The 72089-nt window shown below is 36.0% G+C and overlaps 3 protein-coding genes and 1 long non-coding RNA gene across 4 annotated transcripts; 2 read left to right on the top strand and 2 right to left on the bottom strand.

The window, feature by feature from the left end:
- Window positions 1-13604: 13604 nt before the first annotated feature.
- mRpL13 (mitochondrial ribosomal protein L13) lies at window positions 13605-14365 on the bottom strand. Its single transcript, XM_089243838.1, has one exon. The coding sequence runs from the start codon at window positions 14289-14291 to the stop codon at window positions 13740-13742; it is 552 nt and encodes a 183-aa protein (XP_089099964.1). The 5' UTR covers window positions 14292-14365; the 3' UTR covers window positions 13605-13739.
- A 3601-nt stretch (window positions 14366-17966) lies between these two features.
- On the top strand, window positions 17967-19177 carry LOC149076269 (dehydrogenase/reductase SDR family member 4-like). Its single transcript, XM_089243837.1, has one exon. It carries the CDS (start codon window positions 18117-18119, stop codon window positions 18996-18998), a length of 882 nt encoding a protein of 293 aa, XP_089099963.1. The 5' UTR covers window positions 17967-18116; the 3' UTR covers window positions 18999-19177.
- Window positions 19178-32425: 13248 nt separating this feature from the next.
- Window positions 32426-38597, top strand: LOC149076268 (uncharacterized). The gene is made up of 3 exons (XR_016194045.1): window positions 32426-32557; window positions 35895-36003; window positions 38337-38597. It is a non-coding gene; the product is annotated as an uncharacterized LOC149076268 (long non-coding RNA).
- Window positions 38598-38601: 4 nt separating this feature from the next.
- Window positions 38602-42457, bottom strand: LOC149076267 (uncharacterized). The gene is made up of 4 exons (XM_089243836.1): window positions 42125-42457; window positions 40291-40400; window positions 39152-39284; window positions 38602-39003 (listed from the first exon to the last, which is right to left on the bottom strand). The coding sequence occupies exons 1-4, from the start codon at window positions 42307-42309 to the stop codon at window positions 38886-38888; spliced, it is 546 nt and encodes a 181-aa protein (XP_089099962.1). The 5' UTR covers window positions 42310-42457; the 3' UTR covers window positions 38602-38885.
- Window positions 42458-72089: the final 29632 nt, after the last annotated feature.

The following is a 72089-nucleotide window of genomic DNA, read 5'->3' as shown; positions in this document are numbered from 1 at the left end:
TAAATTCATATCCACGGTTGTGGGTGGTGCGTGTTCGATTATATGGTAGTTTTTTTTACATTAAATAGTTTTGTGTTAATTATTTTAATTTTTGAAATTTTTGTGTTGCGGATATGAAGCTTTCAGTGGAGACCTTTTTTGAAAAATTGGCTCAAATTCATGTCTCGAAGTTGAATAACGAAGAGATTCGATCCATTTATTGCGTTCACTCATATATTAGTAGAAGAAACGCGTATTTGATACCTTGTGAGGAAAATTCACCGCCTCGCCATTCATCGACATGACAATTCACCACAAGGGAAATTCCTCGATAAACAATTCATCGACGAAGTAACATAATGAGTAAGTGAGTGAGTGACTCACTCTGTCACTCATGTGGTTACTCACTCACTTGGTTATTCATGTGGTTACTCACTCACTTGGTTATTCATGTGGTTTTGTCACTCACTTGGTTATTCATGTGGTTTTGTCACTCACTTGGTTGTTCATATGGTTACTCACTCACTTGATTATTCATGTGGTTTCTCACTCACTCGGCCACTCAATCGCTCAAAGACTGTATTTGACTCGCTTGCGTAATTACTCGGTCACTCACTCGCTCACATTTTCACGCACTCGCTGTTAGCGAACTGTTGTCGGTGAATTTTTCACCGATGAATCCTCCCAGCTGTGAATTTATTCTACCGGGGAACTTTCCGGCGGTGAATTGTTGGCGGTCGATTTCCCGTGAATCATTTGAAACTTCAATGTGTCAACATCGCAAAATAAATTAATAATTTCATAAGTTTATAAAATTATATTCTCCCGGAAAATCAACATTTTCTTCTGCTACCATGTAGAAGAAATGAAGAAAGTTCTTCAAGTAGATTCATTTCTTTACTTCCATGGAGAACCTTTGCTTGTTCAAGGGGCCAATGCTCCTCTATGTCTCGTGGAATATGCAAATTTCAGAGTAACCAACTGCAAAGTGTATTCAAGTCACAGAGAAAAAGGAGGATAATATTGATTTCCCGTAGCCAAAACCCGGAAATATACGGATAGTAAATGGCAAACTCTTCAATATACAAAAAAATCGAAAGTTTTTCTTCTTAAAAAAGCTCTCATAAAAAAATAAATAATAAATAAATAAATCGATGTTAACATGACCGCAGGCAAGAGAATCCGATCGATATACTGTATATAGTATGTTGTGAGCAGGATATTTTTATGCCTTTCTTCTTTTACTTCTTATTAAATCGAGCGTTTAAATCGACTGGAGGAAGATTTATTGCTTTTATAACAAAACTGATGAAAGAAACTGATAAACACTTACCGTCTTCCTTTCTTTTTTAATAATTTTAATACTTTCGCTTCAGTCATTTTTTTTTTAATTTTATATAAAAAGATCAAAAGTCTCCTGCTTCTGATACGTGAATTCGATAGAATTCAATAATCGTAGTTTATTTGATGATCATTATTCATTAATTAGAGTGATTGATGTATGTTTCAGCATTTTTAGACGTTTTATGTAAGTCAATTCGATCAATCTTGTAAAGCAAAATATCATTCATCATCTTATGCAATATATATTCGTTGTGCAGCCTTACGCAGATCTCATTTCGTGAAATCAACCTTTCGTGCAATTTCTTTTCAAGTCTGTTCATTAATATCCCCGAGTATTTTCATTAATAAAAGTGAATCGAATTTCTTAAATGAATGTAATAATTGAATTATTGAGTCGATAATTATTTTTGATAACTAATTTTACCACAGCAGACGTCACTGGCGCAATCTTTTATTTTTATGTCATGGGCTGGGGAAGAATATAAAATTGAGGTTTGTCAGAAATGTGGAGCGTCATCCCGCGTAACAGAATCGTATATTGCTAAATAGGAAATAAAGATAAGTAGGAAGTATAAGAGATGTAATAAATATTTCCTTAACTGTATTTTTTCTTGTTATACCCAAAAGGTTTTCTTCTATGCACCTGTATGGACATTCTCTTACAAACGCTTATTTGAATTTCATATCAAATACAGTGTTATATGAATTGATAAACTCGTTAAATTCAATTTCCGTTTTACAAGAGTGATAATGTTATAGAATATCTTGTATATTATACAGGGTGTCCATACTTATCCTTGTGTGATTGCAAATTTCTGTACCATTAAGAAACATACAACTACAAAAAGTGTTTCAAATGTTGTCGGATATCGATGATATCGATATTGATATCATGAAAGAAGCTGTTCAATTCACAAAATGCCGTTGCTAGTTGGTGCGAAGTGCTTAGCACCGAGCTCTCGTCTTCTCCGTCTTGGTTTCTTTACTTAGGTAGAGATATTGATCAGTCAATGGCAAAATGGTTGCTTAAAAAAACTATCTTTTTTAAATTATATATAACTCTTTATACATAAAATAATCTTACTACTACAAAACAATATCAGGAAACTGATTTACATTGTCAACATCTTTCAGGGGTTAAAACATCTTTTACCCCCCGTCAGATTACACATGCTTTCAAAAATAAATCTCGAAGATTGCAAATATTCTCAATATTTACAATATTAAACAATCCAGTTTCACTAAAGTTGCCACAAATAAAAAAAAATTACCAATGTATTACAACATAAGTTTACAGAACATTTTACAATATATTTCCATTTAGAGAAAAAACTCCAAAAATGTCACCAAAACCATTCAATGTGATTTCTAAACATTTGACAAACATATTTAAAAAATAAATAATAATAATAATAATAGACAAATATAATGGAAGGTTACAAATGGTCATTAGAATTTACAGAACATTAATACATTCCTCACAATCCCGTCAGAATAATTTGGTGAAACTTTTGAACATCTGACGATTATATTAGATTTAAAAAAAAAATCTATGCTGATAGGTAACAAATGGTTATATAATTCACAAAGCGTTCATATCATATACTCTCTTTCAATTGTTACAATAATTAATTTTATGGATAACTGTATTTACATAAAACACTCCCACTCCACCATGTTAAAAATGAAATTGACTGGTAATGTGTGTGTCGATTAACATTTCCGTCATTTGCAGCATTTTACAAAAAAAACTGATGAAATTTATTTATAGTAATATTTATCTATACTATGCTGTGGTACATTATTAATAAAAAATACAAGATCTTTTAAAAATCATAACTTCAGTATGATTAACCATTATTGTTTGTTCTATGAAAATTAAAATTCCTTTCTAAAATTTGAACCAAGATATTCGTTGGTCTTAACTGCGCCAATTTCTGTTCAGCTGGGTAGTTGAATGCTGAGCTGATAACATCCACTTCTGAAGTATCTTGCTTATCAAAGTACTTTCTGGTCAGTTTCTTTATATATTTGTAGATGGATGGAATTTGAATATCAGCGTGCAGGTCGGTTAGTCTGAAGTATTTTGGAGCGCCTCTGAATCTCCTCAGAATATAATTTTGATGTTCCTGGAGGCTTTTCTGAGCGAAAGCCCAAGCCGGTGCACCATATGTAAGAACAGGTCTGATAATTTGTTCATACATAATTTTCTTGTTCTTTAGTGAAACATGTGACTTTGGGTAGCAAACACATAGGAGACTTCCCATTGCAATTTGGGATTTTTTTATCACTTGTTCGACATGATACTTGAAATTTAGGAGAGTGTCTATGTATACTCCTAAATACTTTGTCACTATGCTTGGGTCAATCGCTTGATGTTCAATAAACAAGTAAGATTTTTGTGGAACCTCCTTATTTGTCAGCCACATAAAAACACATTTTGAAACATTTAGTTTGGCCCTATTTACTAAATTCCAGTATTCCACTTCTTCTATCAGCTCCTGGAGGTTGCTAAGATCCTTAGAAGCTATCCTATCTGTGCATATTATGAGGACATCGTCAGCATATAAAGATAAAATTCCCTTAGGTACCTGCGGATAATCATCCATAAAAATATTGTGTAACATAGGTCCTAAGTTTGATCCTTGATTGATTCCCGCTTTAATGCTTTTTGGAAGAACATGCTTCCCCTATTTTGACCTGAAATGTTCTATGAAATAAGTACGATCGCATAAAACTTAATGACCATTTCTGGATCATTTTTACTTTTTTCAATGGACAAAGTTTTAATTTATATCCTAAAATTTTATATAATAATTTTCATCTTGTTTACTTTATTCAGGGTGTCCCATAAGTTTCGTAAATAGCTTAAAAATTTATAAAAATTAAAGAAATTTATATAAATGAATGTAGTTTGCAAAAAAAAAAATTAAGGTCTCACACACACGTGGGAAAAGAGTTTTTTTTTTTTTTTTTTGGAAAAAAATTGTTCCTAATTTTTGTCGATAGAGGACGCTGCACAAAAGTAAATCACAGACTTCTGCACTTGAACCCTTTTTTCAATATCTTCGGTGTCCGAAACGTCAGCAAAGCTTCACCCGGCGATTCGTGGCTGACGTAAAACAACTTTACCTATACAACACCAATGTCAACATCACAATAAAAACCTTATGTGAGTGCAAATAACAGGGAAATTCAGAAATGAGCTGTTAATCGTAACCCTGAATTTCATAGGGGGCCATCCAAGTATTACGTAAGCAGATTTTCAATCATTTTTGACCCCCTCCCCCCGTTTGCAGCAAAAGTCAGCAAAACACTAACACACACACAATTATTATTGTGTTTAATTATTGATTCAATGCCGTTTTTATTAGTCATTTTTATATGAATGAATAATTGTGGAACGAATTATCCGAGTTTCCATTATTTCCTATGGGGAAGTTTGCTTCGAATTAAGCTCGTTAACCGAAGTTCCACTGTATAGCGAAATGCGTTGCTGTGGAATTTTTTCCCCCCTCCTCAATTGTTAAGTTATAATAAAGGGATTGCACAGTAAAAGTCTGTTATAACGAGTATGGCTTATAACGACAATCTCGATATAACAGGTAAGTGATTTGCAGTTGATTGTCAAAGAGCTAATGTTACAAAAAAAAACCCGCTCGTAACGATAACTCCGTTATAACGACAATTTTTCTGTGATTGTGAGCTGTCGTTATAACGGACTTCTACTGTACTACTACGGATAGGTCCCCTCCCTCCTCCCTTTATTTTACCTCGAGATGAAATTTGTATATTTTTCCCCCATTTAGGTGATCGGATTACTCGAGTGATTACGGGAACCTTATAAGCAGTAATGAGCCCTTATCGCTGTTCTGAGAATCTTGTAAATACTCTTGTACTTGTCTGTAGAATATGTGTAAAATCAGCGTTCGGGTGTGTTATTCTTTTAATAAAAATCTGTGTTAACTGCTTTAAGAAATATTGAGACATTCGTATGTTCCTTTCGAAAGATATATATATATAATCGTTTTCTGTTCGATTTTTTCTATCATAGGAAGAAGTTTGGAGTGAAAACTGGAAACGTCATGAGTGTTTCACAAACATAATTATACTTTTCATAAAACGCTAATCTATCTGATCGATCCCATTATTAAATTCTGGCTATATATTTAAGTTTCAAGGACATAATTCTTAAATATGTCTTGCTCCACGAACTCTTTCCTGTGTTTCATCTCAACGACGGTTTTCCGAGTTCACGGCGGAAATTCATTCATAATTTCAGTACAAATTCGGAAAAGCTCCCTTCAAGTATCTCTGACAGTGTTTGCTCAAGTGTGCCAATGAATATTTGCAACCGTTATGTTCACAAATACTAGTGCCGTTCATACACAAAATATTTCCTAATTACGCGACGCGTGAATGCGTGTGTTTCAAGTTTATCTCATAATACTTAGACCTCTCGAAAACTCTTGAATATTCCTTATTCACAACAGTAGGTGACGAGAGATGAATTTTCCAACGCGCACGCACTTCAATCCTCCAAAAATGAAAGCGTCTTTTCTAAATATGGAGCAGCAATCCCCCGTACGGAATTCCTGGCCAATTCCTAGTGAAAAGAATTATGAGATTTAATTCTAATCATTATAAAGAGAAGATGAGCAACAGCTGGTAATTGTAAAATTTTCACTTAGAGTAGGAACAAGTCCTTTGGTCCATGGCGTTGCTCCGTTCCCACAGACTGCAATCCTGCTATAATTGGGAATAGTGCATCACATCAAAGTTTTAATACGTATTTTTAATCCGATATCAAATAATATCAGCAGAGAGATGCGTTCGTATTAATTCTAGTGCGTGGAGGAGAATGCGGGTGAGCTTAGTAATTAATTATTTCACAGCTTCAAAATAATGCACACATACAAATACTGTATGTAAAGCATTTGCACTCATAATTCAGAGGGGTCCAAAATTTGAAAAACTGATTTTAGCTGATAAGCGCCTTTGAACTTGGCCGGACCGGAACATAAGAATGGGCTCCCTCATTATGCATATTTTCGTTCATGAGTTCACTCGAGTCGAAGTCGGGCCTTATATGAACAAGAGGATAGAGGTATTTATAGGGCATATAAAATCCAAACTACTCAAAAGCAAGTCATGGAATACTTTTGGTTAATAAGCTTCAGTTTTCATAGTGCATACTGTAAATGCTAAGGGTCACTTACACTAATTTACAGAGGTAGGTAAATTTTTGTCTTTATCCGGTCAATGAAAAGTATTTGATGCGGAATAAGAATTTTTCGCGCTGAGAAAGTTCCTCAAGATAGCTCCAGCTGAAATAGGCTCTGGCAAGCTAAATCAAAAACTACTTTACCAGAACAGTTTTCGACGGGCATCGCCGGACTGGAAGAATTCAGTCGAGTTCACATTGGTCCCCGCAATTTCATTAGGTGGTTTTCAAGTTGATGTTTTGTAGCCTCTTTCGCGAATTTATCCGCCATTTCATTCCCTTCAATGCCTACATGAGCTTTTACCCACCGTATTGTAATCTTCCTGTTGTCCATCAGTATTTTTCTAATGTCATGCACTAGGCTATGAGGGGATTCTACGTCTCGTATTGCCTGTATACATGACATGCTGTCTGTGTTTATAGTTGATTTCTCAGCAAAATGTTTTGCATAATTGACCGCCATCCAGATTGCGTATAACTCTGCTTGGAATACAGTGTTGTTATTGAGCAATCGGCAGTTCCATTTGTCCGTTACTTCACCCATGTATATACTGACGTAGGCGGCCCCTACACCGTCCACGGTCTTTGAACCATCTGTGAAAATAATTCGATTTGTTGATTCTTCTGCATCTGTAGTCAAGACCTGTGTTGGCAAAATATCTTTCACCGGGTGATACGTCCATGGTGGATGTTTATGCTCTACATCTGTAGGAAGATATGTTACATTGTTTATTTTAATCTCACGCTTTAGCCTTAAATTTGCTTTCTGTACTTCGTTGTCCAAAAGTACATGTAGTGGGGGATTGTTAGTTAATACTTGTAAAGCACTGTTTGGTGTTGTGGAAAAGGCTCCAGTGATGAATAGCAGGAATTTTCTTTGAAGAGAGTCTACTTTTGTTCTTAACTGTTGTTTGGGATCACCGAACCATGCGATGGCACCATATGCTATAATGCGGATGGCGACAACTTTATAAAGCGTATTTCTAATTCTTGTATTAATGCCCCATGCAGGACCAGCCATTCTTTTAAAATTTTGTAAGCATTTCTGTGTTTTCGTGATCAGATAATTCACATGTTTGAACCATGTCAGGTTTCTATCAAACATTATTCCTAAATATCTGATGTTCATATTGTGTCTTATTGGATTGTTTCGCAGTCTAATGGTTGGTCTTCCCTTTTTGTGAGAAATCCACAAGTAATTTGATTTGGAGAATTCGATCTCTAAATTATTTTTCGTGAGCCAAATATCCAATAATACCATTGCTGCTTTTGCGTGCTCAATGACCTTGCGGATTGTAGAATCACCAATTACCATAGCAATATCATCCGCATACACTTGAATTTTTATATTTTCAGGCCAGTTTTTTGTGAGTAAGTCATTTATGACAAGGTTCCACAGCATCGGCCCACTACAGGAACCTTGAGGGCACCACAAGGTAACGGAAGTAAGGTGCTTTGCATCAGTCCGGGGCTGTGAGCGGTTCTATCTATCTATCTATCTATCACATTGGTCCCCAATATATAGGGACCCAATCTACAAGGGTTTAGAAATTCTTGCAAAACAGAAATATCCCAAACAGTTAATCAGCTTGCATACCAGGGACGTGTGTGATTTAGTATAGTTGCCTGCATAACACAACATCGAAATTTAATCGGGTGGAGTTTATATATAATGACAATAATTTAATGCTGTTTTACGCGAGGACAAAGAATGTTTGATAAGGAATGGTGTATGAAATATTATCATGCAAACATCGACAAAACTGATATGCATTAGCAAAACCTATCAAAAAAAGGGCCAAATATGTGATAGAAGTTAAGACCAATTTTTTCATCTCTGAGAAAATTTTCCTGCGAAATAAATTCACTTCTATTTTGATCTCATAAGTGTTCTTAATTCACATTTGGCCATCAAAAAGGTATTCAGATCTTATTACCGCCCAAATTTTAACTTAACTACTTAAAAAGCTTTATATTGCTTTCAATTACCATCGTAAGGATTTGAAAAAAATGAAAGACAATTAATGTTTTTTTTTTATTGTGCGAAATTAATAACACATTTTATTCATTTCCCACATCTGAATAAATTGTGATGTTGATTCAGTAACTCGGTAACAAATTTTACACCCAGCTTCACGCACGTGTTACGAGCATTGAACATGAGTCGACACACAGGAGCACTACCGTCCTACTCAACAGCCATATAATATGGAAAAAATTTGGTCAGACCCGTAAAATACGAAATGATCCAACTGATATAAATCCCTTCCCCCTCTTCCGCTGCAGAGCCTTAGGCTACTTCACCAAACACCAACTCTGACCATATCGATATATTGCAATTTGCAGCCATTAATGAGATGGGTTGGAAATGAAGGCGATGTCTATTAGTGGTCGCCTCAAGTTCGTTAGGGGAAATATATTATCTATATCCTTTTTTGGGTTCGAAGTTCGAACCCGGGACCGTGACAGCAACCTTCGTGGTGATAGACGAGCATCTGACTGCTTCGTTGGCCTCCTAGATATATCACGATTTAAGTATACATTAGAGCCAACGAGAATCACATTTATTTACAGAGACGGCTAAACCAGAGCGTTCGACATGCCCTCTCGTCCAACAGTCAACAACCTATATCTCTTCGGCTCCATGGCCTTTTCACCCGATCCGATTTATTATATATCACTTCCGACACACTTACCACCACGCCACTTGGGATATGGACTCTTGCACTGCGATCCTTCGTAGTAATTCACAGAATGGAGAAAAATTTATAATCGTCCTGGACTGGTGCCCTACCCTTGTCGGAGCCGTGTCTACGTCTTCCACGAGCGAGAATTTCCGAACCGCAGGTATCGAATCCTCCAGACATGGTGGCTCTTCTGTACAAAAAGCCATCTTACAACATAGGGGGCTCCAGCTGCATAACGGATCTCATATTGATAAGAATTTTGAAAATGCTCATTTTTGACCGCATTACAGAAGAGTATTTATGTTTTTGCCGCTTGCGGGTTACACGGATTTTGCCGCCCTTCTCTCTTCTAATTCCCTTAATAACTCTTTCCCCGAATTCGCTCCTCCCCCGCCTCTGCTATCACCCGCTTGGCCTCTCCTCCCACTCCTGTAAGTATATCGGTGTCTCTAATCTACTCTTTTTCTCATGCTCACACATTCCCTAAGTCACTTTTTTAGTCATTCACGTGCTTGCACACTGTTTTGGTCATTCCCATACTTACTCTAGGAGGTTGCTCTTTCGGTCATTCACTGATATGATTCCTTACTTTATTATATTCATTTACTCTTTTGATCATTTGCACGTTTACAGATGCTCTATGTCACTCTTTTGGTCATTCATATGTTTGCTGACACTCTAAGTCACTGGTGTCCACTCACGTGCTTGCAAACTCTAGATGCCACTCTTTCGGTCACTCACTAACCTAGCTTCTTGCGGTCTAAGCCGAGGCAATTTATTAGGCTTTATGCACATTTTTCGCATTCTTCCCATTCTACTAACTTTCTTGGCCACACATTCCACGAATCTGCCGCCCCTCCGAACGTGCTGCCCTGGGATATAGTCAGCTAAGTCCTCCTGTAAATACGCCACTGACTGCACATGAGATTTTAAATTTGGGTGACTGGCAGTCCCAGTGTGGTAAGGAACCACAGGAATACCTCTTTGTCCAAGCTCCTTCATCATGATGGAAAGATGCCTGATTCGGCACATCTATATAGGGTTAACATCCATCCTCTTTTTTGTTGTCATTTCACGTGTCCTCCTACGTTTTAGAAAATTCGTTCTTTTGTCCTCCTTTTTAGGTTTCTGGAATTTATTTTTTTCTTCACACTTTGAAATATACAATTTCTTTATTCATATGAGTGGTTTTTCCTCCACATATGCATTCAAAAATTGGGATAAATGATGTCATTAAGGGTACACGCGCAAGCGTCTGCCTTTCTCAGTTTTCGAAACTGGTAACCATACATCTATGGGACCTCACTTATCCCCCCCCACATCGAATCTCAGACTATGGTACCGCTATCTTTTGACAAACTATCAAAACTGAAAATGTTATACTTTTGAATTGAATATATAGATGGAGCCACATTTTCGAACAAAGGAATTTAATTTTACAAATATTTTAATTTTCTTGTACAAAAAAAAAAAGTCTTAAAAAGAGCAGAAATTCATGGAAAAATTTACATTTTACTTAATAAAGAATAATTTTCTTAAAAAAAAAAAGTTTTCAAATTCAAGTATTTCATACGTGATATGACCACTTTAAAATAACCTAAAAAACTGATGGTCTCTCCACTTGGTAGGTTTTCATGCTTATGTAATTTTAAAATATAATCTACCATTTTTTACTCGAAAGTTCCGATTTTTATATTCCATGATGTAAAGCCACAACAATACCCACAGGTGTGCGCAGCTGCAGTACCTCAATTTATGACTAAAGGCCTGTTTACACAAGTTAAGTGATAAAGAAGTTAGCTAAATTTTAAATTGTAGAATGCTATAAGAGCTGTCCAAATGTAAGTAATCACTTAGTGAACGCTCATTTGATGAAATGAGACCATGCACAGTGGCAAATGCGGAAATTACTGAACAACGCAAAATTTAATTAAATATTTAATTACTTAACCCTTGTAAACATGCTTTTATGTGTTCCTGTAACTTACTCAATTTAGCCTAAGAACGATAGAGGTCTCATAAAAATTTGATTTCCACACCCCAAAATTATCGACAGTTGCATGAAACATCAGCATTATTACAGGGAATATTACAGCATACCGAATATTGAGTAAAAATGGTTTTGCTTCCACAACGGATCCACTACAGTCCAACAATAAACGCTGGGTTTGAGTCATTCGAATTGCTCAAGCTTTCATGTGTTGATTGAGCTTTCCTTGTATGTTCAACAAGAGCTGACAAAATGACACATTTTAGTGAATATTATTTTCTCTCGATCTAAATTACTCGCAAGTTGTGACACTTATAGATTGAGTACCATTCTCAAAGCAGATTGTTTTCCACTGTTCAACAACAAGTCATCAGCAGACTGGAAATGTTACACTGTAAATATTTCCATGAAAGTGTTTTCTACACTTTTCTTAAAATTGTTCTACAGATTGTTACGCAATGCATGTTGCAGTTTCTGACAGTGTTACCATGGATAATATACAGTGGATCTCGCTTTCCAAAAACTATCATCAGAAAACTTTGTAAGTGAGAAAACACTTTAAACGGAAAAACTGGATAAGTATTAACTGAGAGCCGGGACCACAAAAATAAATACTCTACTTAGCGGGAAAATGTTATGAAAGGGATCCACTGTAGCAGATTAAGATTAGCCATGGATCAGCCCGAGTTCTGGATTTTTGTTCGCAAATTGGAGGGGAAAAAAACGTGGATACAGTGGTACTTCGGTTAATGAGCCATGATTTGTATTATGAGCAGAAATTGTGTGCTTTGTTTTTTAGTTTTTCATGTTATCACAACTAAGCTAATGGTTTTCGCTTTCGCCCACACACATACTATGGAATTTTGGATAATATTCCCTCTCCTAGTGTCTGCAGTCAGCATGTCTCACTCTAAAATCAACATTATAATATTGTATGTATATTCATGATGTTATTGTACTGCACATAGGCGCTGGAGACTGAGGCTATTTCAGCCATCCCAATAATAAATGAATATACAATGTAAAAAAAAACTCTTTCCCCCCCCCCTACTTCCTACTTACAGGCTGGCAACGCAACTGTCAACTTTCAGTTCCCCCCCCCCCAATGTTTTCTTCGTACCAACACCTTTAGTATTGCATATTATTCATGATATGATTAAACAGCATTTTTATGTGATGAATAATACCAAATTTCCTATGGAGAAGTATGATTCAATATACAGTGGAACTTTGGTTAAGGAACTTAATTTGTTTCACTAACATGCTCGTTATCGAAAAGCTCGCTATTCGAATCAAACTTCAAATCACATAGAATGGAAACTCAGATATTTTGTTCCACAATTAATCATTTGCAGAAAAGTGACTGAAAAAAAAAGGCTTTAATCAATAATATAATAATACGATATTCCAATGACACTAGCCTTTGCCTCCTTTTTAGAATTCGTCAGAAATGGGTAGCATTGTCATTGGACAAATTTATTGCTTTCTTTGCCACAGTTTTATTTGATTGGTTCTACTTTCCTACCAAAAACTCTATAGGCCTACATTTCTTTAATCTCATTTGGAAGTGAGAGACTTCTATTTCTCAGACGAGATATCGTCCATAAACTGCTGCTGTTGCGTGCAGAGAAGACCCACCAGTTCACCTATGGTCAATTCCTGTTCATAAGCTAGTCCCTCAAAGTCGTGTTCAATAATGGAATCAGTCCAGTTTTCTCCAAGCAGAATTTAAAGGCGGGAAAACTTCAATCGCACGTAGGGGTCATTCAAGTATTATGACATCATCGAGGGAGGAGAGGGGTTTAGGATTTGCTGACTTTTGATGACAAGGGGGGAGAGGGGGTTTGAAGGTTGCTTACGTCATCAACCTCCCTTTTTGAAGATATGAAATATTCTAAGGTGCTGACGAAATTTTGCTGACAAGGGGCGCAGGAGGAATCAAAAATGGCTAAAAATCTGCTTACGTAATACTTGAATGGCCTCGTATGCGTGTTTCCAATGCTACTTCTAGTTTTGTATTCTAATCAGCTGAGCTCACACGTTTGTTAATTTTTCGAGTGAAGCGTGCTGACCGGAAACTGCTGGGGAAGAATATTACCAAAAATTTCACAGTACATGTGTGGACAAAAACGAAAAACCACCAGCTCATCTGTGTCAATGTGAAAATAAATAAAGCGCTAAAGCTTTGCTTGTAATGTGAATGAATCATTGCTCATTAACCGAGTCAAAATTTGTTTACAATTTTTGCTCGTTATGCGAATCACCCATTAACCATAGTTTGACTGTGCGAGTGATTTGGATAACGAGCACATTCACTTCACAACGATCATTTTTGAATAATTCAGCACAGTAATAACAATACTAGATATACCACATGAACTATAGTGGACTACTATTTTAATTAATGAGACATTATTCGGAGCTAAAGCATCATCGCTCGCTTTCACATATGTAAACACAGTGACCAGGGTTAAGGGAACACAAAAAAAAAAGTGCAGAGAAGCACACATTGATCTCATTTCTTGGCATAGTCTTCGGGCCACTCAAACAGTTTCGGGAAGTTGTCGAGCTCTTCCTGGGTGTACTCGCTGAGTTTCTTCGGCACAGGTCTGAGCTGCCTTATCTGGTCGCAAATGTTCTCCCGGATGTCGCTCGGTATTTGGTCGTCGGCGAACAGGTGCAGCCTCTCGATCCTGTTCCTGCGCTCGGGATTCGGTCTCAGGGCTTTGTAGACGGCCTTGTACAGGACTTTGGTGGGATCTTTGTTCTGCAGGTCGTAGGCCGAAGTGAAGCTCTCCCCTCCGGCTTTCATGGTGTGGTGACGGTACATGCGGTACTTCCATTCGGTACCGGGCATGGCGATGTCCTTGCAGTTGATCACTACCACGTGGTCGCCGCAGTCACTCGTGTTGTGGAAGATGGGCTTGTTCCGGCCCGACAAGTACTTCACCAACACGTCCGCCGATTCGAACGGATTTTGCCATTTGGCGTCGTACAGGTACCACAGGCGCGCGAAGACTGCCCATTGCTGGGCGCGTTTCCCTTTCCACAACACGCTTTTTGCCATTACGGGACCCCACACACCACAAGTATCAAGGGATTGTTTGTTTACAAATATTCTCAAGCAGTCAGCTCAATTGAAAAGTCAAAGGAGTTCGGGAAATAGCTCACTGGCATTTACGATTTTTTTATTTCGGAAACGAAAATGTGAGGGATGACCACTTAAAAGTTAAAAAACATCCAATGAGTTTTGAAATGAAAGAAAACCCTCAAATATCCCATAAAATACATTTTACATAGTCACTTTTTTTTATTATCTGTAGTTTTTCTAAGTGAAATTAAATCCATGTATCAATAACCATCTCAAATGCTCCGTAATCGTCTCAAAATATGGTCTCTATATTCACAAATAACATTTGAATGTGTGCTGTCATCTAACAGCAAATTAAAACACTAAAATGATTACTTCATTTGTCACTAGATGACACTACAAGTACCATATCGGAATATCAATGCATCTGTATTTGATATGTTTTCGTTTCCTATTTACAGGTGGCAGCACAAAATCATTGATTTTTTCAAATACATAGTTAATTAAAGTACAGATGCGGCCACTTTCAGTAGATCCGGCACAAAATTTGTTCAAATCACTTATGAAAATTATTGCACATACTTGGTTAGGTTCCACAAGGTTCCGTATTTCTAGAGTATTTAAGAATCCCGAGTTTTTCACAAAAATATTTCGTCTTTGCACGTAATTCCAAGGGGGGAAAGTCACCTTCATTCTTTTTTTATTCTGTATCGAAATCAATGATCAAAGTACCCTATCAACTCTTAATGAAGTGCATCATGTCTGAGATCACCAAAAAAACATTTCCTTGAGAAAAATACAGGAAATTCCATCCGCAAATACGGGAAAATACTATACATTGCCAATTATTATTAAGCAGTCGCTAAATTACGGCGAGATTGTTAAATATATTTCACAAAGTTTTCAAAACACCTCAAAAAACGGTTTCGACCCCTTTTTATTCTCCCCCCCCCCCCCCGAAGTTTAAAAAGATTTCCAGAATAAGTTCGCATGTGGTGATGCGAGAACTCCGGATTATTTTGTTTCTGAAAAATCGATCCAACTTCATTTTTCCCGTGCCGTCCAGTTTAATGCATTAAAATACTAATAAAATAATTACTGATGATAAATAATTACTATATGGTCCTTTTTTTCAGTGAAAATATCCACTTTGGTTCTCAAACTTTTTGCTACCAGTGGCACCATAACCGTACGCAGAATTTCCTCGGATATTTTCAGATTTTTTCCATCTGGGGTGGGGTTTACGTTTTTCCTGAAAAAAAACCACTAATCTTGGCTAAACCCAAAACCCCTTGGCGTACGCCAATTGGCGGACCCCCCTACTCAATGCTTATCTTCGAATATCTCTCCATATTTAGCCTCTTTTGGACAGGGCCGTCTCTATTCTTCCAGTAAATACTACGGCTGTTGTCGTGACGGACTCGCGATGATCCCGGTTCAAACCGCACCATCGCCACCAGTGGTGGTCGGATGAAGTTGGTTTTCTGCGGTTCCCAACTTCGAGGCATGAATGCGAGCCGATTTCCCCGTTAAAAAAATCTTGCGGCAGAGAGCAACAGGCTTATAACGTGTTACAATTATACCTTCATTATTAAGCTGACCATATTTCCTCGAAAGAAATACGGGAAATTGGGATTCCGAATATACGGGGAAATACGAGATATCGCCAAAAATGACGCTAGAAGTAAACGAAGTTGCCAAATATTGGAGAAATTACGTAAAAATCAAAATGGAAGGAAATAAAGCATTCAATACAAGGATGACGTCACTCTCCGCTACCATACGAAGTTTTTTTTTAACAACTGGATGTTGCGAAGATATATTTTGGAAAGAGAGAAAACTCAACTGCCCCGGCGGGGAATCGAATCCACGTCCTTTCACTTTCCGGGAGGATGCCCTTGACCACTACTACTACTTGGGTTCGATTTCCCGCAGGGGCAGTTGAATTTTCTCTCTCTCCAAAATATATCTTCGCAACATTCAGTTGTTAAAAAACCTTCGCACGGTAGCGGAGAGTGATGTCATCCTTGTATAAGTCGCCATCTGGTGGCAGCGTCAGCAGTTGTGAACTTGGCCTGAGTCTGGTCCGGCCGTCCATGTACGGTGCCTTTCAGTGTACACGAGCTCCAAGGAAAGATTGAGAGATACGGTGCCTCTGTAATCTAGTGGTCTAGGGCGTTCACCCGGAAAGTGAAAGGACGTGGGTTCGATTCCCCGCAGGGGCAGTTGAATTTTCTCTCTTTCCGAAATATGTCTTCGCAACAGCCAGTTGTTAAAAAAACCTTCGTAAATAAAGCATTGCTGTGAATTGCAGTGGTTTTAAATGAATTCCACAAAATAAAACGTTAACCAAGACAAATGTGGGAGATTAATATTTTTATTTATAATAATCTAATTTATGAATGGGAAAATAATTTCATTCTTTTACTTCAATAATGAATAAAAGTTCAGGTAAGCTTCATGTAAAAAACGGGAAAAACAGGGACACTTGCGCTAAAAAGTCGGGACAGCCAAAAAAACCCAGAAAAAACCGGGACTGTCCTGAACAAAACGGGACGTATGGTCACGCTGTTTATTTCACTTCACTCGCTACGAGTTGTGGAAAAACTCATAGTTTAAAAAATTGATTTCAGAGGGCAGCACTACATATAACGAGCACTACACAGAAACAAACTTCACGAAAGGTTCACTATGTATACACACACACATTCCAACATGCACCAATTCGTTAGGAGCATCGAGCAACAATTCTAACCATCGAGCTTATAGTATTATAAGCAGCGATGGTTTGAAGTTCCGCAGAGGAATGTGGACGAAGTGCGTGTCTGGTTTAGTAGTAGTAGTAGCAGGGCCGCAACTAAGGGGAAGCTGGCGGATCTCGTGCTCCGGGGACTGAACCAGAGGGTCGCAAATTTCATTCTCAAACCTTACCTTCTGTATTACAAGGGGGTGTCAAAATGCGCACTTTTCCCGGTTGACTAAGAATCTAGTTGCGGCCTTAAGTAGTAGTAAGTATAGTACGGTAGAATAAAGACGGCTCTGCTTTTTTGGATCCCTGTTTTCATATCTTTCTCGATGAAATATGGTCAGCCTACGAGAAGTAACAAAAAAATCCATGTTGAACAAAGTGACCATACGTCCCGTATTTCCCGGGACAGTCCCGGTATTTTCTGTTTTTTTTGGCCGTCCTGACTTTTTCGCAAAAGTGTCCCGGTATTTCCCGTATTTCACACGAAGCCTACTTGAATTTTTATTCTTTATTGAAGTCAAAGATTGAAATTATTTTTCAACTCATAAATTATTTTATTATAATTACACTTATATATGGGATATTAATCTCCCACATTTGCCTTGGTAAACGTTTCATTTTTTCGTGGAATACATTTTAATCCACTGCAATTTGCAGTAATGCATCATTTCCCGCCATTGTGATTTTTCCGTAATTCCAACAATATTTGGCAACTTTGGTTTTGGCGTCGTTTTTGGCGCAATTGGCGATGTCCCTTATTTTCTCGTATTTAAAATCCTGATGTCCCGTATTTTTCTCGAAAAAATATGGTCAATTATGTTGAAACTCTTTATCAGAAAATCGTAAAATTACGATGAATTCGTATTTCAACAGCTGGAAATGATCTCTGTCATCACCTACAACTACTAGGAATACAATCATATGATAATGTTTACATTTTTTTCCCCCTTGATCTCAATAAAAAAACATTAGCTGTAACAACTTGCTGATAAATTCGACAAGGAAAAAGATTTTTTTCGAACATTCATCCGATTTTTTCAACTCAAAACCTGATGTTACGTAACATTTTCACGAACATCGGTAAGAAGCTGAGCTCCGGGAACTATCAAGCCATGGCCTCCATCAACAACAAAATCGCCAGTTACTCCTCCTCCTCGCCATCGAGCAGCCAGTTGCCGAAGAGGTTAACAGGTAAAGTGGCCATCGTCACGGCATCCACGGAGGGCATCGGATTCGCCACGGCGAGGAGATTGTGCAAGGAAGGTGCCTCGGTCGTTATAAGCAGTAGGAAAGCCAACAACGTCGACAAGGCGCTGTCCGAGCTGAGGCAAGACACCGATAATGTCATAGGTGCTGTGTGTCACGTCGGTAAAAGGGAGGACAGGGAGAAGCTGATAGACCTGGCTGTCTCCAAGTTCGGTGGCATAGACATACTAGTCAGCAACGCTGCTGTCAATCCAGTGATGTGTCAAATCCTAGACACCCCTGAAGACGCCTGGGATAAGATCTTCGATGTCAACGTCAAGGCCTCTTTCCTCTTGACTCAAGAGGTTGTGCCGCTGATGGAGAAACGGGGCGGTGGATCCATCGTCTATATCTCCTCCATCGCTGGATATCAGATGATGGAAGTCATCGGTGCTTATTCTGTGAGCAAGACCGCTCTCCTGGGTCTGTCGAAGGCAGTCGCTTTGCAATGTGTCGGTCAGAATATAAGAGTCAATTGCATCTCCCCGGGGATCATCAAAACCAAGTTCAGCGAGGGTCTGTGGTCCGCTCCCGGTTCGAAGGAAATGTTCGATACGCTGATCCCGATGAAACGTATGGGTCTGCCCGATGAAATCGCCAGCGCTGTAGCTTTTCTGTGTTCGGATGATGCGAGTTATATCACTGGTGAAACTATATCGGTTGCTGGTGGTTACTTTTCTCGTCTATGATCTCATGATGGACCTCCACCATTGAAATGATCAAACATTAATTATAAATAGAACAATATAATTTTTTTTACATTAATAATTCATGTTGAGATTTAGTTTTTATGTGTGTAAAAATCCAAAGTTTGTAAGTTGTTGCAGTATTAACACAGTTTATATTTTTGTTAAAGAATTGGCTCATTTCTGTTTGAGAAAATCATTGAAGAACATAGGCCCCAAAGCAGAATGTTTAATACTGTTCTGCGACGAGCCCTCGGCTGACTGGAAATGTTCTGCGGTAAAAATCCCCATACATGTAATAGTGTTTTTGCACTTTTTCTTAAAATTCTTCCAAATTGTTCTGCAGTAGCGGTAATTGTTCTGTGACGTACGTCACAGATTTCGGCACATTCTGCTTTAGGGAACATGGGCACAGATCTGGAGTTGGCATATCATGAAGCATATCATGAAGCATTTTTTTTTTCATGAATATTCATTCATGAAAAAAAAATGTGTACATAGCTCCTCCAGGCCTATACTTGTCCTTTTCAATTGAAAAAAAGAAGCATCATACATTGTTACTCGACAAAAAAAAAATTAGCTGACAGGCAAATTTCTTAGGGGGGTCAAGCCACGATCCAGGGTGATGAGTCAGGAGGGATGAATTGTGTAAGTTCATTCAATCGTCCCATATTGTAAGGATGTACAAATTTTCCTATATTATTTTGCTCTTGGAAGGGGCAATCATACCTATCACCTACCCTCTAGATTCATGCCTAAGTGAAGGCAGGCACCTTCAACTGCTACTGAAGCTGAGGCAGATGCGTTCAGATTTGAATAGAGCTAAGGCAGACATCTTCATCTGTGAACGGAGTGGCGGCAGGCATCTTACGCTGAAAGTGGGGGGGGGGGGTTGGCATCTTATGATGTAAATGAGCCGAGGCAGATATCTTCAGCTGTGAATAGAGCAAAGGTAGCTATCTTCAGATTCAAACAGAGCAAAGGCAGATATCTTCTGCTGCGAAAGATGATGGGGCAGACATCTACAGCTGCAAATGGAGCAGAGGTAGATATATTTAGCTGTGAGGGGGGTGAGCAGATCCAGGGCGATGTGTAAGAACATTGGATCATCCCATATGTTACAGGACAAACATTTACCATTACAGTTGAATCCTGTTTTAACAAATACTGTTACAGTGAAAATCTTGTTTTAACAAACATTTTTGTTAATCCCCCAGATAAATTTACATAGGAATAATGCAAAAACCTGGAATTCCATTACAACGAAATTTCTTTATAACAAAGTGATTTCTCCGGTCTCTTGGGGTTCATTACAACAGGATCCGACTGTATATTATTCTGCTCTTAGGAAGAGGCGATGGCCCAATCATCTTCCCCCCCCCCCCGATCTGCTCCTTAGCTAAGCATTGTTTTTCTCAAGAAAAACAATACCCTGAGTAGAATATAAGCAGTTCTTTTTTTTTCTTTTTTTGGTTAAGTAGACACTATGGCCATATAGTACTGATGGGGGTGGCCCATATTATCAACAGAGCATTAACAACTCGATTACTTACTTGGGACAGTTTTTTGAGCACTTAATGACTTGAAATTTAGTTAATGGATGTAAACAGGCCTTGGACTCTCTGATTTAGAAAACTTGTAGATGCCAATACCAATTTCCTTTGGTAACCTGGCACCTTGGATTTGTCATGCAGGATTAATTCATTAGGCTAATATTCCAAATATGCATAATTTGACTCATGAAATAGCAGAACATTTCCAACTACTTTACCACACAGCCAACTCAGTCATATCATTATACAGCAATTTCCAACTATTGGAGTAGGGAGGGAAATGAAGCAGCCATCTATCTGTGATCATTCCAGGCTCCATTAGTAACAAACTTATTTTATATGTTTCCCCCCCCCCCCCAGATTCGAACCCGTGGACATTAGTGGTAGCCTTCATAGTGGAAGAGGAGCATCATACCACTTCGCAGAATAAAAACATTTCCAACCAGAAAAGACCTCATAAGATCTTGGTTAGCGATGTGTGTAGATTACTTTGATGTGGCTGAATTCCACAAGTCTCTGAACTGATGAAATGTCATCCACAACAGATTCACTCCACATTAGTGCTTCACCACAAAGCAGAATATCTTGCATTGTTCTGCAATGAGACCTTGGGTTCACAGAAAATGTTCTGTGCTATAAATTCCCACAATAGTGTTCCGTACACAAACAAGTTTTTTTCTTTCTTCTAGTTCTTGAGTTCTCTAGAAAGAGGAAATAAATTCACATTATTTCTAAATCGATGCTCATGAGCATAGATTTTTTTTTTAAAATTTAGGTAACAGTGTGAGAGTTTATATTTCCTCTTTCTAGAATGCTAGGGCTGATATTTCTATCCAAATTTTGAATATTGGAAAAAACTTCAGATAACTTCGCGTATAATGCTGAGAATATACTCATATATGAGCATTGATATATATATATATATATATATACAGGGTGATTCAGAAAACATGGGGAAAACTTTAAAAGGTGATAGTACACACCAATACAAACAATTGTCATCAAAGAATGCATGGTCATGAACATGAAATACAAACGTGCTAGCCTGTTTTGAAACGGCCGCTCCACAAATGTTCACAGCTGTTGCAAGTGGGGCTGACAGGGCCCAGAACAATTGTCATCATTTTTTTGCTTTTTCACTCTATAAACTAAAGGGCCTGTGAAAGATTCCAGCCTAGGGGCCCTGCTTCATGTTGTGGGGACCGTGATTACAGTGAATAAAAGCCGCAGACGCCAGCCCTGTGAAGTTATTCCAGCATGCAACCGTTCTAACAGTTGTAATGAATGGGATAATGGTAGACTTTAGTAATACTGAAAAAGCAGACATACATTTCATTTATGGAGCTGCAAATGGAAGCACCACAGAGGCAGCACGAATGTGCAGTGAGCGTTTTTCCCACAGGCAATTGCTCAATCCAAAAACATTTGCACGCTTTGGCATCGGCAGCTGTGCGAAACAGGATCCTTTCTTGCTTTCTGGTCTGATGCACTGTGAAGCAGATTTGCATACGGTTTCTTCTTCCCCAGGTTACATTTGCATGCATGGTGTTCTTTTTCTCTTGATAAATTTCAACAGGAATGCCGTTTTAACATTTGTAAAGCAGCCGTTTTGAAACGGACTAGCATGTTTGCATGTCATGTTCATGACCATACATTCTTTGATGACAATTGTTTGTATTGGTGGTACTAATACAGAAATAATTAGAGTATTGGTAATAATTAGAGGTACTATCGCCCCTCTTAAAGTTTTTCCCATCTTTTCTGAATCACCCTGTATAAATACTCATTACAGTCAATATGTTGTGTATGGCAAATTAGTTTTCATTATTCTATTTTAATGACAGCAATATTTTTCGAGAATCACCTTCTGATAATTCATCTTTTTTTCCACATATTTAAACTGTTTTACTCTGCCTTATTTAAAAAAAAAAAAAATCTCACCACCTAAATACTTTAATGGGCCACATTTGGCACATATAACCACATGTATCCCTGTTAAATATAATTTGATGAGGTCATATACAATATCTCAACACTCATTTTAAACTAATGTTTCACCAAGATGATTATTGAACCAAGGAATAGTCGAATAACTACTTTGGTCTCCTCTCCAACAAGTTCCATACTTTTACAGCCAGTTTTTCAACCTTTGAAATTATTACATTTTAGCATTGCTTATGCTTTCAGAGAAAAAATGTGTCCATCTCTATATATACAGTCGAATCCCGTTATAACGAACGCCCAGAGACCGGAAGAATCACTTCATTATAAAGGAATTCCAGGTTACCTACCATTGTTCCTATGTAAACTCATTCGGGGATTAGAAAAGTGTTCGTTAAAACGAGATTTTCGCTATAACGGTATTCGTTAAAACGGGATTCGACTGTATATATATATAAAATGGCTATTAAATATACTGAATTACTCAGGTAAATTCAGTTCGGTGGTTTGTGTAATCCAGTCCAAGAAGTAGCCCCAAAATTTGCTTTCCTCCTGAAGCTTGTACTGTGAATACAATAATTATGTGATGTGTGTGTATTTCTTTTTTTTCACATTTTTAAAAAAGTTTTGCCAAGATCATTATTGAATCTATAATGAGTCTAAATGATTCCTCTTCAGCAAGATCCTTAATCTCATCAAGAGATTTAGAACTGGATGATCCCTGTGCTTCTTCAATGCTCATCCCAAGTTGGAAAGAAAAGCGAAATGTGCATCTAATTTATATAATTATTTTACTAATTTATATAATTATTTTACTAATTTATAATTACCATAACTATTAATTTTTAATTTACCAATTTATAATACTATTTTACTAGTTCTTTTAATGTTATACCGTTATACTAATTTACTATTATAAATTATAGTGGAATCAATGTACATTTTAAAGCAACTACTCTACTAAAAATTATAGCCTCTATCCATGTTAATTCTTTCGATCACATTCCTATGTCATAGATAGAAATAAATATAAGAATTATTCCATGGATGAAGATATAAACTATATATGAACACAAAAATATTCATCTAAATGTAAAACCATTAAAAACAGAAAAGAAAAAGTTCAATGAATGTTTTCAACTTATTAACGCGCACACGTCAGTTTTCATAAATCTCATGAGATTCTGTTTTCGCAAAAGGAAATAAAACTTCTGCTTTATTTAACCTCAACATCTATATCAGAAGAAAATAAGCCAAAGTCCGCCACTAAGCTTAATTGTATACAATTAAAAACTACGGTATGTTAGTATTTCATTAAGTAGTAATTGTTTGTGTGCAAGGAGTATTCACGATTCAGTTAGCCCTTAAATTACGACCTGTTTACTAAAAGTAGATCCCACAGTTGTGCTAATTAAACAACTCTCGGCTTTTTCTGTTTTTCTTTTTTCACTCCTTTTACAACAGTGAAATAATCCCATTAAACACTTATTAGCACACCTGTCTCTTGTCTTATAATATGCCTATACTCGACATTTTATGCATATCTAATTGTAATTAAATAATTTGTTTTTTAGTATTTATTTTATATTGGTTTTAGAGTGATTAAATAATTTCATACCGTATGAGAAAAATTCAAACTTAAATATGTTCCGTATCACACACACTGCAGCCTGAAGAAATGTAATTTAATTAACCCTCCGTCGGGCGCGTTTGATCTGACAGGCACAGCGCAGCCATTTCATAGCAGGTCATAAAGTTCGTTAAAGTTTTTCGACTAGTTTTACCTCAAGTGCATGGATTTTTTGCAGAAACGTTTGTGTTTTTTCTGCTTTTGATATCGTAATAATGATGTTCATCACTTGTGTGCTGTATAAATGAACTTAGGTATTTATTAATGTTTTTTTGAACTTGTGCCCGTCGAGCCCCGAACTCAACGGTCAACCTATTGCGCCCGACGAAGGGTTAGGGAAAACAGACATGACCGCTGACAACGCAGAGAGACAATCTTGGGCTGGTTTGCGTTCTTTCCCAAAGGGAATAGCACGTCTCGGAGAGCCTGATGATGTTAGACTCGATTATGAGATACTTAAATCATGGAATTACAGACATTGTTATTAGCATAAGAGAACAGACAGATTTTATTGTTTGAACATGGCTCAGTACGATATTACAATACATCAAGACAAAATAATTCATATCATTGTGATAGCACTGATAATAATTTTTTTTCCAAAGGAAAATGTTTAAAATACATTTTCCTCTGAAGTTTCTACCATCTTGACAAATGTGAATTTTCTGGAGGAAAAAGTTTTTCCATGAAAAGTCATAGGTTTTTTTCCAAAACATCTGTAGAAGACACCAGTTCATAAAAATATTCCGTAACATTTAGAAACTTATATAATAATATTCAGTTATTGTATAATTCGTTGAGTTAATGTTCATCCTAATTTTCCGTTCATATTATTTCAAAAGCAAATTAGTGAACGCAGAAATGGAATTCCTTCGATGAACTAATGTGCTATCATGAAGAGTTTATTGGTCCAGAGTTCTAAATTTACACGTGTAGAACTCCCACCTCCCTGTGCCGGTGCTATTCATTTTTCACGCAATATATCCCCTTCGAATTACTCGAACCATAGAGCTTTCAATAGATATGAAGGCATAAAAAAGAAATAAAGTACTGTAAACGCCTTCCCACACTAGGTGCTGGACCAGAGCCCTCTCAACTCATGGGCCTTTCCTGCAGGAACCAGGGAGCATATATGAAAATCCGATGCAGAACTATTATTTTCAAGAGTGAAAATTGGTATGTTAATATTTCCAGCCAAGTGAGTGTGGGAGTCGGAGTGGGGCTCCAGAATAGAGCAAGTGGCACGTTAGCTCGAGAGCCCATTCACAGAGTAATAATGTTTTATATCTTAACTTTATATCTTAAGTCTATGAGCCCATTTCACCTTTAAGACGTCCCGGCATGGCCCCACAACGGTGGGGTTGGCAGGGATCCAGTCAGGGGAGATTTTAATTTTGTTTTCTCACACTATAAATTCACTATAGAGTGGCCTCTGCTTCAGGATGGAGGGGGGGGGGCGGCTCAGCATAAAACTCATCTGTTAACTGGGTCATGTAAAAAAAACAAACCTTGATTCAAGTGTCTATAAGACACCCACTTTTTCTTTAGGAACAGCTTTTCTTACTACAAACAAAAACATGACTGATAGTTAACTGAATTGATTAAAATTGCAACTATAAAGGATATATCGGATGCAGGCTGGCGTTATTTCTCATGTGGGATTTCAAGCAATTATCTGCAAAAGAATGAAAAGCCCATTTTCTTAAATGAGATAATTCTTCTAGGAGTTTTCCACACCCAATTAAGTTCATAATCATCTAAACCGTAAGAGTTTAATCCTTTCATACTTCTCAAATACCGAAGGATTACTTCACCCATTAGACGTTCCTTTTCTATTGATACTACAGTATTAGTTTCTAGAAAAAGATTGTGATGACCGCTAATGCACCAGATACGAAATTTGGGATTTTCGAGTCATTTGATTCAAAGAAAAAGAGAGAGATATCCCCAAATATATGTGCCGTTAAGAAGAACAATATTTATTTTTATCCTTAATCCTTGTTCTGTTATTCTGTTAGTATTAGAGTGAGCTCTATCTTCGGCTTGAATGATAACGGGTTTATTTTATCATCTCATAAAACTGAGACACCACATGGGCTCGAAAAGTGCAGTTTTTAAAGTTGTAATGCATAGTTAAAGTAATTCACTTCTAGGAAAAAGGAGAACTGAGCCGGAACGTGAAAATAAAATTTCTCAGAACTCTATTCTTTGCTTTAATGCAGTGGTTCTTAACCATTCTTCCGTTCCGCAACCCTAGTGCAATATGATTCACCTCCCGGCACCCCATTGATTAATGTGTTCGTTATTTGTTACAAAATTTAGTTTTTTGTAATTAATTACATTAACTATTCATTAATGACAGTTTTAATTATTGGATGTTCATGAGGAAACGGATCAGTAAAGCAAACTAATGGCGTATAATGCCCTGCTAAGACACGAGCAGTTCACTGTACCAGCGAATACTGGACGTACGTATAAACCAGAGACTTAAGATATAAATAGACCGCGCACGCTATTCATAAAACTTGTCGAACGTGAAGAAAAGATGAGCAGTATTGTCGGGGAAAGAACAGGTTCTGCGCTATTACATTTGGCGCGTTTTCGCAGAAGCTAGGATGTTGCTGTAACGAAATTTGACTCAATTCGATCAAGTTGATGAAAACTTTCCTTCATTTTTTCAATGAATTTCACTCATTTTTATGTGAAATATTTAGGGAGTATCAGATTTGAAAAAATAAAGTCTATAAAATAAAAAAATATTGGAAAACGGAACAACGTATATGTTGTAAAGCCTAATTCATTTATATTTTTAAATATTCTCTTCATTCACTTTGTCGCTTTTAATTTCGAAAATTTATTTATACTAGGGGTTATTAAAACAAAAATATATCTTTCCAGAACATTACAATTACTCTATATACTCATAATTAATGTATAATTAATTATAATGCATCATATTATGTTATGTAATGTAACACATTCACACTCATACCATATTCAGTCATGAAATAATATTCAAACAATAAGAAAAAGTTTCATTTCTAACATTCCTGAAAAACCTTTTATAACCTCATCACACAAAACTGTAAACACTTACATAATATTTCAGGATTAAAATAGATTTTACTCAAGAAAATTACAGAATCTCATCATCAATTTCTCTAAATTATAAGAATTAAAATTCCATGTAGAGTATATATGTAATAATTTAAAGTGTGTATATATATATATAATATTTTAGGATATAATATTTCATATATATAATATAATATTTACACATGTCACATATATATATAATATAATATTTACACATGTCACATATATATATAATATAATATTTACACATGTCACATATATATATATTATGCATTTTTATGCAAAACTGCAATTGTCTAGAGGGGGGGGGGAGTTTTCCTCACATTCTATTTAAATAGAATATTTTTCATAAATTTCTCCTCCTGAAAAGCATATTTTCTTCCAAGTTGAGCAAAAGTCGAATGAACTCACTAGCTCGCCAAATCTCGCCAAATCTTGCGGAGACGTATATTTCAGTTAAAACTTCATAAAACACAATTTCAATCATTTATTGCCAAAAATTCTATTAAAACATTTAATAATGATTCATGACATTTGAATTTCACCAAAACTTGGAACTTTAATTGAATTAAATCCAAAATGGAGTCGTTAAAAACTGAGATTACGTCAGAAATCCATTGAATCGTCAATTTAATATTCCAATTTTTAATTTATAAGAAGGGGAATAAGCAAAAAAGTATTCCCTTGTGAAAGGATACTGGTCCCCCTTTCCTAAACCGCTCAGAACATCCGAAAGCTGCGCAAGTGTTGGCCATTCTAATCAAAAATAAGGCAGCGCGTGTAGATCGCCATACGAGTAGCCATAAGGAAAGCATTGCCAGCGAGATTCCCTGACCAGCCTTTCGACTGGAGTCACGTGACTCCAGATCTTTGCTTCACATTGTAACCCCTCGCGCGCACTCTATAGTATTATTACTCTGTGGTATAAACGGATATTCCATTTTTATGTTTTTACAAAACAGCATGATGAACAATTGATCAATTCTGTTAACTTTGTTTCTTAGAAAGTCGTTATGAAAATTCTAATTTCAACAATTAAACATTTAAGTTAGTTTGGAGCAATCCAATTGCCGGTGGAGTAAATAGTTTTTCTAATAAACAATTAGAAAGAAGAAGAGAAGAAATTTTCAGTTTATAATACGTCTAGATATGTAGTGTTTTCGATTAATATCTCACAAAAATGACAGTAGATCGCTAAAGTTAGTTTTTTCCTTTCTTTCTTTTTCAGGGGAAAAAGTTTATTATTATTTGCTATCATTACGCGCAATGAGCGCTTTGTGATAAAGTTGAAACATTCCTAATCAGTCGCACGAAGTCACACACTGTACATGTCTCGCTGTCTGTCGATCATTTCTGATGATAAAAGAAGTCCATGTGAAGTCATTCGAAGAATGGTTTTTCACCAATGACGTGGCATATTGAGTAAAAATGTATTTGAGACTTACATTATTTGGAGGCTAAAAACTCTGTTATCTTTATGTTGATCGAAAAATCATACAACCAGGAAAAAAAAGTTTCAACCCCAAGGTTAGCGATTGGCCGTTCTCTAGAGACATTCGGTGAAATCCGGTACAAAGTTCGTTGTGAAGGAAAAACATCTTTACAAAATCGGGGAACAAATACGTCATTGTTTTCGTTGAAAACAGTTAATCACTGAAAAGTATCCGTTTCCTTTCTCAAAAAATTAGGGGAACGTCAGTGTTTAGTTTGGAGAGTCCGTATTTCTATGGGTTTTGTTCATGTCTGTACTACATAAAATGATTAAAAAATGTCGCTCGTGAATTAAATTTAAAAAAAAAATTAATTTCATATCAAAGCATAGAAAAATTCGATTGCAACTGACGTTTCTTTTAATAATATGGTACTGTACATTTAATGCTGGCATAATTATAACATTAAATGATGTAAAGCTAACATAATTTGGCAGACATCCTCAATATCCCCCTTTTGAAAATTTTAAAAAAAATTGTACCATTCCTCTTTCAATTTCTTTGCCAATGATCTACCTATCCAGTAGCTTAATCCAGGGATGGTATACTATAAAGTTTTTCACGAAAATTTTCACACCCCACCCACCTCCCAATTTCGTAACATGGCAGGTAAACCCTTTGTCTAAATTATTATTAGCCAGATTATCCTTCTCGAGGCTCCTCCTTCTAACCAGATCATGGCTCATCCCTCTGTCTAAATGAAGAGATTTTAGCAAGTATTCGAAGAAGACCTGGGCCCTTCTGGAAACTGTGCATGTATACATTGTAAACCCAACGTAAAGTCTGTTTCTGTGTAATGTTTATGTTTAGCGCGTATCTCTGCCGTCTTTTTTTATAACTGTGAGTGAAGTGTAATGATTGAATAATTCTGTGGTGTTTGATCAGAACATAATATCTCCAAAAAATGGCTTAATGGCTTTTTGAGATATCATGTAAGTAAGTCTTCCTGATTATAACTAGTTAGAAGTGAGATAAATACACAAATACGTGCGTACGGCTAAACGACATGCTGATGTATGATATTTTCATTTGTATTTGTGTGTATGCTTTATCTTTAATTTTTAAATTACAATGGAAATGCTTATATCTCGAAAATGTGAGTTTGGAGTTGTCATGTTCTGACCAAACACCACTGAATTGTATCGTTGTAGGCCTGCTGCTCTCTGTGGCTAGACTTTTCAGCGGGAGATCGCCTCACATTCGCGCCTCGAAATTGGGTACCACTGAAAATCATCTTCAGCCGACCACCGCTGTGGTGCCAATGGGTTCGAACCCAGGTTCTCTTTATGTATGATTACTGGTTATTCAAATGATATGTTTGAGAAATTTCAAAATCCCCTCCCCCCCCCCATCACCTACAATGACGAAAATCAGGCTGAAGGTGATCGAGGTATTGCGGAGACACGTCAAAAATTCATAGCCATCCCTTTTGAGGGCCATCGAATGAACCCTATAAACACAATAAACACAACACAAATACACAGAAACACAACAAAACTGCATAGAAACGCGAACTCATTACAGTTAAATAGTTTATTTATCGGCGTCTGACACGTACTTCGTTTTGCATTGCGCTTGTACTGGACATAAGGAACATCAATTACAATTGTCCAACAACAGCCAGCCAGCATCGAGGTTGACTATTTTTTCTGGTAACGTTATTCTGAGGTTTTCTTAAAACATTTTCACCATATAATAACAGTCGTGAACCACTTTTCAAATGTTAACAGGGCAATATCCCGAAAACAAGAGCAAATAAAACTTTCTGTGGTGATATTCGTATTCAGCAGGTCAAAATCATTCGGAATCGTATATTTTAATGTCGGGCGCAATTTCATAGTTGTCCGGTGCAACGGTGGTTTCAATATTTTTTCTACCCGCGGCCCTCTTGCCTCAATTTTGGGCTTCCCAGAATTTGTCTGATAAGCAGAGACTGGAAGTTAAGCAAGCGAAAAGACACTAAAATGCTTTAAATAGTTTATTTATCGGCGTCTGACACGTACTAAAAAGGCATCTGTAATTAATGGACAAAAAGAAAACTAAGAACTAGATAATGAGGATCCGAAATTGTCTGCTGTTATACCGTCTATTGTTCTTTATTAGTTTATAACATTAACTTTTGGAGGCCCGTGGCCCAGTGGATTTCTTTTTTTTGAAAGTGGAAGGCCCATCCATGCACACGACTAATGAGCAACAAATGGGAAAAAATGAAACAGTGAATCACTCACGGCCCGGTTGTTGAGAAACACTGTATATAATATATATATATATATATATACAGATATATTATAATATCTGTATTATTATTGAAACGAAGATGGTATTATCATGCCAAAAAGAAGTGTTTGTGATCCTTCAAGCTTAGGTCAGAGACAATTCGATCTAATACTAAATACTTAATCAACAAATGCAAAATAATAATAATTCTAGCGAAAATTAAAGAACAATAATTAGTGAATAATTGTAATTATTTATTAATTAGAACTCTTACAATATCGATATGAGTATGAGGGTACGTTGATTGCGCTATTTGAAAACTATGCACCCGTGTATAAGAGATTAAAAATCTTTGTCACTTATGTCTGACAACAATGTTGGACGTCTCTCTCAGACACTTACACCTATTTTCATTCAAAGGGGTGATAGGGGCGAGGCTTTCTGATGAGAATTTACACTAAGAATTGAAATTTTTTTAAATGAGCAGTTGTTTTTTGAAGACTTTAATGCTTAAAATATCCCAGTCATGGCCTCTAAAAGTCGTTGACAAACATAAAACAATTTCGAAATAGGCAGTTACGGCAGGAAAAAGTAAAAAAAAAAAATGAATTTTTACAAAAATGGTTGAAAAATATGGAAAAAAAAGGCATTTGTGTTCAATTATTTTTAAACTTGCGAGCTCTGCTGATAATTACCCACTTCAAAGCACTGAACAGGAATAAATTAGTGACGATGTTTTTAAAGTCGGGGGAAAAATATTTAGTGGGAATCAATTTCCAAATGGGGGGGGGGGGGGAAAGCACATTTTTTCAAATTTAATCAACATTTTTTGGAACATCTCGGGGATCTCTTTGTAATATAAATATCCCGTATATACGGAACATTTGGTTACCCTAAAATGAGAGCACTGATTAAAAATAAGTGGCCCGTGCAAAAATTTGAAAGTTGGAGAGTGACAAGAGTAAGATTTTTTCTTGATATTCGCAATAGGAACGAAAAGTTTGGCAATTGCAAACTACCAAAGAATGAATTTCAAGAAAAACAAGTTATCAGTCTCACATTTTCGAAGAAGAAAAATGAGTAAAAATAAATGGGTTTTTTTTATGAACGTCAAAGCCTTCATCTCAATTTAAATTAGCCTAGAATTCCATTTTTACAGCACGCAATAATGAGAATCCTACTCAATGAAAAAGCGGGAACGTGCCACCGGATTTTGGAATGTGGTGGAAAAGCAACTCGTTATAATGGCATTATCATATATTACAATATATGGACAAAATAATTCGGTGTCATTATTTCCAACGGGAACGGTGTAACAAACATGAAAGGAAAACAAAAAGAAAACATTTCTAATGCAAATGCCACACCAGTGTTTGAGCAATTTCATTGTTTTGTAGGCAATAGTACATGTCGTGGAACACCATAGAACAAAAAAAAAAGAGAAAATCTCACAGAAAAAGCTATTTAGATTCACGAAATTTGTTGGCTCACCTTTTGTTTTTGTTGTAATTAATTAGGTAGGTTTGACGAACCGGCTGGACTCTGGGTAGTATTTAAACGAGAGCGCAGTCTCGGCAATTTCATCCGTCGAATTCCCATTCGAACTTCTTTTTTTGAGTTTCCTCAGAGAAATAAGTAAGTTTCTCGAAAAATATTTTGATTATTTTTATTTTAGTAATAATGTTAGTTTGTCTCAATTCTATCAAGATAATTATTTCGAAGAAGAAGAAAAAACGTATAGTCTTTGCTGCAGCATTGAAAATTACAACTTTTCAACTCTTATTAATATCTATCTTTTAAGATTTTCTGAGCATCACTAGACAATGCAACTGTAAATTGCTGCTCGTTAGTACAGTATTTCTCGCGGAACCCCCCAACGATGTCTCAGGGAATTCCTGAAGCCATAACTCTTAGTTGATAAACGCTGCTACACGTGGATTTTAATTTTTGATGACGATTTGTGAGTACCCAGGAAGATTGGGGTATCGCCAGTGCCGTCTTAATGCATGGGCCCACCCGGTCACCTCAAGAGAAGAGGGGCCTCAGAAAAGGGTAAAGATTGGGGTATGGTCAGTGCCGTCTTAATGCATGGGCCCACCCGGTCACCTCAAGAGAAGAGGGGCCTCAGAAAGGGTAATTTCGGTGATTTTTTTCGAAATGACAAAAAAAAAAAATTTAGTAAACTGTGTGCATTTCTTGATGGAAAAAACTTTTCTTCATGTTTATTTTTTCACGTATGAGACAAAAAACCTACATACAGATCGCGTGACGAGTTGACTCTGCGATAAATTGACGTCCCGACCAATTGGTTACACGACAAATTGTCACTGCGACGAATTTGTACCGCGACGAATTGGCACTGCGACGAATTGGCTCTGCGACGAATTTGTACCGCGACGAATTGGCACTGCGACAAATTGATGCGCGACGAGTTGAGTGCGACAAATTGACCGGCTACGCGTTTTAATCATACCTGCTCCATACCTTCAAATGAATCAATATAGGCCTATAGCAATGAAAGGATTTTTTTCGCTTAGATTTTGCTGGTACGGTAAGTTTATTATGTTTCCAAACTATTTATTTATTTACATACAACCTTAGAAGGCATGAATGGGCTTGCAATGGTAAAAGACTCATGTGTACAAGAAAGGCAGTCAAATATAAACACCGTTACTAAAACGCCAAAAGTAAAATAAAAATAAAATTATAAATTGAAAGAAAAAGCCAAAAAATATAAAATATTCAGTGAGTAGGGAAAGCACTTCACGTATAGGGCCAGATCAAAATCTTCAATAGTGGAGGCAAATCTTGCGTAGGTGACAGACCGTTCCAGATCTCTACCCGTGAAAAAAGGCACAATCCATTTTGGCCGTTGATATTCTTAGTTGAAAGCGATGCGTACGAGGGTTGGCCAGGGCAATCTTAAGAGCATCACGGGCTCCCGGACCAAATGATTTTTCTGAGGGAATAATTTTACAAATTATTTACCAGGCAAATTTTCGAAAATCTCAACCAGATCTCATTTTTGAGAGGCCGCCTTTTCTCTTGGTGTCTCCGGGCCGTGCCCGGGTGGTCCCATGCGTTAAGACGGCACTGGGGTTGGCTCGTTTGTTCATGATCTCGAAGAATGGTTTTTTCCCGATGGTAAATAAACCATTTAGTGAACTAGTTTGTACAGTAGTACATCTTCGAATTCTCTGCAACGATTCAAGCATGGTGGGGACTATTTCAAAGATGGAAATACATTTAATTTGAAGTTTCGTGTCAGAGTTCAGATAACCTTGGTGAAAATCTAGCTTTATGAAACAAGAAAAGAGAAAATTAGCTTCGAAAAAATATACATCACACCGCTGATTTACCTCAATGACCCCGGGTTCACCGTCAACAGTCAAGTTTATCGTAATCAAATCAATATCTTCATTGCACCATGATGATAAATGTTTTAGAATATTAGAATAATGTGTAAAGCTGACGCCACGGTCGTGTTCAACCTGGCACAATATGTTCCGAGGCTGGTCATGGGCGAGTAGTGTGACCACTCCGTTATTGGCAATGACCTTCAAATGTCGGGGAATGGCCTACCGAACACGACGGCCCAGTTCATATTCCAAGGAATACCTGATAGGCCACCACCGTAGAAGTAGGAACAGGAATACCTGATAGGCCACCACCGTAGAAGTAGGAACAAGTCACAGATGCCCGACAAGTGGAAAGCGCACACATCACAGATTTCGAGAAAAGGTTAGAATAATCGGTCTGCGGGAAGTATGCAACCAGTTCATACTTCTACTTCATATTAGATGTGCAAGCTTCGTCAACAGATAATTCAGCAAGAACTCAAATGTTGAAGGCTTAAAGGTATTGAAAGTTTGATCAAAGAGAACGACCAGGGCTTTCCAGGTCCGCACCCCAAGTCAAAGTATGTCTCGTTTCTTTTCGATCTTTCAATCCGTCTGGCAACACGTTGGTCGAAATATTACGCCAACAGTCATAATACGCGTTGGCGTATTGTTATTCCTGAGAGAGCATTCTGGAAGCAAATATTCGCCAAAGAACATTGGTGTGTAGCCAGCCTATGTCACTGGTGCTTCATTGCTGCAGTGGAAGGGAAATATTGAAATCAAATATTTGCGAATGACTATTGTACCAGTGACATTAGCTTAATAATATAGTGTGTTTTTGCAAGAGTTGTCTAACAAACATCAAACTCTTTGCTAAATTTCTTTGGATGGTACTGGCACACCCACATTACGGTGTTTACCCCGTTTACTACAAGGGCCACACAGCCCTAAAGCCACCACCCCCCAAGCCAACACCAATAAAGACATTATGATCGGACTCGTTCTTGACTTACAAGAGGGTTCCCGGGATATTAGGCCATGGCCTAAAGTATTTTCTTCCTGACGTTTCGCCTACACCTGTGGCGTAGAAAAGCTTCGTACCACTTTCTCGCTTGCCACGGAGACCTATGTCCGCTTAACCTCAGAAGATACCCACAGCAGATTTGGGCGAAACGTCAGGAAGAAAATGTCTTAGACCATGGCTCGGAAACCGCTTGTAAGCCATTGAACGCCGCCCATGAAAGCCTCAGACAAAGCTCATTCTTGATTGCTACAGAGGTCTTTTCTGCCTGTGTAATCATCATTAATTCATATATACGTTTCACACCTAACTCTACGCCCATATAATATTTTAAAGTCACACGGAATATTTTCAGGATTACATCGCAGGTCGAATCGAATTCTCGGAAGAGCGATTGGTCCGCAAGCCCGAATATGTGCACCTACGATCTAGGTTCACTTATTAGACAACATTTCCTTTAGTTAAAAGTAACTAGTTCCTCCCTTGACTGCTTTATTTAGTTTATCATTATGGCGTCCTAACTGTCAATTCATATTTTTTTTTTTCTTGTAACTCATCTTTCGAATAAATTACTCAGTTATTTAAAATTATGTTTGTTTCATATCGGCAGACGTGAAGATAAACCATGTCTAGCTTCAAGTCTCTCATGTTTCTTCTGGTCATCTTCGGCCTGTTGTGCTTGAGCAGTGCTCAAATTGGAGGAGTTGGTCCTGTGGATGGTAAGAAAAGCTGTTATAATTCAAAATTCGATCACTGAAAATTATGCTGGAAAATATTTATAAATCTTCAACCCACAGTGAAGAATGAATTTGGATGAATGATTTTTTTTGCCTAAGTACCACAATTTCCTGCTTGCGTATAATCTGTACATACACATACATTTCAATAATATTTTGTAGTCACGGAATATTTTCAGGATTGCATCGCGTGTCGAATCAAATACTCAAAAGGGTGATTTGTGTGCAAACCAGAGTATGTCTGCCCATGGTCTAGATGCATTCATTATATATAACATAATTGTCAAATTGTTAATTTATTGAGGAATGGAAGGTCTAAAGTTCTTTGTTGGAAAAATGCTGGGAAAATGAATTTGAAAGAATCTAATAAAACGGTAATAATTAATATAATAATAGGAAATAACAATAAAATTTTACATTAAAATTTAGTAAAAAGTAAATGTGCCAATAACTTTCCAATGAGCTAAAAAAAACAACTATTAATTTTTTTGAAATAAATTTCCGACTCTCATTGGGCATTAAATCAGGGATGTATTTGTTCCTGGCCGAAGCACTTCTGCCATGAAGGGCTCGTGCCCTCCCTCAAGCCTAACAAAATATGAAGAAAAAAAAACATAACAAATATAGTCAATTCGTTATAAGTCGAACTCCGATAGCTCGAATATCTGTTTAAGTCGGCGTTTTCCCTCATCAGCCCCAGAACATTTTCCGTATTTTAATGTTAAAATTTTCTCTTAACTCGAAGTTTTCTTCCTTTAAGTCGAAGTTTACTGGAATGAGAGAAATTTAAAAAGCAGCGTTTATTATTAGAATTTAGCATTTATAAATAGAATTTATCAACAGAAATGAGAATTTAAAAATATAATTCTCAGCATTTAGCAACAGAATTTATCAGATTCATTTAGCGCAGCGGTTCTCTACCGCTGCTCCGCAGATCCCTTGAAGCTCCTTGTGCACTTCCCAGGGGCTCAACGGTGACTCGAGGAAAATAAAATAAATCAGTAAATTTGATAGATAAATAAAAAAAAGAGGCCTACAGGGGTTGTCATAAAAAATTTCCACAAAAAAGTGCTCCTCGAGTCAAACAGGGCTCCGCCATAGAAATTATAGACTGGAAAGGGCTCCACGAGTCTAAAAAATTTGAGAACCACTGATTTAGCGGATTCATTTGTCTGTTTGCAAAAAGTGAATGATTTTCTCAAGAAAGAAGGGCAAAAAGAGTGAGAGAGAAAGAGTAAAAAATCACTGCATTTTTTTGACAGGAAATAATCTTGTATACATTTTATTTATATAATTCTTTTCATCTATACGAGTATCATGTATGCGCCCGTGTCCATAATACACTATGTACGTCGAGTTTATTTTTAAATATTCTCATTCAGTAATTGGATATGATTTAATGAATACCTTAACTTTTAGAATTTTTTCATCTGCAGTAATTTGGCATATTTTACTAATACGATATTAGTCGTAAATAGCGCTGCTATTTTAATGAAATCTTTCATTTTCCCCAGTCTGAAATCGGATTTTAAGATAAGTTGAATTAACGATAACTCGAAGTTTCTTTCTCAGGCGCTGCACATTCTACTTATCAGAATTTGACTGTATTTTCGTAAAAAAATTTAAACATCGAAATAAAATACATTTTATATAGTTTTTCCGTTAATTTAAATGATTTTTTAAAGGTTGGTAACTCAACATTTCTCGGGAAAAAAATCTGTGCCCTTCCCCCCCGAACCTTTCGTGACCCCTTTAAAGGTAGATACTGCGTGTGGCCCTGTCTCCTATTTTGCTCTCCTGTTCTGCAATAGCTCACTAAATACGAATGGGTCCGTGAATGATTTTGAGATAAAATTTGCGTATCAAATCTGTTTCTTTCAAATATGGTAATACCGCAAAGTCACACAAGAAGTGTGACCTACAATAAACGCATAAGTCGGGGTACAATTTCGCTTACGAATACGTTAAATATTAGGTAATTGGGGAACAATATTTTTCAAAAACACCAGTCTTTTTTGGAAAAAAAATTAATCGCGATACTATCGCGGATACTATTTTCCACAATACTACCCGTAACGCTTAAAAATTTATATTTAAATACAAGAACCAGACATTTTCCTCGGAAAATTGCTTAACTCTGAATTTGCGAGTCAGGGATAGTACTCTGTACCTGATCTTAAAAGATTTTCCTATGCCTGCGATGCATTTAAAGACAATTCATAATAATTCAACTGATCGATACATTCACAATCTACTTCCGATGTCATATTTATTATTGATTAAAAATATATACTTATATTTGTTAATTTTTACAGCTGCGAAAGCTGCTGGTGAGGCCGCTCAGGCGGGAGCTTCTGGTGGAGCCGCCGGTGGAGCCCCTTCTGCTTAGAAATCACATTCAAAACAGATGGGCAAGAATTTCCTTCTGTCAAACAACCTGAAGATTCAACTCAATACAGAAGTCGATTGTTTATTTTGAATTCGGACATATCTCAGATTTATACAATAGTTTTTATTCATTTTGTTTGTTTTTTTCAGTTCTTAAAATAATGCAATAAAATCATCAATTGAACATCTTTGGTCTTTTAACAATTCCATTTATTGGCACAAAAGACGCAGATTTTCTTTTAGAACAAACACGAGAATCTTTCCAATTTAGTAGTTAAATTAACTAATGTTCTAAACGATCTACAATGAGTTTCCGAATGTTTATAATATTTAATTGGTGTTTCTCCCTCGATATTCTACCAAGCGATGGAAAATAAATCGATTAAAAATTGAAAAAAATATATAAGAAAAACATTACTTGATGAAATATCATTTTATTATTGAATTGTTAATAGCAAAATATGGAAAATATATTTTCATAAAGCGGATGAGGCGTCGCTGTCGAAATTCCTCGCATCAGATCTGCTTGAGGGAATTTGTATTTCAATGCCTTCTAATTCCTTGTTTACTACAACCTGGCAACCTAATCGTGACCTGCAGGGGAAAAAAATTAAACGAAATTTCCTATATAATGATTTTCACCTAACGAACGTGTCAAGTATATTGTTATGTTTCACCGAAAAATGTTATACATATCTTTCTCTTGGGCGATTCCAGTTTTTCAATAGAGGTTTATACGTACGTTGATGTTTTGTCTTTCATGATGTCCAGCATATCATCTTCTTCTTCAGTGCGTTCTGAAGAAAGGCGATCGAAGTCTTCTTGTCGGAATATCACATGGCAAGTTGAACAAGCCATCAAACCCTCACATGCTCCTATGAGTCGATAGTAACGGGAAAAAGCATTAGACAAAGTTTTTTATGGCAGAATATTTCTTAGGCGTAATTTTTTTAAATATATTTTTTTAACTGATGAAAAGTGAAGAAAAACGGCATTCTTCTTAGCATTAGCCGGCATGCGGTGTAAATCGGGGTAATACTAGCTTTATGAATGTGGAGTCTGATCCGTTCATGACGAGAAAAACGAGGTGCGATAAGGATCACATGATATATTCAGAAGACCAATATCAATATACAGGGTGTGCACAAATGAATGACACGATTTTAAAAATTAATATTTTCAAAACTATTTCACATAATTATAATCTGTAATGCACAAAACTAAAGAAAAACCCAGTGTTTTTTTCAGCATCACTCAATAGATGGCAACACTACCGTAGAAAGGAGTGTCTGAATGTTTGACGCAATCGCCCTTCTATTACTGTCAAATAAAAATTCCCACGTACAATTAAACAATGTATTTCAAATCCCCGAATAACGGTCACCCTCTTTTATGGACGAATTTGTTTGACTCTAAAAGAGAGGTTTTTCGCTGTATATAAATCAAGATTTACTGTTGCAAAAGCAAACATAAAGCTTGAAATATCTTAACGCAGTTCGTAAAATGCAAAGTATCCTGAAATGCTGAGAACAGACGAGGTTCAAATTAGCCATTGCAATAAATTCTTTGAGTCCAGATACAAAGTGTTTATAAATAAATGGACACTAGACTTATAAAGAACCCATTAATTTTGATGGAGGTACTTTGATGAAACTTAGTATATGGGATATATGGCGCATGGGGAGGGGGGGGGGAAGAAAGATTCAATGAAATACGTCCACAACAACGGGCACTACATAAGTCGGAGTTATGTCCGTTTATTTATAACCACCCTGTATTTAAAAATTTTCCGGAATCTGTGTCTTGAATTTTCCATAATGCCGGCAAATGCGGGCGGGCGGGCGGGGGGGGGGATTTAACAGTAATAAGATCTAAACTCACCATAGCCCTCAATATCAATATTATAATTCTTCAATGTGTCGAAAACGGTCTCTCCTTCTTTCCCGTCGATCGCCAAGCGTGAACCATCCAGAAGAAATGTCATCTTCACTCTGAGTATGAAAAGAACAGATTCTTACTATGGAGTCACCGATGAATTAAGAGATAAAAAAATCTAGTAGTCGTTCAACGATTTCATTATCATCTGGGGATCGATATTAAAGTTTTTCAACATCATTTTTTCACGCAAATTTTATTTCTCTGGTTTTATTCAGAATTTCCCGCAAGTAAATTATAACACGGTAGCAGTGTTTTATCATCCAGACGAAGTGTTAATACTGGTCAAGAGTGTCACGAGATATTTAATGAAAAAATTACATTTCACGTCGTAAACGGCTGGGATTTCCAACAAATGTATAACGTAATTCAATGTGACTCTGAAGATCCTCCAGGTGAGGGTGCGAGATATTTAAAATGCTTAACCACTTAAATGACGTTGACGAGATATCTTGCCGTCTTAAAAATCGCTTATTTTAGCACTGAGAAGTCTAGAAGTCCAGCTATTTTGTAAAGTTAATTTCTTAATGCAGCAATTTTCACTATATCCTTTGCTTTGCACTCGCTAAAAATCGGAAAACACTTCATTTAAAAAGATCTGTCGTTTTGAACGGGTTTAGGGATTTTTGCTGTGCCGCTTAAAAGGTTAATAGTGTTACAATAATATCTCGATAAAATATTCTTGCAAATTTCATACAAATTACATACGGAAAGAAATTAAATTCTAATTATAAGATTTCCATGGTACTTGTGATTTTTTCGAAAGTTTAATTTATTTTGTTCTTACATAAAGAGATTCCTTAAATACGCTGTGGAGGTTTGAGGAAAATTCTGAATAAATATTTAAAAGAAATTAAAGATTGATTATGCAAAAATATAATTCTTGATTATGTTTCTTAAACATTCACCCAGAGGTATATGAAATTTCATCTAGAACAGTGATTCTCAACCTTCAAAAATACGCGGTTTGGTTAACTTTTTTTGGATAAGTAGGAAAAAAACCATCTCTAAAACGCACCGCTTGAGAAAAAAAAGAATGATCGGAATTCTTTCACACAAAATAGTATTATTATTAAGGTTTGAAAATAATATATTTTTGAAACACTCAGTTATTGTGTAATGCATATGGTAATAAATGGCTACAGCGAATTAAACGACTGTAAATCATTGGTAGAATATAAAGGTATTCATTTATTATTATTATTATTACTATGATAGGTTGGAGTCCTTCCATTGCATCCAAACAGCAAAATATGTAGATGGTGTACATTGGTGGCATTCAGAAATTTCAGAGCAGATCAATAGAAGTTACACATATGTGTTACGGTACACATAAAAAAGTTCATAAAAATAAAAATTAAAAACAATTATATATTTTTGACAATAACATTTCAGGAGATTCAGAAAACCAGTCACAAAAGCACAAGCTGTCGTTAGAAAATTGATTCAAATGACAAAAATTGTAGGTTTGACAGTGAAAATCTAATGCATTCCGGCGCTTCGCATGAGCAAAACCCATGGGGAAAATCAGGAGCACACTCTTGGTTACAGTATGGACAGGCAGGACGAAATTCATTGGTAGAATATAAGAAATACACAAAAATAAATATTATAATGCAGAATTTAAAAAAAAGATCTGTAATAGGGTTTCTATATAAAATCGTAATAAATAAACGTTTTGCGGGCCGAGTATGATTAAAATCAGGGCTTAATACTAGGCTCCAACCCGATTTTTTAGAAACATGGATTTAGAACGCCGACAAAAGATTAACAAACTTACGTTTCTTTTTGAAATGATGGACTAGTGACGACACTTCTGGAATTTCCATGCATTAATACTTCATTATTTGCTACGTAATTCCAACCGACAACATTTCTGTATTTTACCGGTCGGAGAAAGACATTTCCCAGTTGGACGTTGGAAATCCTAAAACTCCCGAGTAGCCGCGTGCCGATATTCGCCATGTGTATGAAAAACTAATCAAAACTCTCCGGCAAGTAGTAAAACTATTATCACCATATAACTCATCTACCAATGAAAATCATGGCTGCGCTCTCTTGCTATTTCATTTTCAGAAGATATGCATTGAAACTAATCTTCTATTCCTCTTATGAAGAACAAAGAAGAAAAACCTCCATGAGGAAAGAGGAAATATTGGCATAAGATTCAACGCGATTATTGCAATTTTGAAGGTGAAACGATTCGATTTTCCTCAGTCATTCTCATTATGAAATAATTGGTCAGAGAATGGCCAATTACTCAAGGTGACTAGAGATTTTCATCGATGATGTGAAAAAACTGCAATCCACTTCATAATAAAAATCTTACGAAGCTGAAATCAAGTTCTAGGATGTTTTAAAAGAAAATAATATTTTTGCTTAACTCTGTACATTTTGGTAGTTTATTATAACTGAAGTCAATATTTAAAATTGGAAGGTTGTTTTAGCTATTTCGTACAATTTATTTCTCAAAATACAACTATTACTTAAGAGGGTTGGTGCATGCAGATTTTCTAAAAAACACATTTTCAAATTCTTAAACTTTAAAATAATATAAAATTTTCTACGTCCGTGTCCGAGATTTCGTTTTACCTGCACTGGAAGTATCTTTAACATATTTCAATACAAACCACTAGCAGGCATTACATATTGTCCATTAAAATGCTCTTTTCTCAAAACAGGTTTTTTCTCTGTTAAAGAGCATTTTTTCAAACACTATTCGTTTAAATGTCTTGAAACTTTGTATGTCTCTCAATACTGAGGTGTTACATACTTTAGCAAGAGGACTTCTCATTAAAATTAACTAAAAAATAATAATTACGGCACGAAGTTGGAGAAAATTTCAGCGATTTTTGAAAAATCTGCATGTTGAAGTTAAAATTCAAGAAAAAATAACCAACAAACAAAATTCTCTCCCTAAATAATCTTGTTAAGTTGTATTAAATATCCATAGCATTTGAGAAAAAAAAATTGAGTACCTAAAATGAATAAAAATGTTTTTAAATGTTCCTTAAAAGATTTTTCTCATAGGGAAGCATGGAAAGACAAGATCGTGTACCAACCTCCTTAAAATACTTTGAATTTTGAGCTAATATCGTTGTCTCCATCTTCATACACTGTGCCCGTAATGTATTTCCATAAAATTGTTTTTATTTCGCAATAAAAGATTACAGGAGAAAGGAACTTTAATTAATAAATTTAACTTTATTGGTATTTTTACAAGCTTTAATATATATATATTATGGATTCTCATTTAAAGATGCCTTGCAGATATTTTACTTGTTTAAAAATACTGAAAAAGTTTTGCATTCACTACCAAGTAAGAATACACGAAAATTAAGAAATGAAAGAACGAATCCAGAATCAATGAAATAAATAAATTCAGAACTAATGAAAATCCACAGTTTATAAGTTTCCGACAATATTGGGGTTTTTTTCTGAGTCGGGCACAGGATCCAGTTCCCGTTGGCTCACCCGTAAAGAAAGTTGCCTCTGCTTATCAATGCAACTTGGTGCTGTATGATTATTATTTTGGAGTATATCATAGCAAATTAGCAAAACCGGAAACCATCAAAAGGTATTGAAAGTGCAGGGTGGACTAAAAGTCCGAGTGGCTCATTTTGAAAATTAATAACTAATCAACCAACCATATAGACGAAGATTGACATGAAATGTTGGGGAAACGGGAGCGGACATGATGATGATGATGATGTCAATTCATATACGGTACAGTCAAACCTCGTTAATGAGTCACTCTTGGAAGAGCAAAAGAGCAAAAATATGACTTAGCAAGGGGACTGACTTGTTAAACGGAGTAAGCCGTAGCTGTACCAATTCCTGCCTGAGGACAATTGGAACTTCCAAAAGGTGACGCGGTAAGCGGAGTGACGTGTTGACCGGGTGACGCACTAACGAGGTTTGACTGTATATGTATACAGTAGAGCATCGATTATCCGAATACTGAATATCAATCATCCGAAACATTGGTTAACTGAAAGTGTTCCAGTTGGAAAACTCAAATTTACGCGCTATATGGAAGTTCCGTTAGCGGCATTCTAGTGCTGTTAGTGAAAAAATGTTTTGACTTATTTTCCTAAACTGTGGGAATACTTGAATAGCCATTTTGAATTTGTCAAACTATGCTAGTCAGTTCTTTCTTATTTGTAAGACGTGCGATAAAAAACGTATGCAGTTTTGTGTTTAATATCACTGTTTCATATTTCTCCTATGACACTGGTACAATTTTTTTCCGTTAATGATCGGTTATCCGACAAATCCGGTACATCCCCAGTCACCAATTGTTTTGGATAATCGATGCTCTACTTGTGTACCACTTTACCGCCCACCAACTGTAGTCATATATCGCCATACGGCAATTTCCAACTAGTGGAGTTGGTTGGAAAATGAAGCTGCCCCAGGATCGGTAGGTAAAGAACATCGACGTTCTTTGGCCAGATTCGAACACGTGGACCTTGACGGTAGCCTTCATAGTGGAAGACGAGCATCTTACTACTGCGTCACTATGGCGGTATATATATACCGGCTTCGTCATTGACAATAGAGTTGGGGGGGGGGCATTGCCTCCCCGTATTTCCGCCCATCTAACCAAGTGACATAAAAAGGTGTGATTTGTGCTGAAGTAATCATAGCCTTATTATTATTTTTTAATTAAAAAAACCAGTTCAACTTTGACTCACATGTGGCACTGTAAAATGAAAAACTCGACATGACACATAAAATGTAACACAGTGCCTAATTAATGCTTATGAATATTTGTGTTTTACATGATACTTACCATATTTCACCTTGCGCCCCCTTCCACTCGTTATCCCAAGTTAAAAATACCAAATAACATAGTTTTATGTAACGCAGAGTGTCATTAATTATACACTGTTTCTGCTTCATGTTACAACACCACTTGTGCGTGAGTGAAATTTGAATTTTTTTCAATTTACCAAAAAAAGAACTCTGATACAAATACAACGCCACAACAGCAAAATGCCCAACGAGGTGGCTGACTCTAGGCCATAAGTATTCAGTGCAAACCGCATCTTTTTACGTCAATTGGTTTATTTGTCATTAATTTTTAAAATAAGTTCACTAGTATTTTGAAAAAGATTCTTTTTACAAGAAAAAAAAGAATTATAAAGCATAATTAAGTCTATGCGCTATATCATAAAACAGAAAGCATCGTGCTGCCATCTATCGAATTCAGTTGGTTGTAATTCCATCTGCGGAAAATACAGTACATATCAAAATTTACAAATCCGTATTTAGCGTAGGTGGAGATAGACTTGGAAATCTGGGGGGGGGGGGGGGGGGGCATGGTCATTATTGCTATGGGGGGGGCACGATGATGATGATGATGATGTCAATTCATATATATACATATATATACATTAGATCAGTCGACTCCACCTTTGACGCTGGGGGAGGGGTAATGCCCCCCCCCCCTCCGTATCTCCGCCCATGACACAGATGCAATTTTTGTCCATTTTTTTTTCAACAAACTGTTTCAAAATATTGAAAGGTACCTGAAATAGCATCAGTTTTGAATTTGTCTGAAATGTTAAAGTGGAGATTGGATGCAATATTTTCTGCAAATAACATAACAATTAAAAAATTGCAGTTTTACTATCCAACTACTTTGGATAGTCATAAACATGAAACTGAAAGTTTTAGTTGGTCTCAAAATTGGCGAGAGAAATATTTACTGCCAAGTATAGTATGTTCATTTTCCCCATTGTGACACAAATCAATGATACGCTATTGAAATATAGAATCAGCTTCCTTAACACTTCAAAGCTCAAATTTTTTTTTTTTCAAGGTGATAATTTTTATCATAGTTAATAGCACGTATTGAACGCCGTAAAATCTTTTTTAAAAAATCTTTTTCAAATTGTACTGCTTATACAGGGCTTTATTGAAGATGTGCAAAGTCTCAAAAATCACACATAAAATAGAGATATAAAAATAATATTACTTCATACAAGTATATACCATACATACTCGTGTATAAGCCGAGTCTTTAGTGGAAAAATTCATTCCTCAAGTAGGAGGGTCGGCTTATACTCGGGTCAGTTTTTGATGAGAAAATTTCGACCCCACAATCAGTAGTCATTTTTGTAGCAGTGTTCGAGAAACCGGCATTATTGGTACGGGATATGTTCAAAACCCCGATAATGTCAAAGACGAGGCAAAGAAATCGAAAACATCATTGGCTTTGATACCTGGTGGGCTAATGTCGATTGTAAAGCCTTATGTGAGTATGAATAAGTCAAAGACTATTTGAGGAATTTGTGGATCGAATGGATGAGTTCCGATGATAAAGAAAGCACAAAAAGTGGTGCCTTGAAGAAACCTGACATTGGCCTAGTGTGCCAATGGGTACATGAGGCGTGGTTCCACCGAAATTATCATCCGATCCTTCAAAAAGAGTTGCATCAGCAATGGCATGGGCGGAACTGATGATATCCTTTTTAAAAGTGACAATGGCGATGACAGCCCAGATGAAGATGAAAACGAAGATGCCTCACCCCCCTGTGATGATCTGATGGATTACCATGAGCTTGGAGACTCAGAAGAAACGAATTAAAAAGCTTGAATCGTTTTCTATTGGAAATTTCCGTAAACTATTAATTTTGCATGAAAATTTAAGATTTTTTTTTTCTCTGAAATGCATGGATTTTTTTGGGGTCGGCTTATACACGGGTTTTAAATTTATTGCGATTTTGGTGATCCTGAATGGTGGGGGGTCGACTTATACACGAGTATATACGGTAACTACCTTATTTGTGATTCATAATACAGTAAATGAAAAAATTGGGCTGCATACTTCAAGGTAAAATAAAAAGAAATGCAACCATAACATTTCAACAAATCAGTGAAATCACAGCCACACATAGTCTGCAACAAACAAAGACTTGCTGTTCTTAATTAGGACATCTACCAGCAAATTCAAAATATAAAATGAAAATAATATTTCCTCGTCTTATGTTCAAAGGTGATTCTAATTTTTAAATTTCATACTGGTTGCAATAATGAGCATTTAAAGAACCATTCGCAAATATGCAAAGCTACTCGCAATCATCTGGTAATGATCGGCACTTCATGCCGATTTTCGGCATAATTTAGAAAATTAATTATTAATTAATTCAGTAATTGGATTTGTTTTCGTTGATGATTTCGCAAAACAGCAGAGGGCATGACGAACATAAACTATAACTCAGTTTCAAAATATTCATAAAAAAAATTTAATTAAAAAAATATATTTTATCATAGCTTCAAACTTCTAAAAAAAGAAAAAGAAAAATTAATTGGCCAGATGACTGGTCAAGGGTTTAGTAGCTCTTGAGTTATCGACACATTAACGTACAAAAGAAGAACAAGGACACATTGATAAAAATTATTTCCTTTCTGTTTAATTTTCGATTTTCAGAAAGTTTTGAAATCATATTCTTTTTAAGTAATAGCATTTCCGGAAACTTAATTCGAATAAGTGATTGCAAATATGCTCTTCGTTTCGAACATTAGCCTCAACACACCACGTTGTACAAATACTTTTATCGCAAGTAAACAAGTGTCAAGTGAATATTTGTACATCTTCTGACGTAATACGTGTAAGTTCCGTAACTACGTATCTGAAATCGTTAATGCCACTGAAGTACAGGAATGCCGTTGTTGTACCATTAGTGATAAATCAATACCAAAGTTACAGAATTCCACCTTCTTCCTCTATTCCACCTATTCTGTGAGACCTTCTCTCTGTCTTCTTCTTTTCTAAAACACAAAAAAAGCAATGCTTTTATGTACGATGTATGTTCGTCTTTGCATGCCATTTCAGAATCAGTTGCATACTTGATTTCAAATCGGATTTATTCAACGACAAGCCCTCTATCCGAAGCGATAGGAATACTAGAAAAAGAGAGAGAGGACCTGAATTTTTATATGGAGAAGTGATTTTTATATTGAAAAAACAAAATTATAAAAAATATATCTTCGAATAAGACTAACAAGGTTTATTCGTGGAATCTTTTAAAATCGAATCGGAGGTTTTTTTTTTTTTTATATGTATGTCTACTTATTCGGGACGTTCGATTGCCACATACTACGTCTGAAGGCAGTTCGCAAAAAGCATTCTAAACGGCTTTAACAACGCCGTGTATTTTCATTTTATCACGTGCTGAAGGATGTTCGAACGTATAGACCTATGGATAATTCATGAGGTTTTTTGCCGGTAGTTTCCGGCAGCCAACGTTGGACGTTGGAAGGGCAAACGTGGATTTATCTGTTCGCTTCAGCTGCCAATTTCTCACTAGGTGCAACGAAAATTTATACCACCTTGTTATTTCTATCACGTTCACTTTACAAACACCTTCCCCCCCCCCCCCCTTTAGTTCTCCTTTTCTTTCTACGATGCCGTCTTTTTCTATATTTTTTCTTCTCTTAAAATAGCTGGAAAAAGAACAATAAAAACCCGAGGAATTGATTTAGCATTTTTTATTTTATTTTTTGTCTCTACTTGGAAAACGTCAATTTTCCCCCCTTTGCTTTACGTTCATAATGCACCAGCTTAAATTACCCGCAGTAGGATTCCCCCGTCGTAAAATGCGTAGAGAAATGGTGAATTTCCATGCAATAATATGTTTCCATATGTTTGCGCTATAAAAATATACCAGTATGTTCAATAGACGTTTCCTTGTTTTGAAAAAAACCAACAAAATAAGCTATGCGTTAGACACAATTTTGGAGATCAATTCCTCTATTGCTATTCGTTTTAGCGCAAAACAGCCAGTTTTGATACATGACGAATGTCGTGATACAATAGAGCCCATGTGTATTCCAAAAATATCGTAGCCTGTATCGGTATAAATGGGATATCGTTAGATTCCAAATGAAACTTACACGTCGATGTCACTGACTTTTACCTGCCTCGTATATTTTCTTAGATACGAGAGTTTAAAGAGTGACTTAAGATCATGACGGTACAACCTGTATTTGGTTTCCAAACACAATGTTTTGACGCAAATAAATAAGCCATCGTTTCATTTTTCTTAGACTCTCGACGTTCACTTAGACTGAAATTTTATGACCTTTCTTTCAAACCGAGCACAACTCCGGTCTATCGCCACCTATAGGGAATTTACTACTTAATGAGTTGTGCCGGAAGTATAAGTGTGTACCTGTTTGTAGGTCTGTTGCTCTCTGTGGCGAGAGACACTTTTTTAAGAGGAAATCGGCTCGCACTCGCGCCCCCGAAGTTGGGAACCACAGAAGACCAATTTCGGCCGACCACCGCAGCGGTGACGGTGGGGTTCGAACATGGGACGTCGCGATGTGAGTCCGTCACTATGACCACCCGACCCCCACAGCGGCAGTTCTTATGGCCTGTAAGTGTTTGAAGTGTGACCTATTCACGTAATGCTGCAGTGAAACCGTCTTATACCAGGGCTGAATAATTACCTACATACCCGGCGACTACTGCCCGACATGGCGGGGAATGCAATAATTTTGATCAGGTAAACGTATTTTTTTTACCATATGCCCGACGAGGGGGGGGGGCATAAAAGATCAAACACTTTCGTTTCTTCAATTTTAAGATTACCCGTGAACATTTGTATGTGTCAGAAGTGTAAATTGTGTTGCTCTGAACATTAATGAATGAGTTGCGATAATTCTATTTGCTTTCCCGAACTGATCAAAAAATTTGTATAGAAGAGAAGTATAATAGCAAAAAAAAAAAAAAAGACTAGCACAGAGAGTGAACATTTCGAGCAGCATGCGCATTAGTGACAAGTGGATGTTCGAGAATTGATATATTAAATTAATACAGCGGGTAACGTTTCCTGCTGGAGCAGTGGGCAGCATGAAGGACTTTCAATCCCCTCTAGTAAGAGAATTTGTTCCTCCACTAGAAAATTCTTAAAAAATTACTAGTGGTTTTTAATTAATATATCACCACCAATCCCGAGGTGCACAGCGTTAGCGTGTAGTTCCCGAACCACAAACGTGGAGAAATCGGGGTTACCCGGCGATCAGCCCCCATAGGGAGGTGACCCATTTCTTAGTTATTGGGTGTTATATGTGCAGCATTAAAATGAACAATATTTGATAAGAAACGACTTTTTTCACTTTTATGATGCATACCCATGTAAATTCCCCGCACCAAAATACCGATTGCGTCGATCTTAAGTTTTGAGCAAAATCACTTCGTAAACACCAAAAAACATATTGACTGATATTTTGGTGCATAACAACACTTCTGGCAGTATTCAGCATAAAAAGAAAAAAAGTGTATAGTTCCCATACCATATGCTGTGTATTTTCATGCTGCACATCGATTTAAAACTAGCAATTATTTTATTATAAGAACTATGAAAGATAGTTTTATTTTTACCTAATAGGTGGCAGCAAGGATCCTAGCTTAACGCGACTTCTCGTATTTATAGTAGTAAAGTATTAATATGTGAAATATAATAAGCTAAAGAGGGATTATGAAATTTTTCCTAAAATTTTTTTTCGCCATTTCGCAAATTATTTCTCATTTACGCCGGTTCGCGAAAATCTTTGCTTAATCTCTCAGAAATCTATAGTTAGTGGTTTGATTGATTTTAGACTTTTAATTGTTGACCACATTTCTTTTGAATTTTCTCATTTCCTTAAAAATTTCGAATTAAAAAATAAATACCCTTCGATATTTTTCATGCGAAATGAATCAATTTGCTTTTCATTTTTATTTTCTGAAGTATATCTAGGAATATTTTTTCGAGCATGTAAAATATTGCATCGGGATCTATTATTTTAAGTTACATTCCCGAACGCCGTTTAAATTTTTAAAGATTCTTGTCCAGCCCTGTGCAATACTCAAACTTTTTATAAGTTCGTATGAATATACAGCCAAATCTCGTTAGTGCGTCATCCGGTTAACACGTCACTCCGCTTAACGGGTCCCAGTTGTCCTCAGGCAGGAATTGGCACAGCTATGGCTTACTCCGTTTTACTCCGAGTCACTCCACTTACTAAGTCATATTTTTGCTCTCCCGAGAGTGACTCATTAATGAGGTTTGACTGTAGTTCCCTGGAATTGTTTTAACAAGACCTGTTAAAATTATTTCCATAAATAAAGTGCATGAAAATGAAATTTGAAAAGAATCATTGTGTGACACGTATTAGATAGCAACGCATAGAAAAAAAACCAATGAAATTAAATCTGCGTTGTACAGTTCTTGAGATAGTGAGCATTTAAAATGTGACGCTCAGCTTCGAGTTTTCAGCCGGTCTGGTAAGCGATTTTGAAGACAAAAATATATACGCCGATAATAATCGAGTAATAACTTTCCCACGTGTAATATAATCCTAAAAAACACAATAATAAACGGGACATTTATCGTTTCTTTCAAAATCATCATGTGTGGAAAAACTGTTACATTTTTACCTTTCATAAAAGAAAATAAAGACTTAAAGACTTTAAAATGATTCTAATTTTCTTCTTGAAAGAGAGGAAAAAATCAGAGATATGATTTCATACTTCATACATATTATATCATACCACGTTCCACCATTACTTTTCCTCTTACTTTTTACTCTTCCTAATCGTCAGAAAGAGGAATTTTGATAAATACTTCTACTTTCCTCGGTTTCCTAAGCGGTAGAAAAAAAAAGAAAAAAATATATATCCACACCATCAAAAGAAATTCGTACAGTAAATTCAAATACGACCGCCATATTTCTTTTTCAATTTCATTTTCATGCGCTGTATTTTTGGATATTACCAGATTTTATGCGGAGAAACACTTCTACATGCCCTACTGTATTATAAGGAATTCGAATCTTTGTCTTTTCGAATCCTTTTTTCTATGTGCATATATATATTATCCGACCGCAGACATTTCTCCTGAAAATGCTGCTGTGGCATTTGCATGAATCGCTCTTCTTAAATAGATAGAAAGATTTGGCAAAGGTTGTGGATAGTAGGTAGTTGCTTCCTAAGGGTTAAAGCATTAGCCTTTCGTTCCTTTTTGCATTGGTTGTTGGAAAGCGAAAAGCATTTCGCAGCAAACGCCCTTCATTTGGGATGCTGCCAAAATAGGTTTTGACCGTAAATGGTGGGAGCTCGTGATAATTTTACATTCGAGAATCCAATTCAGTAACTTCTTTCTTGTTATTATTATCCGTTTCTTTTTTTTTTTTCCTTTCTCGTCTCATTTTTTGGCACAAACTGTATGAAACTGTACAGCCGACGTCCATAATCTCCCACGACCTCTCATTGAGCACGAACTATATCCCCGAGAAATAATAACAAAGTAAAAATATAAGGGAAGTCGATAGAACACGTGGCGTAGATTTCGGTGTGCATTCGAGCCGCTGGATCGAAGTGTATACATATTATCTTAATATGAAATCCGAATTCGATAGCTTGGTCAATAAGGGTAAAGCTGGAGTCGGGTAAAGTGTTCCCACGAATGAAAAAAGAAATGGAAAATGTTCTTATATACCATGGCCTCGTGAGTTTCTACATCCAAAGGAAACTCACCGTCAGCGCAAATAAAAAGTAATCTTCGGAAAAACTAATTGAAACCCTCGCTAGAAATTCAAAGAAATAAATATTCATGGCAAATAAGAGTTTTGAAGTTGAAATTTTCTTAAATTTCCAATAATTAAGGATAAAAAAGTACTCAAAGTTTGGAGCGTTGTGAGCCAATTTATCAAGTTTCTGAAGATATAGGACTAGCATTAAAATGTGAAATGTTCAAGTCTTATCTCCAGGTAATAATATCCAAAAGTATGAATACAAGACATGCCCATGAGCGCCAATCATGGCAGATGCCATCCTTATTAAATTTATTTTGATGGTTATAAGACTTTTTTACTTGCATTTTTCTGGTCTGAAATCTCATATAAAAAACAAATTCAAACTAGTGTCGTGTAGAATTACGTGCCAAAAAAAAAATACCTTCGGTTAAATTTTTTTTCGCAAATTGATACTATAATAACTGATCTTGCATGAATTTATACACAATATGTTTCACAAAGAGTGTCTAATCATGCATCATTTATTTCATGTATCTGCAGGCATTTGCTTCTTTTTTTCGAAACACAAAATATTTACAAAATTCATAGATTAATGCACATAGGACATGGCTATACTTTATTCATGCATTAGTATACATAGGATACGTGCTTGAATTCCGGTATTTAAATGAAGTGCGAGACGAATTTATATTTGTTATTAAAATCAAAGTTTATATCACTACCTATTTTTTTTTTTTTTTTTTTGGTTTTTATTTCTCACTTAACCATCAGTAGAATTGCATCAATTCTCAATTGTCACAGATAATTTCTCCTATTTATATTTTTCCGGTCTGCAAATTATTACTCTTTATTATTTTTAGCTGGTTAATAGCTGCAAATTGTTCCTCGTAATTATTTATTTTTGTCGGTCCTCAAATTACTTCTCCTGTTTATATATTTTTAGCCGGTAAACAAATTTTGTCTCTTATTTGTTTATTCACTTTTTGCTGGTCCGCAAATTATGTCTCTTATCTAGTTACTTTTCTTGCCAGTCCTCAAATCGTTTCTTTATTTTATTTATTCATTATTTTCCAGCCTTCATACTTCTTCCCTATGTCTGTACTTTCCACCGGCCCACATATTATTTCTCTCATTTATTTATTTTTTGTCGGTGCTCAAGTTACATGTAAGTATACGGACGCGTATACAAGTTAGACGGACACTGAACAACCCAATGAGAAAGTTGTGGCCTGTCTCTCTCGCTCTCTGAAAATAATCAATATTTGATACTGTAAAAATTAATATTTTACCCTTTAAGTGGCATTGACGAGATATCTTGCCTCAATCAAAGGCTTCTTGCTTTAACATTGACAAGACTGGATATTTTGTAAAGTTGATTTCTCGATGAAATACTTTTCCCTATGTCCCTGACTTAACACCTGCTGAAAATTGAGAGAAATCGTATTCAATTAAAAATATACAAAGATATGGCTATTATATAGGGAAATAGTTATTTCTGATGTGCCGCTTAAAGGGTAAATACTTTAAAAAATCAATATTTAATACTGAAAAGAAAACAATATTTTACACTGAGAAAAATCAATTAATTTCACATGAAAAAAAAAAAACAAATTTAATACTGAGAAAAAAGTTTTCAATCACCCATACCCGCAATGTTATATATTCCACAATGCATGAAATCCAGATTCAAAATTTTTCACCTTAGTTGCAAATCCATACCGAAAATATTTCTATTCAAGAAATCGATGCACTTGGATGTTAAGAAACTGATGTTTCCCCATATATCTAAGAAAGCTCAGTCATTCGACAGTCTAAAAACCCATATTCATCATTAATTTTATGCTACTAACAAAATCAGATTTTTGAAACTAAACAGAAAGAAAACTTTTCAACAAGTGCACCAGAGCAGTAGTTGCTTGATCGGGCACGTATCCATCCAAGCCATAAAAACGAAATGATTCAATCCCCATACAAGTTTTGAAAATTTTTTCTCTGAATAAGACTATTCAAATGCAGAATTTCTCATACATTTCACTTATACAGCTTCTTTTCCTCGTTTTCCTATCTCCTTTTCTCATTGTGGAACCTCATAACGCGTCTCTTTCAACTATAAGATAAATATAATATATAAATGAAAAAAAAAAAATCGATAGGGGAGGAGAAGAAAAAGTAGAATTTGAAAGGAATGATCGTGAAGATTCGGATGGCGAGCAATTCGATGGTTTATTGATGATCCTTCTTGAAAAATTCATCTTTTTAGCTTATGGATTGAAAATGGAAGAGGCAATTCGAAATCAATAATTTCAGTTCTTTGCGTGAAATCTAGTATCTCAAAAAATCATAAAAAATGAGAAAATATTCTAATGATTCCGTAATCTCGCACCGATATCTGAACTAGGGGAATTTTTTATTTCTTTTTTGTAAATACTAATATCTAAAGATTACGAACTCAAGTCAGCTTCGTTGAAAAAAAAAACTAGAGCAACTGGGACACTTCTATAAATAAATACAAATACAAGGCCACAACAGGCAAAATGCCCAACGAGGTGGCTGAGAAAAAGATGCCCATAACAAGTAGGGATGTCATATGTTAAAAAATGCAGCAACCCAATTGAAAATGCAATAAAAAAAATTATAAATAATATATATACATGACAATTTTAATTTCGTCGAAATATTAATTGAACATTAATATATTTCATGGAAAAAACCTTTCAGTATCAGGGTGAGGATATACTATTAAGAAAGATACAGAAAATTGGTTGTTGAATAAGAGGCAAAATATATATGGACATAACATGAAAAGTTGCTTCAAGTCGGAAAAATAAATAATTAGTGTCAAAAACTGCTGAAAATGCACCAAATGATAGGGAAAAAACAAAAGTTCATTGGAAATTGCAGTGAATTGAAATGTAGTTCACGAAAGAAGCTTTGACATATTACAAACACTGGAGATTTTATAGCCATAATAATCAAAATATAAATATGAAAATAATTTTTTTTCATAAATAATAGAGAGAGGAGAAAAAAATTCTGCACAAAGAAAAACAAGGAATGGAATCCATACTTCGCAAAAATTGGTGCTTGGCGAAATATGCAAGGAAAATAATGCAATAATATTTGAATGAATAATACGAATTACATAATAATAATAATAGTATAATAATAATAATAGTATAATAAAAATAATAGTATAATAATAAAATAATAATAATAATAATAGTATAATAATAATAATAATAGTATAATAATAATAATAATAGTATAATAATAGTATAATAATAATAATAGTATAATAATAATAATAGTATAATAATAATAATAGTATAATAATGATAATAATAATCACACATCACACAATAATCAAATGAATAACTCAAATTTTATTGCGTCAGTAACCGGGATTTTAACTTCATCAGAAAAGATGCAATTAATTAAATGACGATTATGCAATCGTGTAAATAGTGGTTTATAATTTTCAATTTTTGTACTCGAAAGTGAGAAGAAAGCTCAGCATGAAATATGTTGAAAGCGATATACCGTACGTGCAATTCATACTTCACAAATATGATAAATTACGAGCGAAAAAACCAATGCAGTAGCACATCAGTTACAAGATGGGACCGTTCCAAACATTGACATGATAAATACTCACGGAAGGGAACTGAACCGTGTACTGAACATATGAGAAAAGCAAAAAAACCATTTAATTTTTTGTTTATTCTACAATTTTAGATATTCTTCATTCTTGCAAATAAAACGAAATAAAGGGATCAATTTGTTGCAACGATTCCTTACTGGTCCCCATTTAAGAAAGAAGATTTCGGTCTTGATGGGTTCGAAATCTCTACTTCTAGGTTGAACATGAAGATTAATTGTTAGGTGATCTCGGAAGAAATATTGGACCTTTGAGAATCTTCTGTGTTAGATTCCGCCAAAAAAGAACTTTCTTCGAGAGATAAATCACGCCAACAAGATTCATGTACGGAGGAAACTTGCCATTCAATGCATGCAGACAATTAAAAAAATTGCGATAAAATATACACGGGGTGTCCCATAGATTTGTAAATAGTTTAAAATTTTCATAAAAATTGAAGGTACTGGGATATGTGAATGCGGCTTGAGTAAAAATTGTTCTCACGAAGGGAGACTTTTTTTGGAAAAAAAAAATTCAGTTCAAATTTTAGTCGATAAAAGTTACTGTACGAAAGCAAATCAGATGGATGGACCTGAATTCTTCTTCAATCTCTGTGAAATATTGGCTACTAGCTATATCACCCGGCGCTGCCCGAGTTTTATAAATATACTGGGAATATTGAAGAAGTGGCAAACCATTGTAAAGGAGTGAACATGTCTGAAACGCATTGTTAGGAAACCACGATAACCAAAGTAAACATTCCAAAAATCATAATTGAGGAACATAAACTCTTGTTGCCCGACAGTTTTACACCCATTTCGGGCATTTGCCCAGCTCTGACGAACTTTTAAAGTAGCTACCGTTCAAGTCGGGTTCTGTTTGGCATGTATGCAAAATTTGGCGACTTCGGTATAAAATTGTAGATTTGTAAAGCGAATAAACACACACACATAGGAAATCTATTTCATATACTGTATATGGATAATGTAGAGTTAAAGACGTGGTAGAATTAAATAAAAAATAGCTTCTTTTTTCACGTAAATGACTATAAAAAAAATCCGATAAAAAGCTTCTTAAAATGTTTCTTCTTCGATACAGAAATAGGTAAAACTGTTCATTTGGTTCATCTTAAGCACGCGATGAGCTAATTAGACAGACAAATATAACATATTGCCAATTTTGATCGACTACGTAACATCATCATTACCCAATAAATGGTCCATCACAGTTAATTACGATCATTGATTCCGAGGATAATGATTCTCGATCATATCTGAAGTTGAAACTGGAATTTCGAATAGTGCCTCAAATTATTCTTAGAAAACTTTTCCCCGCTGTCAATAGGAATTATTTCTATTTCACTGGATTCCATGGAATACAGAGGAACTGCATTTGTTGACGCTCGTTGGGTAGATAAAAACTTTTCTTCACTTCTGCAATTAACGTTCAATACCTAATTTTCCTAAGTATTAAGCTTACTTAAAATGTTAGATTTAAGAGAAAAAAATTGGATACTTAAAGTATTTAAAAAAAAATTATTAACACGTGGTACAAAAAACAGGTGACCCATAAATTTGTGAATAGTGAAAAATAACATTAGTATATTCAAATTTAGTTTGTAAAATAGTTATTCTCAAAAAAGGGGGATTTTTTTTTCGGCAAAGAAAAAAATTAATTCAACGTTCTGTTGATAGAGAGTGCTGCATGAAAGCAAATCACTGAATTACATTTAAAACTACTTCAATCTCTTCTGTATTCGAAATAATCGTGAAGTTTCAGCCAGCGATTTGTTGCTGAGGTGAAACAACTTTACCAAAAGTGCTTTCAACATCACAATAAAAATCCTATGTGAGCGTCAGTAACGGGAAAATTCAGAAAACGGCTGTTATTCGTTAGACCGTGCGTTTCATAGAACTTTGATATGCATATTTCCAGTGACATGCTTCAGTGCGCCCCTATCGTTAAAAATTTAAACTATTTTTTTCTGTGCAAAAAAAAAAAAAATCCCCTTCATGAGAATAACTTTTTCACATGCCGCGTTTGAATATTTCAATTCTGTCAATTTTTATGAATTTTTAAGCCATTTACGAATTTATGTTTCACACAGTATCAATATATTTAAAAAAACTTTTAAAGTAATTTTACGTACAAATTAATGTAAAAAAAAAAATTGTTACGAGGAGGAATTAAAATTCATTTTTTAATTTCTTTTTTCTAAACGTGAAAATTAATTCTCAATTCATATCGGCGATGAAATAAAATTCCTTGAAATGTTTTCAATTCTACTACAACTCGACGAGCGATTCCTTCTTACAGAGATCATAGAATTATTTAATTTTTCTTTTATGATATGTTAGATTTCTGCTATCTTCGAAATCGCAACTAATAATCCAATACGTTCACTAATGGGATTTTAATGTTTTAGAAATTAGCATTATCATGAGAATTATTTTTTTCTCTTGTTCCTGTCTCCCTCTCTCTCTCTCTCGCTCTACATTTTTAAAGATTTTTGAGATAGATTTAATTAATTGATGGACATTTATGCTAATGGAATTCACCAAACTGCGAATTTTTGAAACAATCAATGCAAACATTTGAACTCAGTAATAAAGATATAGGGAGTGTTTCACACACGAAGAGATTCCAAGAAAAAAATAATAAAAATTCTCTACGGTTGGTTCTAACATTGAAGTCAAATATAAAAGAAAAATCAGCAAAGAAAGGAAAATTTAGCTGTGATAATACCAAATAGCGCTTCCATAAAATAATAATTGGGAGAAATTATAAAAAATTACTGTTTTATACGGAGATAAAAAAAATAACGGATATTTAAAATTATTAAAGCCTATCTTTTTATATACCGAATGAATTTCATCCCTCAAAGATGAAATTGAAATTCGCCGAGACGTAGATGGTTAAAATCTTGATTTTTAGCATTTTTTAACCTGGATTCTTTGAAATTTTGAGACTTAGTAGGTATCTAATCTTATCGTAGTCCAATAGCTATTTCCTAAACCGTTTGTTTTAGAGACACCTGCCAATTAGGAAAAAAAATGTTTCGAATCATGTCGCAATCATCTTAAATGCCAGTCAAATAAAAAAAAATACAAGTTAGGGCACGGTAGCCCAGGTCGATAAAATACTCGTTTTCATCAGGTCTCTATTAGTCCATCAGTAATAGGCATATACGCAAAGATACCAAGATCGAAACAATCATGGATTATGCCAAAAGGCTGGCCAGAAACTGCTATGATTCTCTACATAACTCTGACTATGAACATCTTCGTGAAATATCCGATCATAATAGAAGTGATTACTTTTAGACTTAAAAAAAAAGCCTAATAAATTTCTCGAGATGTCCGGACCTAATGTTCCATGTCTCTGACACGTACTTATGGCTAATTTCTCCCTTCTGGTACTGTCAGAATTGATACACTGCATATGTCACTGTAAATACTCCCCATTTAACCTCAAGTTAAATATCATTAACCATTATTATTTTTATCTGCATTATCATATTCATATAGCATTAATCACATTACTATTAACATGTTACATTATCAGCATCTTACTCATCGCATTTCTCTAATGCGATGCACATTTCTAAATTTTTTGCCATCTTAGAGATGGTGTGAGATGATTCTCAAATCGTCATCATCCCTATTCTCTTACACCAGCCATGGCCTCAATGCGCTACAGGATTTAATTGGCAGAGAGATGATGGGGGGGGGGGGGAGGGTATGAGCTGTTAAAGTCTCATTTACGGCACCCCGATATACGAGTGAAGGTTCAAGGTGGGGTGGCACAATATTTTTCAAAATTAGGTACTGAACACTAATTGCTTATTATAAGGGTAAAACGTATAGAATTGAAAGAGATGTTGAGCTACCCCATACCGATCTTCAAAACATGTCTCTATATTCCATATGATCCAGTGAAATAGAAATAATTCCTATCGACAGCGAGGAAAAGTTTTCTAAGAATAATTTGGGGAACTATTCGAATTCCAGCTTCACATCTTTAGGAATGATCGAGAATCATTATCGTCGAAATCAATGATCGTAGTTACTGAGATAGACCACTTATTGGGTAATGATGATGTTACGTTGCCGTTCAAAATTGGCAATATGCTGTATTTGCTGGTGATTAGCTCATCGCGTGCTTAAGAGGAAACAATTGAACAGTTCTACCTATTATGGTATTGAAGACTACACAATTTGAGAGAAGCTTTTAATCAATTTTTATGTCCAATCGTTTATGTAAAGAGACTTTTTTTTTTTAAATTCAATTCCACCCGTGTCTGTGAATCTCATTATAGGCAATATTCCAAAACAACGTCAGGAAATTTCCGCCATTCTTAAAAATCTAATTATTTGATATTGTTTGCAAATGCAATAATGTTAACATCGTTTCCAGGTCACCTAGTGGTGTGGGTGAGGAGAAAGTTGATTTCAATGCAAGTACTAATATGTATATTTTGAATAGATAAGAAAATTCATTAATAATGCTTATTAATGGAGTAAGAAAATAACCTTGCAGATGTTTTTTTGTTTGACTATTTTATTCTATGTGGATTTGAAGCTATCTGTGATTATATATATATTTAATAATATCAACATATTTCCATACGGCAAATGTCCCTATAGTCGAAACAATATCGCAGTAGTTGAATCGTAATGAGGAAATTCACATATGTGAACTTGATCGGAATTTTTGAATTATTCGAAACTAATATTTGAAAGAAGAAAGTTGGGATATTTCATATTATGCAGTATTAAATAATTTCTCTATTTCTCTTCCGAGAACAAATTAGTAAATTGGTTAAAAAATATTATGATTTTTAAGCAAAACTAGAGTAAGACCGATAAAAAAATTCTTCACGCAAACGTTCCATATAAAAGAAACCGTTGATATATATTCGTGTAACTGCTGTGAATATAGCAGACATGGCCATAAAAGAACCTATAAATATCCTCAACCTAATGCAAATAAACCTGCATTTACAGGTGAATTTCTATATCGAGCCAAATTACAATCAGGCGAACATGAAATTTCTGATTGCAGAAATTCCCTTCTAAAATAGTCAAACTCGGTTATAACGACATCGAAGATTCCGCGAAACTTTTTCGTTATAAGCCAGGTGTCGTTATAGCCAAGGTTGATGTTCTCAAGACCTTTTCCGTCAAAAAATATTATCGAATGCATTAAAGCTGTGCATAAAATTGTGAGCCCATTGGGATTTGGATGACCATATTTTATCAAGAGAAGTGTGGGAAATTGAGATCATAAATACGCAACACGCCAATTCTCGTCAAAAGTTATGCTAATTTCAAGCAGTCACCGAATATTGCTCTTAAACAACCTTTTGCGAGAAATATAATGATGCAGAGAATCTGGAATATTTTCAAATATATTTCACGGAGAGGATTGAATATTGCAAATATGTAAATGAATATTATCATAGTCATATTCATTATCGCATAAATTATGCAAATCAACTTCATCCTCGATTCTAATAAAGATTAAGTTTCAAAGCAAGCTTCGTTGAAATAATGAGGAGGGGGGGAAGACATTTTTATAAGAGAAGTCTGGACAGACTGAATTAGGGAAAATACGATAATGTTACTGTACGGGTCATGTCAGACATGTAATAAATCAACGGTGAAATAAATAAATCAACGGGAATATCGATCACTTTATTGATTGGAAAACGCGAAGCGGGTGGTTAAGTGATATGGAACAGTACCATTGGTTACTTAATTGATCTGTAAATGTGCCGCGGGCCATTGAAGTGTTGTAAAACTGAACCGCGGGGTTACTTAAGTGATCTAAGAACATGTCACGGGCCACTCAAAAGATGTGGAGCTGCACTATGGGTTCAAAAGTTGTCTGGAAATGTGCTGCTTAGTTCATTTTCACAAAATTAGGTTTGAGGTGGTGGAAAACAGATTGAGCATGTATGTAAAAATAAATCGTTTTATTTTTATTTTCAATATTTAGCATCAATAGAATAACAGTCCTTCACACCTCATACGAAATTGTGATTCGCCAATAGGAACAACTTACCGCTTCTTGACGTTGTTTTGTTTCTCTCTCTCTCTGTATTTGTGTTCTTTAAATAGCTAATAAAGTATTAAAGTTAAATGTTTTGGGAAAACGTCATAAACACGGAAACAAAAACGATGAAAAATGTGTCGGTATATCTGAGGTCGTCGTTATGTAATCGACATTGTGAGCAAGATTCCTCAACATTATTCTCAATAGGGATCAGCCCGTGTAGCACCGATTATTGAAGTTACAGGTATCGTTACAGTAAGTTCGAGGTACTTATCGTTACAATACCGAGTCTGATTGTAACTGTGGAATTTTTTTTATAACGCCCGGAGGAAAGGGTTATATACAGGGGTTGGACAAAACAATGTGAACACCTGCGCAAAAAACAACACTCGAGGGAACCTGTCGTATACACCCGCCCTCTAGTGTGGAAGAGTTCCACTTGCGGCGATAATTTGCTTACATCAGTCTAATCGTAGCAGTGATAGCGTTTGGATGCGATGTATTAAAACTTCGTTATGGCTGACCTCACAGATTTCGAAAGAGGCATTATTGGTGGAGCCCATCTTGCCGGAGCCACAGTAATGAAAACGGCCACCCTTGTTGGTGTCGGGAAAAGTACTGTGTCGATGGTAATGACAGCCTATAGCAAACAGGGAAAGACATCATCTACCAAGCATAACAGTGGCCGAAAGTCGAAGATGGCTGATAGACCCAGAAGGATTTTGAAGCGGATTGTGGCCAGAAAGCACAAGATAGCAGCATCCCAGATAACATCTGAGATGAACACACATCTACAGGAGAAGGTGTTTCGACAAAAACTATCCGCCTTGAACTGCATGCAGCAAACATGCAAGGTAGAGTGACTATTCCAAAATCATTGGTGACACCATGCAACGCCTTGAAACGACGAACATGGTGTCACGAACATAAGAATTGGACACAACAGCAATGGGGGATTGTCATCTGGTCAGACGAATCATCGTTCACATTATTCCAGATCAACGGACGTGTTTACGTTTGGAGCACAAGCCTATGACGTTGGTTGTCTCGTTCCTACTGTTAAGCATGGAGGGGGATCAGTGATGCTGTTGGGCCCGATGTCTCACCGTGGTCTCGGCCCACTTGTGGTCCTGGATGGGCGGGTTAATGCAGCGGTTTATGTCAGTATTCTGGCCGACCATCTTCATCCAATGGTGCAATATTTGTTCCCTGATTCTCGACCTGTGTTCCAAGAAGATAATTCGCCGGTTAACACTGCTGGAATTGTCGGAGACTGAGTTGATGAACACCATGATGAACTGCAACACCTCGTGTGGTCCGCTCGGTCCCCTTATCTTAATATAATTGAACCTTTGTGGGGTATTTTGCAGGCCAAAATGTGCAGTAGCTTCCCACCTCCAAAGACACGTTCTGAACGTGGCTACGTATCCCTGCGACTGTTGTGCATGACTTGTATTTGTACATCCCACGACGGATACAAGTTGTAATTAATGAAAAAGGAGGTCCAACAGCCTATTAAGAAAAATTTTGTCTCATTTCACAGGTGTCATATTATTTTGTCCAACCCCTGTATATATATATACATATATAGTAACTTGAGATAAATCAATATATAAACATCGCAGTGATTCTGGTTCAAGCTTATTCGAACGCTACATTCCAACAAAATCCAATTCAACAAGAGCAAATACTGAAGTATATTTTTGGGGAAAACAATTCTAGCTTAAGGTTGATTTTACTGTACAAATCACACTGAAACAAATTTCCGTAGGGGAAAAATTAAATAAAAAACATGAGATAGTTTCTCGATCCCGTTTGTGCAGCTTTATTGGCTTGAACTTCATGACACCGAACTATCAATTAAAGCGAGATACATCAACCGAAGATTGATGACTCTCTCTCTCTCTCTCTCTCCATCTCTTGAAAATTGAATTACCAGCCAGTAGATGAGCTTAAAGTGTGAGAGGAATTTATAAAACTTTTCTTTCGTTCCAGAGTTGGGGGAGGGGATATATCAAAATGGTGAGCCCTGGCTGGATTCGCGTGACAAGCGAGAGTTTATATTAAGCCGTAGAGCCATCAGACCTGCTTCGGAACCGATAAACACCTAGCACGGCATTGAATCATATACTTTATATATATATATTCGGAGCTTCTATTTCTCTCTGTCTTTCCCATTGGTTTTAACCCTCGTCTATCGGGATATCGATTTTTAATAGGTATCATCTCTATTACGCGCTTCGGTATAAAACCGGCCTAGTCTGTTGTAATATTTTCGGAGTTTATGTCAACAGGAATGATTTCCGTTTTTAATTTATTAATTTTGGTCGGTGTGTGTTTGATTGAGGGTGAAGCCATTCTCTCTCTCTCTCTCTCTCTCTCTCTCTCTCTCTCTCCTCATCTTGGTGGTTTCAAATTGCAGCTTTATATACCAAAGGAAAAATAATTTCAACTCGAAACAATGCAAGGAATACCACGAAATATATTTGGAAGACAGATGCCTCACAATGAGCATGAGGTTGAGGTGAGGATGATCATCCCCACTGCAACTACTCAACCGAACATGCACCTCGTACACATTTCTCTGTGGAATTTCTAACGAACCGGTACATGTCGGAATGTGTGTTCTGAGTTGTATGTGTAGTGCGATTACAAGCGTATATTTTGTTGATTTATACGCTTGTAATCAGAATTGTAGTTCTGTTTTATACAAATTTATATAGATATATATATACATATATTCATTTAATAAAATTCTGCACCCATCTTTCGGGAAGGCTTCAATATCTCCTTGAAATGGAAATTGGGGCGTGTCCAGTCCTTCAATCTTCAATGTATATGTAACGCCTAACATATTCATGCTGTTAGAGATGCGCTTGTTTCGTGATCTTGATAGTGCAGCAATTTGTCTTCAACATTTTGAAGTGAAGATGGTTAATGCTCGAATTTTCAGGTGAGTACCATGTTGTAGGCTTACCTGCTCCCTGCGCTTTCACATGAAACTAACAGTTTGATCGCATTTAATGCTGTTTTTTTTTTCTCAGTACATATTGCACTTGAAAAACGTGGATTTTTTTTAATTGGCATCAGGAGAGACATGGCAACAACTTTCTTATTGGGTTTTTGGGCATGCGGGGACATTATAAAAAGGTGATTTTTTTATTTCAATAAGTATGCAATCCCTTCGAACATGATTGTTTGGATACTCTCTCCAACTGGAAGCATGCCTCTAGGATCAATGGTTCACCAGTAAAATGCCATACGCCCTGTTACCTATGCACCCTGAATAGATTGACTAACGCTCCAAGGAAGAAAAATTCTATTTCCATAGCTTAGGGGTAGAGCACTCGTCCGTCAAACGAGAGACCAGGATTCGAGTCCCCCGTGAAGGCAGAGTTGAATTTTCTTTCGAGGAATCTTGTAAGGCTGGTTGTATTTGGAGAGGATGACTAGGAAGAAAATTCAACACTGCATTCATGGCGACTCGAACGCTGGTCTTTACATCCATGATTGGTTGTCAATCTCAGTTGCAATGAAGACGGCAAGTCTTCAAATTTATTTCTGACTAGCAGTCAGTGTCAAATCACTCAGAAAAACGTCTAGGAGCAGCTGCATGAGCAACCTTGGTACAAAGCTGCATACGGAAACCTGACTATAGAGATGCCGATTTTTTAAAAAGAAAAATTTGTATCTGCTTCCATTTGGATTCGAACCCCGGTAACTTGTATGTCTGACGAGCGCTCTACCACCAAGCTATAGAGGTAGATAGCGCGGTAGTCTTGGTTGTAGAGCACTCGTCTGGCATACGAGAGACGGGTTCGCGCCCCCGTGGGGACATGAATTTTCTTTCCAAAAAAACTCATATATATAATCTCTCTCTCTCTCTCTCTCTCTCTCTATATATATATATATATATATATATATAAAGGACATGTTTCTGTACAAAACTTGTATAAAAAATTTAGAGTAACCCCGCCCTGTAGACGGAGCAGTACTCCAATAACTTGGTATGCTTGGTTCTCTATCAGTATTACTCATTACTTACGAATACCTTTATTGAAGACACCTTGTATAATGTTAGATTTCCTATAACATGTGTATTTGCAAAATGGATCGGGTAGATCGATTCCAGAAACGTTGGACAGCTGAATTCAATCGTTCAAAGACTTCAAAATAACAGAGCTTATAGGATTCGGTAGGATATATATAGGATAGGACTTCAGGAATCGATAAGAAATTCAGTTCTCACATTTAAACTATGAATCACTCTGTCAATGAACTATCAACTAATTAATGCGATAGACGTATAGAAATTCTGAAGAGTTCATTAGTGGAGAAGATTTATGAGATAAATGTAATTAGCATTCTTGATCCCGCGCTCGGAATATATCCTACCGCGTAGTCTTTTCTCTTATGTTGTTGTTGTAGCATAACTAGCCATTATCCTCTCCTAGTGGGTCAAAACGTTTTTCAACCTGAGCACAACTCACTACTTTGGATGGAATGCAGCTGAATATTTGCCAGGTTTGAGAAAGAGCGACAAAAAAAAAATAATAATAAATAAATAAAAGGAGTCACAGCTTAATCGATATTTTACATCTTTGTCGCCGAGTGTATATCGATTTGCGAAATAGCCACCAAACCATCCACCGTTATGCGGCCACTGGGTGGTGTATCGCCATTGGACTCCGGAAAAAAAAAATTCATATGAAAGAAGATGATGAATGAGCTCTGGAATTTTCTTTTTTTTCATAATTTTTTATCCTCATCGGATTTTTTCCCCTCTTTTTTTAATGCGGAATGAGTTCCAAGAAACTCGACAAAAGATAAATATTGAAGCAAAGGAGCAGCACGTATGTCAAAATCCTACCTCATCATCAATATTATCAAGCATACAAACTCTGAGTGTGTTCTTAAACATGATTTTTCGTTCCAAAATGATCTTCTCGCAAAAACCCAAGTGATTCTCTTGGATTCGAGCTATTCACGTATATCTTGTGCAGGGTGTTTCACGAAGTGTCCAAAAGAAATTAAAATTCTCTGGTAGGTATTAAAAATTAAATGAGTTATGGAAAAATGCAATCAGGAAGAAGAGCGAAATCAATCCGCGTCAGTTTCATTTCCCATGAAATGCTAACCGGTGTAAATGTGGGAATTTAACCTTTTTTCTCAAGCAGGTAAAATTTGTGCTTCTTATTAATACACCGGTACAAATTTACCCAGTAAAATCTGAATGAAAGTTCATCAAGTTTTCCATGATTGAATCTCTCCGGTTATGACTATTTTTCCGTCATTTCTTTTAAAATTTGATCATTTAGCACTAATTTTCACCACACACCAACTCTGGTCATATCGTCTTCCGGAAATTTACTACCAATCGAGTAGAGTCGGAAATGAAGATGCCATCTATCGGTGGTCGGGTCCGTTTAGGGAAAGAACTTGTTATCTATGTTCTACCGTAAGGATCGCTCCTGCGAACCTGACGGCAGCCTTCATGGTGGTAGACGATCATCTTACCACTGCACTACTCGGGAGCTAATCATTTAGTACTGGGCTTCCTAATCTTTTGTATCTACACACCCTTTACGCAAATAAGATGAAATCCAAAAAAGAAACGCCTTTACAAAACTATATTCAGCATTATCTCCGGTCAAATCGCTATACGGTAACTTTCTACCGATCAAAGATCGAAGTTGGATCGGAAATCTTTCTCTACAGGGAATATCCGTCCTCGTGTTACACGGAGGACACTGTCGGCGAGGTATATTGAGGCACAATCTATCGGTGGTTACCTCAGTAGGGCCGCAACTAGATACTTCGTCACCGGGGGCAAGCGCGCATTTTGACGCCCCCTTGTAATATTGAAGGAGAGGTTTCAGAATGAAATTTGCGCCCCCTATGGTCCAGCGCCCGGAGCACGAGACCCGCCTGCTCTCCCCTAGTTGCGGCCCTGTACCTCAGGTCCCATAGGGAAAATTTTTTGTTTCCGTTCACTGGAATCAAATCTGGGATCAATGCTGGCTCATTTCCCTTAGTCGAAACTCTTTCCGCTGTGAGGCTGTGTAGTGATGGTGATTGGGCTCTCATCGCGAGGACCCGGTCTCGAACCCTACTGGTGGCACAGTTGATGGTCGGCTGAAGGTTTTCTGTGGTTCCCAACTTCAACGCGCGAATGCGAGTCAATCTTTTCGTTAAAAGGCTTCGCAACAGACCTGCAATGGTACAAATATTCAATCATTACACTCCACTCTTAGTTAAAAAAAAATAGATGACAGCACTAAAAAATTCCCAGACAACACCAGATACCCACTAACACTATAAGATCATCAAGGTTATGCTGCGCCAAAAAATGACAAGTGGTATAATGTCTAGGGGCTAAATGTTGCTTCACCTAGGTTATACCATGAGGATGCCTACCACATTACAACCCACTGCATCCTTGACTAGTTGATTGCACTTATTTCAGCAAATCCCTCATAAAAATATATTTTCTTTTGGTGAAATGCTGTTGTGCACTCTCTAAAAATAACCTCCACCGTGTTTGCTATTGCGATTCGATTACATATTCTATGACCAAACATGCTTGATTAGCTGTCTTATATTACCTCTTAAAAAATCTGTTCCGTGAATTTAGAATCACCCTGTATATGTTCTCAAATGACTTTATGAATCTTCATGAATGCTCGCTCAAACAAGCAATGCTCGGATCAAACAAAACTACACAAGTCCTTCGAACCGAAACGTCTGGTCACCCTACTTATCGGCAACTGCTAAAAATGTTCTTTCTCCCCCCCCCCCCCCCATAGCTTGAACATCATATAGCGGTATAAAAGATGTCAAAACTAATTCATTTCTAGACCAATGTGCATATGCAAATTTGCGTCATCCATGGGTCTGGTATCAATGCTTCTAAACATGGAAAAAAAATATTGAATTCAGTGTATTTTGGAAGTAGAGTTCAAAATTCTATTCCTCGCATCGGACCATCACATGAAACAAAGTTACATTTAAAAATGAATAATTCCAACAACATTCAAAGTAAAAACTTTCAAATGCTATTTTTCTATTTTTCCACAATTGCATCCCTTACTGGATGGATATTCCACATTGAACAGCTTCGCCATCGTTGAATCATAAATGAATTGCAAAAATTCCGTTCATTCCCAAATGTTGACCAGTTTACGCTTTGCTGAGCATCGGTCGGTCATTCCATTTTACGTCGAAAGGGACGGACGAGGGTTGCGAATTGTATTTGTGAGCCATGTTGTTGTGTTGCGTTTCTAGACCACGCACACACATACCTAGAAGTGAAATCACGAATGAAAATCGATCGTTTTACGATTTCTATAATTCAGGTTCCCCCTGTTACGCTTCCTCGTTTCGGTTGCCAGCTGCGGTTTTTGAAATCGCCACCGAATGCAATATATTCTTTCTTTCATTGTATAAGAGTCTTTTTATCACTCGAAACGACCTTCCATTGCTAAAATTTATGGACATAATCAAAGTTTATTCTGAGGTCTTCGAGAATGCTCGCTCAAGATTTTCTGTAGAATGGTTATGATCGGTATGTACTTCATCATTAGGATGAGACCATTATGTTGAGTGATTGACATTTACATCCTTTTGGTCAATATTACTTCTGAGGAATATTTTTTATGAAGTTTGGCTAAATTTAGGTGATATTACTGAATAGTTTGAACTATGAGAGAACTATTAAAGCATTTTTTATTCGTGTCAAGGGAGAACGATTCACTCCCGTGATGTAAAAAGTTCTCTCTAGGGTGGAATAAAAATAAATTATGAGCGTAAGTGTGCTTTACGCAGAAATTTCTCATCATTCAATTCTGAAATCTATGAAAAAAAAATGATGCATCGATTAGTTCACCATAAATTTCATTAGCTATTACGCCTTCTGTACAAACAATTTTCCATTTATTATTATTTGGGAAGGGGAAGAAGAGGGGCTAGTAAAAAATAGCTTCCAATGAATAAATGCAAATAAAAATGATTTTTTATATAAATTTTAGCAAAGTTCAGTGATGAAAAATGAAAAGAAATGGTTTCAAAATTAAAGTAAGTAAAAAATTAACTATGTTTAAAAATTTAAGTATTTAGGTAAGTAAAATTATTATTATTTAAGTTAATGAATTATCGAAAACTTGAATAATAACAATTTCACTCATTTAAAACCTAAATTTCGAAACCCTTTCTTCACATTTTACGTTATTGAATTGTCTTCCAAAATTTCAAGTGAACATGTGCAATTTAAAGAGATTTTATTTGTGGTGCCATTTTTTCTCTGATTTTCAGCATAAATATGTTGTCAGAAAAATCATTGTTATGAAATTCTAATCTTAAAAATTCATTGCGTTATAAAAAATGCATGTTCAAGATTTCAAAATTTATGTCTGCGCAACTGGTGGCTGTATAGTAATTTAGATCTTTTTGTTATTGCCGCCATTTTTGACTGCCGCTCATTCAAATACAAAAATAATTCAATTGCATTTCTAAGCAAAATTTTGAAAAAACTATTTTTTTGGATTTCTGCTATTTTGTGATTCAGAAATGTTTCACGAGTGAAAACATGGAAATGAAATTGTCATGAATATTTGAATTAATAAAACTAGTAAATTGTTTAATTTCTGGAGTTGATTTGTTTTCAAAGCATAAAAGATTTATGTTTAAGATTTTGTATTTTCAAAAAAATATATAATTTTATTAGTAAAAGTCTTTACTTGTGTCGCTCGTAGATGCTTAAGATAGAAGAAAATACGATTGCCCTTATTAATAATTACTTTCTGTAATCATGATCTAACAAAACCCTGCATTAAGCCTCAAAAACGCACCTCAAATTCTTTTTCCTCTGTGATAATAAGAACTTAGACGAATATCATAAAATAATAATAATAATTTATCCCAAAATAAACTGGAAATTCTGTAAACTTGTAGGAAAATATTATTAGTACTCATGTATAAATAAATGTACTAAAGCATCAATCACAAAACACTCGTTACTGAAGAAGTTCTAAATTTCCGGGAAGAAACTTTCATAATTATTCTGAATATAAATTTCTTCAATGGTCCATAAACATTGACAACCTGATTTCCATATCCGGAAAGTATTTCCCATGACGATATATATGTACTTTTAAGTAGGTATATTTTTCGAGAAAATTTTCTCATTTCTCTAATTATTTATGGTGAACTTCTGGTGCAAAAGCTGTATATAACTGCTCTTATATTACAAACCACTCTCTCTCTCTCATCTAGTCATATTAGTGTTTCTGTGTCTGAAGCAGAATTTACTTACGGCCCTCCCTTTCGCATATACACGAAGTGGTTAAAGTTATCTTTAAAAGCAGCAGCCGCATTTGACGGTAAAAGGAATGACTGCTTTCGCCCGCAATTTCATAAGTTCCTCGTCTTTTCAAGATCAGCAACAGCATGTTAATATATATTCTTTGGATGGGGACTGCGCCGGCAAGAGAAAACTTTTAACTAAAATTTCATCTTTCCGCAG

This window comes from Pholcus phalangioides, unplaced genomic scaffold (assembly GCF_987345545.1).
Source record: "Pholcus phalangioides strain wild (caught in Gottingen) unplaced genomic scaffold, Ppha-v1.0 ptg000015l_1, whole genome shotgun sequence".
Lineage (NCBI taxonomy): Eukaryota > Metazoa > Arthropoda > Arachnida > Araneae > Pholcidae > Pholcus > Pholcus phalangioides.
This window is presented reverse-complemented; position numbering and strand designations above follow the sequence as displayed.

Bases quoted from the DNA above. Each gene is read 5' to 3' on its own strand.
- mRpL13 (XM_089243838.1), bottom strand. From the start codon at position 14,291: ATGGCAAAAAGCGTGTTGTGGAAAGGGAAACGCGCCCAGCAATGGGCA.
- LOC149076267 (XM_089243836.1), bottom strand. From the start codon at position 42,309: ATGGCGAATATCGGCACGCGGCTACTCGGGAGTTTTAGGATTTCCAAC. The intron at 40,401-42,124 runs GTAAGTTTGTTA...TTTCATACTCAG, and splicing joins CCATCATTTCAAAAAGAAAC to AGTGAAGATGACATTTCTTC. The intron at 39,004-39,151 runs GTACGTATAAAC...TTTCCCCTGCAG, and splicing joins ATGAAAGACAAAACATCAAC to GTCACGATTAGGTTGCCAGG.
- LOC149076269 (XM_089243837.1), top strand. From the start codon at position 18,117: ATGTTACGTAACATTTTCACGAACATCGGTAAGAAGCTGAGCTCCGGG.